At 39.3% G+C, this 72,089-nt stretch overlaps 1 protein-coding gene across 1 annotated transcript; it reads right to left on the reverse strand.

The window, feature by feature from the left end:
- Positions 1–22,008: 22,008 nt before the first annotated feature.
- LOC139739952 (monocarboxylate transporter 12-like) lies at positions 22,009–34,950 on the reverse strand. The gene is made up of 6 exons (XM_071650550.1): positions 34,773–34,950; positions 28,986–29,251; positions 27,575–28,154; positions 25,743–25,834; positions 22,250–22,403; positions 22,009–22,130 (listed from the first exon to the last, which is right to left on the reverse strand). The coding sequence occupies exons 1-6, from the start codon at positions 34,948–34,950 to the stop codon at positions 22,009–22,011; spliced, it is 1,392 nt and encodes a 463-aa protein (XP_071506651.1).
- Positions 34,951–72,089: the final 37,139 nt, after the last annotated feature.

The raw sequence follows: 72,089 nt of genomic DNA on the forward strand, positions 1-72,089 counted from the left end.
TCCGATACGCATTTTGCAAAATTTTTAGGTCAATCCAATCCCAGTTCTATTTTCTTAGCTCCAACTACGAAATATGAAATAATAGACATTGTTACTGCAATGAATGATAAACGAAGTGCCGGTTATGATGATATAAGTAATTTTATTATAAAGGGAATTATATTTTCTATTGCTGACCCATTTTCTCATATTTTCAATAAATCCATATTACATGGTGTTTTTCCTGATTGTATGAAAATTGCTAAGGTGTGTCCTTTATTCAAAAAAGGAGACAGCTTTGATATAAGTAATTATAGACCTATTTCTTTACTTTCATCCCTATCTAAGGTTTTGGAAAAATTGATATTTACAAGAACGATTAAATTTCTCAATTATTATAATGTTTTTACGAATTCTCAATTTGGGTTTCGTCAGAAACACAGCACCATTCATGCTCTTTTGAAGTTTATTGATAACGCCGCACATACTATAGATGACCATTCTCATCTTGTTGGTATCTTCCTGGACTTCTCCAAGGCCTTCGACACAATTAATCACGAAATTTTACTTCATAAATTGTCTCATTATGGTATACGAGGGAAGGCCTTGGAGTGGTTCAGGAGTTACCTGCAAAACCGAAAACAATATGTCTCTTTGAACGAGCACAGCTCTAGTCTTGAAGTTATTAAATGTGGCGTCCCTCAGGGAAGTATATTAGGACCTTTACTTTTCATCATTTACATAAATGATTTTTGTAGATCATCCGATATACTTTCTTTCATACTTTTTGCCGATGATTCAAATATTTTCTTCTCCCACCAAAATCCAATCACTCTTGTCGATACTGTTAATTCTGAATTAAAAAAAGTGACTCAATGGATAAGAGCCAATAAATTATCACTGAATCTTCAGAAAACTAACTACATGTTATTCAGTAAGTCTATAGAAGTTTTACGCACAGATATCATCTTTGATGACGTTCATTTAGAGCGTGTATCACATACAAAGTTTCTCGGTATTACAGTAGACGATAAACTTTCGTGGAAGCCTCATATTATTAATATTAGTAAAATAATTTCGCGTAATATTGGTATTATTAATAGACTTAAATCTCATATCCCGTTGTCTTCTTTGCTGACGTTGTATTTTTCATTGATATTACCTTATTTAAATTATGGAATTTTAGCATGGGGCAGTGCCCATCAAACTTTATTAGATAGATTATTGTTATTACAAAAAAAGGCACTTCGTATTATTTGTGGCGTTTCTCCATGTTCCCATGCAGATCCATTATTTATTAGATATAAGATTTTAAAAATCAAAGATTTGTTTTTCTTTCAGCTGGGTCAGTTTATGTTAAATTATAACACAAATGCACTTCCTAGCATTTTTGATTCAATGTTTCCACGAAATCAATCTTTTCATAATTATCCCACCAGGCGATCAAATGAGTTTAATTTACCCCTTCTGAGAACGTTATTGGCTCAAAATACATTTATATACAGTGGCCCTAGATTTTGGAATTCTTTAAGTTGTGATATAAAAAATTCTTTATCCTTGAATTCGTTTAAGCGGAAGTTAAAAATTTTTTTGTTGAACTCATATTAAGCTATATATGATTCATTACCTAGCTGGTCTTTACAGCCTAAGGGTTCATCGTCAATCATTGATTTCATCATTGTGTATTTTTTACATTATCTTATTTGTATAAACTTTGTTCGGCTGATCGAGCTGAAACACCTCAATTCCCTCTTCTGATCCAGATGTACAGCACCTCAATTCCATCTTCTGATCCCGATGTTCAGCGTGTTGGCTTTTCCTTTCACTTCCTTTTTCTTTCTCTCCTTTCTTTCCATTGTTCTTTTGTGTTTTATTACTGTCATGGTATACCCTACTGTAGAGTCATGTAAAGTCGTTGTGTTTCTACTGTCTTGTTCTGTCCTGTCTTGTTCTCTCCTGTCTTTGTAAAAAAAAAAAGTTCAATGTATTCATAAGAATCCTTTGAGTGGTTCACAATTTACAAGCATGCTTTTCAGTGAACCTCTCAGTTCTTTCTTTCTTTTTTTTTCCCTCCAAACATAACTTTGTATTTTGCCGATATGCATGTATAATTTCATATTTGTTAAACATTATCTACCATGTAAAGTCGAATACATGCCTATGTTATATCTTCTGATTCATTTCGTGTTATGTTTGACGAAAAAAGAAAAAAGGAATGAAATAAATGAAATGAAATGAAATGAAATGCTATCCACACCAATCGAAATCAATACACATAAGACTGAAACACGCAGTTTTCAGCAACCCATTTATACAGCACCAGGCACTCAGTCAAAACCCACAGTTCACACACAGCACACTCAGTTACACACAAACACACACACGCACACAAACACACATCTTACACACGCACACGCACACTATCACAGGCACATCACACACGCCCACACACAATACACACTCGAGCACACACTCGCACCACATGCATTGATACAATACAAGGTCACATAGGCAAATATACTCACTCAGACAATGCACTCATACATAATACACGTTCTAGAAACACACGTAATATACAGCAATACGACACTGGCAATGGGCATTATACATGTACATAAACGTGTCAAAATATGCGACACAACCACCTACATTTCGATATGTAGGCCTACTGAAATACAGAGATGAAATATGGTAGGTGACTGATAAAACATGACAGTCCGGCAGTTCCAAATAATCATCATTACGATTAATCAATCAATCAACGAAAGAATAAAACCATACAAAATGAAATTTCTAAGGAATCCCCCGTGCAGGAAAAGCTCACAAAATCAAAGTGAAGGAGAAGGAAAAAATATGTAAATATACAATCAGCATTCAATATACAAATACACGATAGGCAAAATAAATATGTAGTGGCGGCTGTACATACAAATCATTGAATAACTAAGAACTGATATTTCACAATGTTTGTTTTTTAAAAAAAGCTACGTTTATAAAACCTTTTAAAAATCTAAAGAATTGGTGCATTTTGCAATTCAGTGGAGAGAGAATTCCAGGCAATGGAGCCCGAGTATCTGAAAGATTGTTTAAACATTTCATTTTGTTTGGCTTCGGCAATACTACATTTAACGAATTTGCGTTTCTTGTGTTTAGGCCATGTCTATCAAAATACAGTTCTACTTCATTGCAAAGCCTGACTGGTGCTGTGCCGTGAATGCATTGATACATGAACATACAAAAAAAAAAAATAATAATAATAATTCCGTCGGGTTTCCAGGCTTTGCCATTTCAGAAAGTGTTATTGCTTAAGCAATTCAGTCACGCTTATATCACCTTAGCCAAACTGTTTGGAAACTACACGGCCGCTCTTTTTTAATGCGGCGTATAGATTCGCGATTTTTTTTTTTTTTTTTTTTTTGGTCAAAACATGGATGAATGGTTGACTTGTATAGGATGTTAAGTAACCGAGTGTCAAGGGTGCTACTAAGTCGTCGTAAAGAAAACACTTTATATGCTAAAATTGTACACAGCTGTTTTACACGATTATCCCAAGTCAAATGGCTGTCTATATTAACTCCTAAATATTTTACACAATCAACTTGTTTATGTCTGGTTCCATTAAGATTCACATTTAAATCCTTCATAATAGGTTTTCAAACGTGCGGAAACAACCATTACATTTGTTTTATCAGGATTGATTTTCATTCTGTTATTTCTATACCAGCTATATATTCATCAATACAGGCTTGAAGCCTTATTTGAACATCATTCACATTTTCCCCACAGCTGTAGATTGCAACGTCGTCAGCTTTGCAATCGTCAATTTTCATCACGTCAGTTTAGTCAAATTTCATCATGTTTTCTTCTAAGATTAGTCAAATCACGATCTGGCAATGCTCTCACAATCCTGTCATGTGCTTTAAAATGGCGGCATGTGCACTCAAGCGCGGAGCTGGGCTCGCAATTTGGCGACAGTGCGGAGCGTGCTTTGCTTATATAAAATGTCATGATCATTCTCTTGTTCCATTTCTGTGGTTTGGAAATGATAACGGGAAGTAACGTTGGACTGTCAATCAAGATCAAGTCTGTGTCAGATTACCGGTATGATAACTCCACTGTAATGTAAATGTGAATGGACGTACACGTACATTATATATTCAGTCTTGTACCGAGTTGCTTAAAATTTGAAACATGATTATAAACTTGTTATTTAGTTTCAAATCACTGTCCGTTCACACCTCAGGAAGAAGGTTTGCGGATTCTGTTATTTTGAATTTCAGAGCGAGGAGGGGAGGTTTGGCTTCTTGCCAAGTTCACATCGATCACTTTTGAGCCATCTTTCAGCGGGAGTGGTTTGAAGGGTCACCGTAATCTCCGCCCCATAAACACGATTGGAGTTACGTTATGTTTACACGATCGTTTCGTTGCTTAATTCTGGCGAAACATGATTGAAAAACTCCTCCGGACCGTGATTTCAAACGTTATTGCAATTAAGTTTCAAATCATCCTCCGTGATTCCAGTTTGCATTCACACGGCAAATTTGCTTAAAGATAATAAAGAGTAACTGTTTGAGTCAAAATCCGAGACTAAAACTGTGATTTTAAGTAGTATGGTACATCACTATTGAGCACATGATGCTTGGGGAGCAAAATAAATCATATCTGACCAGTAAAGTGTCCATTTAGCTAGCACCTTCAGCATCGGTGGTCGCAAAATAACGGTTAGTTTTTGAACGAAGAAAATTGGTTGTGAGTGTGATTCACGAGAATTTCATTGCGCCATCTCGTGGTCAAGCTGCGCGCAGTCACAAATTCGGTTTTCCGGATACCACTAGAGATAGAGTACTAGTTAGCAGCAGCAGCAGTTACAGCATGCAAAGAGCCGTGACATCGACACAACACGATCTTCACGCACAGCTCGGTGAGATCGCGCATACACTGCACTACGTTGTACTACGTGCAACTGCTTGGCTGGCTTCATTCGTTCGCCCCTACTACTGGCCTACCGGTTTACCGTCCGTACGCGTGTAGGTAATCGGCGACAGCGCAGCAGCACCTCCGGTACCGGAAGACCAGCACTGTAGCCTACTGGGCCATGGGAGTCGCGTCCGTCCAGCTACTACACTGACTGTGCTGCGCTGCATATCGCATGCACCGATGTCGAAGGGATAATCGCCCATCGGTACGTATTTACGACGGAAGATCGACATTGAAAACAAGGAGGTATACTCTCTCTCAAACCTCCCTTGGTGAAACAGAGATCATACGGTACGCCCACTTTGATTAGAAGTAGGGCCTCGATTTGTTCTTACAGCTCACAGAAGTGAGTATCCTGCAGTGTCTCGGCAGAGCAATTATGGCGATGCTGTACCTGTAGGGTAACTAGCCTCATAGGGTAACTATGAGAGTCGAGTGTAGCTACAATAGTAGCTGTACTGTAGGGCCAATGACAATGTTACAAAGGTAGGGCCTAGTTTACTGAGCTAGTCAAATCTGTTTTTGGAAAACGCTTACTAGTATTAGTAATACTAATCAATGAATGTTAGATTAGGCCTATCTATGTCATGATGTAGCCACCAACGGCCGACTCAGTTGAAGAGGTAATCCATCACTCATCAGCCTTGTTTTGTTTATTGTGCTAAGCTAAGCCTAACTATAAAAATGTGGTGTGACCTACGCGAGTATACACTTGTACATTGTCATTGGTATACTCTTTAACCTTACTTGTGTTAGTTATATGGTTCTGCACAGTATCTATAGCCGGAAGAAGAAGAAGAAGAAGGTAATAATAACAAGGGAGTTGAAACTTGTACTGGTAATTGTATTCTGGAGTCTTGGTAGCCTGACCAGACACCGTGCAATAGCAACTTACACTTGCACGTGTAACTCTTACAGCGACAGCAGGGCTTGGTTGAGTTTTGAGTGGCGGCTGGTTGTGGTGAAAAACAACCAACCGACGTCAAACAACTATCGCCAATTATTTCATTTTTTTTTTTTTTTTTTTTTTTGGGGGGGGGGGGGGGGGGGACAAACATGTTCAATTTTTTATTACTTTTTTTTATGATGGTGGAAATCCGGCGAATCTGTCTGATAATGGCCCGCACAATAATACAACTGCACTCTCAGTCTTACTACTCTTGGGATTTAGTATTTGCCTTTGGCTTCTTGGCTATTAGTAGTAGAATTATAAATAGCAATGTTAGAGACCGTTTAGTTTAGCTCTAACGTGTTATAGTAACACACGCCTACTGTTATGTTAGTAGCCTCGAGTAAACTTCTAACGTTAGATTAACTATACACAGCCCAGTTGCTGTACGTACGTAGCGCCACAGCGTATTCACAGCATCTGGTCGGGCTAATGTTCGATTTAGGCCCTAACACTAACACTTTTTTTTTTTGTTAGATCATTCTCCATCTCTTAATGTTTTTTTTTTCCCCGGCTAGAATCGTAGAAATAAACATTTCGCATGGTAGGACCTAGCGCCCATTCATATGGTGCAGACCAGAGTACCACCGAATAGTCCATTACCAAATTATCTGGTATACCATAGCCTACTGTATTTCTACAAATTCTAACATAGTTCGGTGTCATGTGCTGGGCGTCGTAGCTGATGACAGTGTGCACATGGACGAAAGATGGACGTGAATTTCATACTTTATATGCATGGAGGGAGCGTGACATTACAACTGTATGTTACAATAAATCACTAAAGTTACACTAATGTAGACCCTCTAGTTGAAAATATTGAATGTTAGATACACCCTACTCCTGGTTACAGGGTCTGGGAATGAGAGGGAGTAGAATCAGCTGGTTTTATCACTTTTCAACCCAATTTCCCGAAATAAAATTAACATGTAATAATCTTCCAAACAAATTCTTTATTGATGAATATATCAGATTTGTACCCGCGTATGCCCAGTCGAGTAATTTTCAACTTAATTTCAACATTTTTTCCTTGATTTCTGTTCGCGCATTCCGTATCTGTACCACCTAGCTTTAGAAAGGAATCAGCAAAAAGTAATTGCCATCACAAAGACCTGTTATCTACCTTTGAAAGTGGGTGGTGATTATGCAATGAGACACGAGTCAATTGTTTTCGTATCGGCTCAGCAGGTCCTGTTTGGCACGTGCTTCAAACATTTTTGAGCGGTGGCTTCCAACAGAGATCAAAGGGAATAACTTTGTTGTTATTCCATGTTTAAAACCTCCTTGGTAGTACCTACTAACCTTGCATCCTTGGCTGTAGTAGTAAAGCTGTTTACTAAGTAGTCGTGACATTATATCTAGCTAGGAACTAACATGTAACTTGTTAGTGCTTGTGGAGATATAGACCCCTCTACTGCACTGTTGATAATTTCATCCTATCCTAATCAGATCTAACGTGGCGACTGGTTGACAGCTTGCAATCTACAATCTTGTAGGCCCCACCTTGTGCCTTGTACAGTTGATAGTTAGAACCAAGTATACATGCATTTGAATAGTTTCTACATTTCTAGATGTAGACCTATACTATGATTTAATTTTTAGAAGTAGAATCCAGTGTCAGTGAGTGGCCGTGCGGTCAGCAACCATTTCAATGTTGTAAAACTCTGGAATGACCTGCCCCTGAAATTGCATAATTATTATGGTATCTTCACACTCGGCTCATCCACTGACGTCATACCCAAGCCTAGTTCTTGACATTTTTTTTTTTTCAAATGGCTATAGTTGTTCGACGTGGTTTAGTTTTCACTCCAACCAGCTGCCACTCAAATCCGACTAAGAGTCCAAGACTCCAGAATACAAATGAGCTATGAGTAGGCCTAAGGTTAGAATCTACATGTATATTATAGAAACCTCTAACTGGGAGAGCTTGTGTATGACCAGAGTGGATTAGCTGAGTGTGAAGATACCATAATAATTATGCAATTTCAGGGGGAGGTCATTCCAGAGTTTCACAACATTGAAATTGTTAATGCACAGCCACTCACTGACACTGGATCCTCCTACTTCTAAGAATTTGATCGTACATCTAGAATTTTGGTAGAAACTACATTTGTATTTGAATGCTTACATATTGTCAATCATGAAATTGAACGTACTAGATTCTACGTGTAAGATTGTCTTTTCTTTTCTTTTTTCTTTTTTTAACCATAGTTGTATTTTTACTTTTCATGGAATTATCAACATTTGCTGTTCCAGAATAAAAAGAATTTCAATCCTGCAGATTGCATCATAGCTATAATGATGTATGATTATGAATTATGATGAAAGCTAGTACCTGTAAATTGAGGTCTTTATGAAAAGAGGGTCAATCAACCACATACACTCGTACACTGGGCGTGACAATGTAAGATACATGAAACATCATAGAACTTCCCAAAAAGGATGTATCGTGTAGAACGGTCTCAACAACCCTTTGTCTTGTTCTAGCACATTGCTGCAAAGCTAAGTACGATGTAGCTAAATAAATAAATACATAGGGCTTACATGTACATTGTATTCGATCCTTGAGTCAAAGACATGAAGGATGTGTCTGGTTTTGTAAGCTTGGGTACATTCGCTGCTATTGGTGGGGTAGTTGCTAGTACAATAGTTACTAGTAATATTGGCAAGATGTTTCTGCAGTAGCGGATCCAGGGAGGACCTCACCGGTCACATGCTTGTCCCCCTTATTTTTATTTTATTTATTTTTGAAAGAAAAAAAAATTGGGGAGTAGTGCGCGTTTGTAAACGCACCCCCTTAAAAAAAAAATTCCTGGATCTGCCTGTTCTGTACTACGTGTATGTACGCGTTGTATGTAGTGTAATGATAGTCATTATGTCATTATTTCGTAGGAAAGACTTATTCAGGACTTATTGTATGTTTACTGACTCACTTGTTTTATCTTCTTATGACTATCTTCCACTACACTCTACAGATATTATGTACCCAACCCATTCCAATAGCTTACAGATGCACACTTACGTACCACACATATGGCAAGTGGTGAGATATACCAATGTAAATGTGTGTATGTGTAGGGGGATGATGACATGTGGAAATCTTGATATTTATACACCATACTCATTTTAAAAACATGTATGGATCAAAAGAAAGACACAGAGACTCACAGGTATATTTTTGAAAACAATAAATACCAAATTGGAACATCGTTATTGTAAAAAGCTGTTTACAGTTGTCTATTCAATATTGAAAGTGACCATTGTAGATGTGCTTTGGGATATTGCAGATACCTTTGTTTTACAATGCTAAAAATGGATTTAACTCTACAGTATTTTTATCCCACAGGAAAGTAATTTTTGCTGTATACAACTGTCTGTTTGTTTTCTACAGCTCTTACCCTACTCAATACATCGTGACCACCATCTTCATCTGCGGCTGCTACATGTCTGTACATATCTTTTCAGCTTGACTGGGCATTGTTGAAAACGTATGCAAATGAACTTCAGATAGTGCCAAGTAGTTACCAGAAGAGTCTTCATTTAATCGTACATGTGCATACATGTTTTTGCGCTTCCATCCTGGGTAGGCACTTGCTGACATCTTTCATACATAGTACAGAGTACAATTGTAATATCATGATTAACTTATTAACTTGGGACCAATATTTTAGCTGTGACCCATACAGCAATGTTCTGGTCATTATGGGTAAAATACAAGGGGCAATATTGATTTGAACTATTCACATTTTGGCCCTCTTAGCTGTTGGTCAGAAAAATATGACATAGCCCCCCTTGTGTAATGTCAAAGGGTACATTGCACAGCAACAACCCCATTTCCTTGGAGAAAGTTGACATAATTGCTGGGTATGATTTACTCCACACCAGTGCATCATATCAAGAGTTTTGGTGAGGAGGAAAAAAAGATCTCACTTTGTTCACCTTTATCACTCTTAAAAAAATATGTCACCCCCATGTCAATGTTTGTAAATGGGAAGTCTTTGGTCATTGTATGAAGCTAATTATGGATTTATTATCTTTTTTTTTTTTCATGGAACGTTACAATTCCAACCCACACCCTTATAGGCCTTTTATGTTTGTATGATATGAGTCCATGTATGAATTTTCAGTTGAGTTGTCTACACATCAAATCTTGGCAGTTTTATCAGACCTACTAATATAAGTGTCACACCTGTGATGAGAGTGTCACTCCAAAGCAGCTGATCTCATGCTCATCTGCCAGCAATCATTAATTTTTCTCACCCCTCGAAGAAAGACAAAGAAAAGAAAAATGTGTCACATATATCAGTGAAGAAAAAGTGATGAGAACCTGGTTGAATTGATTGAAGTTAACTTTTTCCTGATTATGTCTGTTGACAAGAGGATAAATACATGGTTTGTATCTCACTTATCAAGCAAGAAACTGAATGATTTTTATAGAGTCCAAAAGAGTACAATTTTATGAGTTCAACAGTAAAAATTTGATTGATATCAGATGAAAAATACAGAAGTTATGAAAATTTGAAATTTTCATTATTTCTCCAAAACAATTCTTGTACAGTGGGTATGCCTATGCAAGTGAATGAGCTAACAATGTCATACCCTCATAATTTTGCAGCAATCAAGTACAAAACACACACACACACACACACACACATGAAAATTCAATGTTTCGGTCATTGAAGTCTGAAACATGGCATTATTTCTGGTTGAATAACTTCAGAATAGTGATCACTTAGATATATGAGGATTTGAGCCTCGGGAATAAGTGCATTTGAATGAAAGTTTGCTTAATTTACAAACAAACAAAAAATGTTTCAAATTAAGCAATCTCGGTATAACATGTGAATGCTCGGGGAGTCACAACAGTCTTATTTGCTCTAATACTAAAAAAATAGTTGAAGTACTAAGTATGTGCCAAACTGGAGCTTCCCCACAGATATGGCAACAATCGATTCTTGTCTCATAATAATGACCAGCCACTAGGAAGATATGTCTTTACAATGGAAATTACTTCCCGCCGTCCTTTCATGTAAAAGTTGAGCGTTACATAACTGGTACAAGCACGGAAATGCGCAAATAAAGAATGAGCAAAGATTGATGAAATAAATATTGAAATAACTCGACATTACATGTCTTTACACTAATTTGACATAAAAAATTAACTCATTAATAAACAACTATTAATTGAGAGAATCAGTTTCATTTGTCGAATGTGATCTTAAAGAATGACAAAATCGGCTATCCAATGAGGATACAGTTTCAAATACTTTCACATCACACAGCTCAGGTTACACTTTACACATGTTTCTGGACGAGATAGTCTTGATTTCATTTCATTTCACATCAAATTTCATTTAAAAGCAAATATAGCCGACATTACGTTAGCGTCCAATATGAATCTTCATGAATGCTCATTGAGACGCGGCATCGAACCCAGATTATCATAGGCACAGATATATTCTGCCGTGCATCCATAGAAAACTGACAACGGTTGAAATATATAGTTACAGCCAGCTGGAACTCCATCTCTTGAAACTCCTTGGTATGACCAAGAAGGTTTAATACAATGGAGTTCCAACTGGCTGCAGTTATTCAAACAGTTGTTAGTTTTCTATTGATGTACAAAAGATTCCACAGGTGCACTTGTGCCTTTGATGATCGATGTTCCAAGCCGCCGTCTTGCTGAGCAATCTGAAGATTCATTTTGAATGTTATCACAATGTTGGCCATATTTTGCTTATTTATTTATTAAATGAAATGAAATTTAACGTAATGATAAAGCATATAAAACAAAAGTAAATTTCGTCCAGAAATTTGCGCAAAAGTGTAAATCAGAGCTGTATCATGTGAAAATGTTTAAAACTGTACCATCCTGGAAAGCTGCTTTTATTACTTTTCCGCTTAATTTCCACAAATGAAACTAATGTGGAATATAAGTATAATTCTTTATTCATAGATATATCAGATTAGTGCCCGGGTATGCCCAGTCGAGTAATTTTCATCTTTATTTCAGCATTTTTTGCTCAATTTCTATTCGCGCATCCTCGTGTCTGTACCACCTACCTTTTATAAGAAGGGATAGCGAAAAATAATTACCATCACAAAGACATATCTTCCTTTGAAAGGGGCTGGTGATTATGCAATGAGACACGAGTCAATTGTCTTCCTATCTGAGCGGCAGATCCAGTTTGCCACATGCTTCAAATATTTTTGAGCGGCGGCTTTGAACATCTAGCAAAGGAAATAAGACGGTTGTGACTCCATTCTCTAGAACCTCCTTGGTATGACCATTGCCATACAGCAGGTCGAAAGGTGTAACAACGACGCTGTCGCTCCATAATAATGTGTTTGTTGGTATAAACAGACCTTCCTCCTGAGATGCCTCGATCTTCAGTAATATGTCATTTCGAAGTTACTGCTCATGTGCACACTGGTAGCCTACATCTAAGACCTTTCTTTTTTTTCTAAGTTGGTTAGACACTTCACTCGTTTTCATAATGCATGAGCTTGCCCGGCGTAACAATTCGTCATGTTCAAACAAACAATGAACTTGCGTAGATTAGGTGACCATGCGCAGATTATTGTTCGTTATGTATTAAATCAACTAGCATTGTTCTATGCAAACACGTGTAGCTTCCCCAGCACAGTGCTGCTCTCCACTGGCAGCCAGACACTGTATGATTTCAGCAATGTATTGTTGCTAGGCCAGATTTCTATACACAGGAATGTTCTGTCCAGGTGTTCATAACTCCCTTTTGTCTGTTGGTAGTAGCCCAGATTCTTGAGTAGGGCGTAACAATAGCAATAGGAAAATCAGGGGAGAAATGACTTGTAACAAAAATAATATGGAATAATTTTCAAGTATAATTCTTTATTGATAGATATATCAGATTAGTGCCCGGGTATGCCCAGTCGAGTAATTTTCATCTTGATTTCAGCATTTTTTGCTCGATTTCTATTCGCGCATCCTCGTGTCTGTACCACCTACATTTTATGAGAAGGGACAGCGAAAAGTACTAGTAATTACCATCACAAAGACATAAAATATTATCTTCCTTTGAAAGTGGCTGGTGATTATGCAATGAGACACGAGTCAATTGTCTTCGTATCTGCGCGGCAGACCCTGTTTGGCACATGCTTCAAATATTTTTGAGCGGCGGCTTCGAACATCTAGCAAAGGGAAATAAGACGGTTGTGACTCCATTCTCTAGAACCTCCTTGCCTACACAAAGGGCCAGACTGGATTACTAGAATGCAGGCGCCACGCCATTCCGAAAGTTAGCGAAGACACATACACGAATACGGAAATGTTGAAATTCCGCTCTGATTGTGTCAAACATCGTGTCATTTGTAAGGGCATACGCTATCGCAGGCTCGATCATTGCAGTAGCATTTTCGTGAGGCTGCGTTCACATAGAAGTAATCGGTATTCGGTATTCGGTATTCGGGCACGGCGGTTCATATAAGACGGCACGCGTGCCCTATACATGTACTTTCTTTTGGCATCGTTAAAAATGGATAGCTCGGACGGAGAAGATCTGGCTCTCCTCCTGCTGGCCGAGGCCGAGGAGACACACGCGAAGAAAAAAAAAACCTGTATGGGTTCGGCAGCATTTCCAAATGCGACCCATGTTGGGGGAGTACAACACAACATTTCTGAACTTGCTAGATCATCCTGATGAGAAAGTGTTTTTTAACTACATGCGGATGTCATACGACAGCTACAAAAGTTTAAAAGGCCTAATTTTGCCCCACATCCGTCCCATTGGATCAAATTGGAGGAAGCCGATATCAGGAGAAGAGAAGCTTGTTTTGACAATCAGGTCAGCAAAACAAAATTAATTTCAATTGAGTACGTGAATATATACAAAGTCGACCAAAATCCAATTTATAGCCAATTGAGTTAACTTAAAGGGATTGTTTAGTTTTGGTCGAGACCTAATTTCAGGTTTCTAACATTTTTTTTTTTGTGAGATAAAGAGAAACCTCTTCTAAAAATATATGAAAGAGCATGTAATTTCATGAGGAATTTAACGTTTATTTGATGAAAATTTGTTTTGAAATGGCTGAGCTATCCAAAACAAAGCGATTCTAATAAAGTGTGGTGTGGAACGCACTTTTTTACGATCGCTATACGATCGCTTTGTTTTACTGTGTTTTTGGATGTTTCAGTCATTTCAAACCCGATTTTCATCAAATAATATACAAATATTCAATGTTTATGAGTGCGACGGTTCCGAATATTACATGAGCGTGCAAGTTTAACCGTTCTATTCAACGACGCGAAGCGGAGTTGAATAGAACGGTTAAACTTGTAGTTTTTACCATGGTTAAACTTGTAGTTTTACCATGGCCCGAAAGAAAGCAGTCGATATTTGTTTTATATCCCTCTCGAGCATTTTACTAGAGTAATGACGGTTCCCTTTTGGAAAAGTGTGCAGGTTTCGTGAACGATAAATCTAACGTTAGGCCGTAGCAGTGCAGCAGCAGTGCGTGCAGCGCGTATGAGTACCGAACGACACCGCTGCGCTGATTGTTGATTCCTACACACGAGCTACACTACAGCGTGCATAACTGATAAACTCCGAAAGATCGAGGAGGTCCAGGACTACGTTAGATTTCAGAAGTAGGCCTAAAGCGGCTTCGTTACCCAGATCATCTTCAAAATCGGTATAATTCGTACCTGATATGGTGTCCTCCTGCCATTATTCTTTCGTTACTTGAAGCAGTCACTTTGTCAATTGGGCTGAATGCATTGATCACACGTCCACTAACGTTACACACACCCACGCCTGCCATCGCACCACAGAAGATTTCTGTAATGCTGTCGCACACCGCGCGCTCCGCGCTCTCTAGCTAGCTCTTAGCGCTAGCTAGCTAGCTACAGGACTGTCGCTCAAAAGTATCGTTACTACGCGCACTGCGTACATTCTTAAGTGAGAAATGTAGATATCGATCACACGATCACGATTGGGTGCAAATCATGGATTCCCAAAAGTACTATATCACGCTGGCTAGTAACCAATTGCACCGCATCCAGCTGCTCGTAGCTAGCTAGTAAAACTACACCATGTTCGTGCTCTGTACAATCCTATGGCTATATACAGGGATATAATATACAAATATCGACTGCTGCAGAGGGAGATGGTAAAACTATTTGCACCGAGGTGATGTCTCAACAGTGTTATGTCCCGAGACGAAGTCGAGGGACATGGCACTGTTGAGACATCACCGAGGTCAAATAGTTTTACCATGGCCCGAAAGAAAGCAGTCGGTAATTGTTTTATATCCCTCTCGAGCATTTTACTAGAGTAATGACGGTTCCCTTTTGGAAAAGTGTGCAGGTTTTGTGAACGATAAATCTAACGTTAGGCCGTAGCAGTGAAGCAGCAGTGCGTGCAGCGCGTAGCGAACGACACCGCTGCGCTGTTGTTGATTCCTACACAGAGCTACACTACAGCGTGCAAAACTCCGAAAGATCGAGGAGGTCCAGGACTACGTTAGAAGTAGGCCTAAAGCGGCTTCGTTACCCAGATCATCTTCAAAATCGGTTTTAGTTTATTCCTAATTCGTACCTGATATGGTGTCCTCCTGCGATCATTCTTCCGTTACTTGAAGCAGTCACTTTGTCAATTGAGCTGAATGCATTGATCACACGTCCACTAACGTTACACACCCAAGGCTAGGCCACACCATCGCAGTGTGCATCGCACGCACCACAGATTTCTGAATGCTGTCGCACACCGCGCGCTCCGCGCTCTAGCTCTCTTAGCGCTAGCTAGCTAGCTACAAGCCACAGGACTAGACTGTCGCTCAAAAGTATCGCTACTACGCGCACTGCGTACATTCTTTTAAAAGTGAGAAATGTAGATATCGATCACACGATCACGATTGGGTGCAAATCGTGGATTCCCAAAAGTACTATATCCCGCTGGCTAGTAACCAATTGCACCGCATCCAGCTGCTCGTAGCTAGCTAGTAAAACTACACAATGTTCGTGCTCTGTACAATCCTATGGCAAGAAGCTTTACATGAGGGATATAATACAGTTTATATCCCTCATGTAAAGCTTCTTGCCATAGGATTGTAGAGAGCACGAACATGGTGTAGTTTTACTAGCTAGCTACGAGCAGCTGGATGCGGTGCAATTGGTTACTAGCCAGCGTGATATAGTACTTTTGGGAATCCACGATTTGCACCCAATCGTGATCGTGTGATCGATATCTACATTTCTCACTTAAGAATGTACGCAGTGCGCGTAGTAACGATACTTTTGAGCGACAGTCCTGTAGCTAGCTAGCTAGCGCTAAGAGCTAGCTAGAGAGCGCGGAGCGCGCGGTGTGCGACAGCATTACAGAAATCTTCTGTGGTGCGATGGCAGGCGTGGGTGTGTGTAACGTTAGTGGACGTGTGATCAATGCATTCAGCCCAATTGACAAAGTGACTGCTTCAAGTAACGAAAGAATGATGGCAGGAGGACACCATATCAGGTACGAATTATACCGATTTTGAAGATGATCTGGGTAACGAAGCCGCTTTAGGCCTACTTCTGAAATCTAACGTAGTCCTGGGCCCCGTTTCATAAAAAGTTGATATGATAACAACTCTTGCTGGAATGTCAATTGTCATGGTAACGACATGAATGCAGCTTCCTGATTGGCTGTTGCTATAGGAAGTTGTCATTCCAGCAAGAGTTGACATCCTAACATCTTTTATGAAACGGGGCCCTGGACCTCCTCGATCTTTCGGAGTTTATCAGTTATGCACGCTGTAGTGTAGCTCGGCGACGTGTAGGAATCAACAATCAGCGCAGCGGTGTCGTTCGGTACTCATACGCGCTGCACGCACTGCTGCTGCACTGCTACGGCCTAACGTTAGATTTATCGTTCACGAAACCTGCACACTTTTCCAAAAGGGAACCGTCATTACTCTAGTAAAATGCTCGAGAGGGATATAAAACAAATATCGACTGCTTTCTTTCGGGCCATGGTAAAACTATTTGACCTCGGTGATGTCTCAACAGTGCCATGTCCCTCGACTTCGTCTCGGGACATAGCACTGAACTTGAGACATCACCTCGGTGCAAATAGTTTTACCATCTCCCTCTGCAGCAGTCGATATTTGTATATTATATTCCACATACTAAGAATCTTGCTATAGGATTGGCCAAGAGCTGATCACGTGATAAAGCGTAGTTTTGCCCATCACATCACCTGAGAAGAACTAGGTCACTTGATAGTACACAGTGCAATGCACTTTCCCTTCAGTGTCGCGCGGTGCGCGCAGCAAATTCATTGTTTTGTCATCTATAAAGACAGCTGTTTGTTTTGCTGATCTCTGGGGCCCGTATTCTGCTAAAAACTTAGACCCGAGTTTAAACCCACGCCTGGGTCTAAAGTGGGTTTTTTGGGTTTAAACCTGAGTTTAAACCACCAGTTTAGACCCAGGTTTAAACCCAGGTTTAATTTGTATTCTACTAAGTCCAGCTGTGGTCTAAATTGGGTTTAAATTAAACCTACCCTGGAGGAGGTTTATTTCGAGTTTAAATCGAGTCTAACGATGACTGGTAAGGGTACCAGCACACAGATCAATGCCAATGGCACAAAACGAGTGGCTGGCTGGATACAGCAGCTAGCTTGCCGGCCACACGCGAGTACACACGAGATACGCCTACTACTACGTCTACTACCTGTACTACAGTTAATACGTTAGTCTAGATAAGCTTTACGATGAAAATAACCTGAAGACTAGACCAAGAACTCAATGTGGGACTAGAGGGTAGAGCCTGAGGTCGATTTGGCATAGATAGACTAACTGTAATGTTGTTAGATCGAGAACCTAGATCGATCGTAGGACTAACGTTAGGACTAACCTTGTTAGTTAGTAGGAGTAGGGTCGTACTAACGTTAGTAGAACCTATTCGAATAGCTAGAGTACATTATTGTAACGTTAGGACTAACGTTAGATCTATTAAAAGTTAGGTTAGTGTGGTACGGTACAGTCGGTAGGTAAAATCTAACGTTAAATTTACTTCTAATATCGAGACAGGGTTGATAGTAGATCTAGATCTATTTCTAAATTTTAGAATGGTTTCCATTTTTATTAACTGACAATCTTAAGAGAAAAGCTTTTATTCAATTTCCTACCTCAAAGTCCTGGTTTGATCAATTGCCAGTCCATTCCGAATTCACGATTCAATCGACATAAAAACCCATGTCCCATCCAGCGCACACACAGCAACCGTGCCGCCGGCCGGCGCGGCGCGATGGATCTGCTGGTACTGAGCATTCAAAGCTAGCTAGCCAAGAATATAATAGCGCTACGCTATATACGCTTACCATGTATCCTGTGATGTGCGTCGCACACGTACACAAACTGTACAGTATATGCACAGTGCTTCACGAGTCGTCGCAAGCAAAAATACAGCATGCCCTTATTCGACATAAATACCCGTAAAAACTATTCAAAATCCAAGAAAGTCACGCTCATGTGGCTGATACACTGCCAATAATAAATTGAAGTGGATTTGTGGAGAGAAAAGTACTCAGAGAGGGAGAATTTCTTCTTCCATAGAGGGCACCATGGTGGCTTGACCCAAGACTATTTCGGGTTTAATTTAAACCCGAAATAGACTTGGGTTTAACTAAACCTCGCTAGCAGAATACAAAATTAAACCTCGGGTCTAGCTAAACCATAGGTGAGTCTAAAATGGGTTTAAACCTTGGTCTACAGTAGAATACGGGCCTGGCAGTCCATACAGTCTAAACGCGTGATGAGTACGCGCGAAATAAAAGGGCGTTGCACTGTGGACTATCAGTTAACTAGGGGTGCGTTTATAAGATTTTTCTGCTGGCCAGAAACAGTGTTTTGAAATACTGTTTATGGCCAAACAGTGATTCTAGCTCGAAAAAAAAAATCTTATAAACGCTCGCCGTGATTACAAACAGTGTTTTGAAACACTGTTTGTAAACGCACAAAATAGTGCGTTTACAAACAGTGTTTCTGTAGAATCAGTGTTTCAAAAATCTTATAAACGCAACCGCGATCGCAAACACTGTTTATGTGACGTCACAATGCCTTGCGCGCACCCTGTTTGACCTTTTGCCGAGGAAAAAACTGCGCAGAGTGAATTGCGCAATGGCACAGTCTGAGCGAGAGCCCCAACACGCTCGGAGAAAAAATCTTATAAACGCTCTCCTGACGAAAGTGTGATTTGAATCAGTGTTTCAAAACAGTGTTTCAAAACAGTGATTCTAGGCCCGCAAAATCTTATAAACGCACCCTAGGTCACTTGATAGTATACTAATGATGCACAGGATAGAGTGTGTTAGTGAAGGTGCGGCGCGCTCGAGAGTATTGACAATGGTGCGACATGCACGAGGCGCAGCCGAGTGCATGTTTGCAACCGTTGTCAATACTCGAGAGTAAGCCGCACCTTCACTAACGCCACGAAATAATCCTGTGCATCATTATTTTTATAAAATGGGTCGAAAACTAACAGCATTATTCACGTACTTTTGTGGGTCAATACCAGTCAGCTACATGTAGCACTCGCTCAAAAGTCAAGATGTCCGAAGATGTTCGTCCCAAACATTTACGCACGTCGCACTCGGAAATCCCGCACACTATAAGTACTGTACGTACGTATAAGAGTATACGTACGGCCACGTACTGTTATGCACAAGAAAGGCCGCCGGCTGTTGTGGCAGCCCGCGGCCCTAACTAGAAGTTGTTTACAGGATTGACAGCGCGTATATAGCGCGTGACGCACTTGTAACAACTGATTGAGTGCGCACTGCTAGTGTAAAACATTGTGACGTACGTCAGGCCAGGGAGGTGGAAGAGAGACTCTTCTTAGTGCTTACCTGAAGAAAATAATGCACGCACACGTGACTCATTTCAGCGCTTCCAATTGGCTACATTCTTGAACCCATTTTATAATACACAGTGCAACGCATTTTCACTTCAGTGCCGCGCGGTGCGCGCAGCAAATTCATTGTTTTGTCATCTACGCGCAAACGTAGCCTAAGTCCTAAGGATACCTAAAGACAGCTAAAACGGCTTCAGATGTTGAATAAAATGGGAATTTCTAGGACCCTAGATGTGGAATATAAAGCAAATAATCAACTTTTAGTTTCAGGTAATGAGACAAACTATCACTTCCTCGGCGATCTGAATGTGTACGCTATCTTTCCTCAGCTGCGCTTCGGAAAGATAGCTACATCCAGATCGCCTCGGAGGTTTGTCCCATCACCTTCACCAACGTTGATTATTTGCTTACTATTTCATTAGTGTTTTCTTGGTATCTCACAAAAAGTTAAAAGCCCAATTCTCATCTCCACCAATACTGTATCATCCCTTTAATATTATGGGAAATTGTTGCTCATGGGCTCTTCACTTATGCATAAATCATCACTATCCACATCACACACACACACACACACACACACACACAAACACTAACACTAACACAGTCGAATCACCATACGTACACACAAAATATATACACTTGTACACGTGACATATGCTCGATAAGTTGTGATGCTACATAGCATAACTAATGCTTTATTTTTGTTTTTATTTTTTACAGACGATCTACGTTCAGACATTTTTCAATACAGGGATATACATGTATACTTTAACAATATATGTATTTGTGTATATATATATTATATTTTATTATATATATATATATATATATATATATAGTTGAAAGAAATTGGACTGAGGCGGGACGTTGCTCTCGATCTTAGTCTCCCTTTTATTTGTCAAGCTTTCGGCCCGTCATTGGGCCTTCGTCAGGACCTACCAACAGAACGATTATTATATGAATAACCTGATGTGTCATATAATATATAATGCAATTTCACATATTACCAATCTTTTAAATCATTTCCTTTATATACACAAATCAGTCATTCAATTCAATACAAATATCCAATCTAACCTCAAATCATCATCAGAAATTCAGAATAACATCATATGTCCAAAAATATATATAAATAAATTCTTATATCATAATGCTGCCATATAATAATCATATTGTCTTAGCATGATGATCACAAACAGAGTCATTATACATATATATCATATTCATATGTCTATTTGCATTGTGTATATGTATACATCCGCATACGCACACATAAATAAATTCTTAGCATAATGCTGCCATATAATAATCATATTGTCTTATAATTCTTAGCATGATGATCACAAACAGAATCATTATACATATATATCATATTCATATGTCTATTTGCATTGCGTATATGTATACATCCGCATACGCACACACACACAATGTGTGTGTGTATGTATACATATACGCGGATGTATACATATACGCAATGCAAATATTATTATATCGTCGTTTGCTTCGATGTCAGCACCATTTCATATGTCCACAAGTACGATATCTCAACATGTGCATGAAACTTGTGAGAAACTATAGGAAGTACTTCAGCCTCTCGAAATGCCAAAACAATCGGAGGATGATTGGAAAAAAAAGGCCAAACGTTTCGGAGACTTGTGGGATTTTCCTTTCGCAGTTGGTGCTCTTGATGGGAAACACGTTGCACTTGTGAACCCAGCAAACACTGGGTCAATGTACTACAATTATAAAGGTTTCCCCAGTATTGTGCTCATGGCAGTAAGTGATGCAGATTCTTGTTTCACCTTGGTTGACTGTGGTCAATATGGAAGAGTTTGTGATGCCGGCGTCTTCCAGAATTCAGTGATATCTGATCTTTTGGAAAGGAATAAGCTTAACATTCCGAAGGCATATTTCAAAATTAGCAAGTCAGATGAACAGATTCCGTTCATGATTGTCGGGGATGAAGCATTCCCCTTGAGGACGTATTTGATGCGCCCTTTTGCAGCTCGTACCCTGAATGATGAGGGACGTATCTACAACTACAGACATTCCAGAGCCCGACGTTGTGTCGAATGGGCTTTCGGCATTTTGGCAAAAAAAAAAAAAAAAAATTGAAGCTTTCCAACGCCCTATGCGCCTTCAGCCAGACAAAGCAGTTGTAGTTACGAATGCAGGCACGGTTCTCCACAACTTTGTCAGGAGACGGGATGGCCACATGAAAGATCGCACATCATCTGTGAAGTATGAAACATTCCAGAATCCAGGAGATGGTTTCATCAATCTCCAACCGCTTCATGGCACAAGGTTTGCTGACGACGCAGTTGGCCTGAGAGACGCAATCACAAAATGTTTCTGCGATCCGGAGGGGAGTGTGGAATGGCAACATCAACATGTGTTCAGAAATGTACAACTACGCCAACAAATTGATTAAACACAAGTAGGTACACCAACTGTACTAAAGTATCACATACCTTCATTGGGTGGCTGTATATCACTTTCGAGCTTGTCCCATGCCTGCTGTCGTTGGTCCTTGCTTTTGTAGTCGACATGTTGTGGATCCCACAGTAGAGGCATCTCTCTAACCTTTTCTATTACCGTGTACCTGTAGTCATCCATGACAATTACCTGTTGAAGAAATTTAAGTCACTTGGTTTATGATAGAGTATAAAGATGTAGGGGAGACTCAGGTTAGTTGAGCTACCCCCACTCATTTAAAATAGGGAAATTTTAAACCAAGAAATGTAAATGCCATCATTGATTATACTTGTGAAATTATTTGTTGTTGTTTTTTTTATTCACTCATTTGGACTGACATGTATAACAATATTTTTTTCGTACTTGAAGTTGATTAAGATTTTGTGTTAGAAAAAAAAAACTTTTTCCACAGAACTACACATTTTTTTAAAATACCCTGCCCTTCTGACCTTCTTCAATCATTTCGAGGTAAAAAAAAAATGCAGAACCCACATAAATCACATACATACTAGGTGTTTCAAAAAAAACATTTCCCACTTTTGATCATTAATAGTTCAAAAACTATTCATCCAATAAAACTGTCATTGATATGAGTAATAGCTGGATAGTGTACAATTTGGTTGAAGGTGATTTGGACGTGAAAACATAAATCAGTTTCATTAAATCTAAGATTGATTTTGAAATAAGGTTTCAGATTTTGGTCAAATTTTAACCCTCTGTACAAAAATGGAACTTCACACTGGAACCAATGATGTGTATGTCAGTGTGTGCTGACAATGGCCCTGAACAATGGACATGCCTGAACCACCTGTTGACTAGGCGTCAGTCTCGAGCTCCCTGGCACATGAATGCTTAATCAATAATTCATGTGGATTGCCCTGGGCACTGCTAGTCTGAATTCATGCACGGTAAAGTGCTTGCAAACACCACACTTCATTCCAGCTGGCACTTATTTTCAAATTTTGTTTCACATATCACTAAATTTGGGATATAAATAAGAATAAATGATCTTCAGTTCCTCATTTTAATACAATTGTCTATAATCTGACAAATTTTTCGCTTTTTCGGTTAAAAAAGATCACTATGATAGTGGAATTTCTCATGAATAAATAATGAAGCATTCAAACCCTGGCCATTGTTCAGGACCATTGTCAGGGTGTTAACCACACACTCCCATACACACCCATTGACCCCTGTGCAAAGTAAAATTTTGTACAGAGGGTTGAAAATAGAGCAAAGTCCTGAACCTAATTGTGAAATTAATCATGGATTTCATGAAATTGATTCATGCTTTCATATCTAAACCACCTTCAACCAAATTGTACACTATTCAGCTATCATTCATATCAATGACAGTGTTATCTGATATATAATATTATTTTTGAATTATTAAGAATCAAAACTGGGAAATGTTTTTTGAAACACCTAGTAGAATGTAATGTTGTTCTTTCAGAAAAAGGGGGTGAGTGGGGCATTTTACATAGCAACCCTGAAGTGTTGGATAACTTAGATATAATGGCATGTGCTATGAAATCCCAATATTTAATGAGTAACAATAAATCCTATTAATTTGAAACTTACCTCCAGGCTCCAGAGCACACATTCAGCATACGACACCAGCGGCCACACCCGAACAGGTTGGTATACGCGGCTCGAAAATCGAACAAGCTCTATTCCCACTATGCTGTACTATTCGCAGCTATTCGCAGCTATTCGGTATTTTCGAATAGTGCCCTCTGATGTGAACCGGTGTGAGAAAATCCTATCGTTCGATTCAAGCTATTCGCGTGCCCTCGAAAAACGAGCCCGAATACCCGAATAGTATACTTCTATGTGAACGCAGCCTGAGCGGTGGCAAAATCTTCGTGTATAGCCATCGTATTTCCTTCGTCACGTTCGTGTCGCATCTTCTTTAGGCTGCGTTCACATAGAAGTATTCGGTATTCGGTATTAGGTATTCGCTATTCGCTATTCGGGCACCGAGTACACCATCACCCGCACCGTCAACTCACCATCCCATGCAGTGAGGATTTCTTCCTCCTACATCCCAGCAAATCTTATCAACAATTTCTAAACTGCATCAGAATGTCAGTCTACATGCTTATTTTTGGTAAAGGGCAAATCCAGACCAAAATTGTCATTATTTCATAAACGAGAGACGGTATACGCTGCAAGAAAATCGAACAAGCTCGATTCCCACTTTGCTATACTATTCGCAGCTATTCGATACTTTCGAATAGTGCCCTCTTATGTGAACCGGTGTGAGGAAATCCTATCGTTCGATTCAAGCTATTCGCGTGCCCTCGAAAACGAGCCCCGAATACCCGAATAGTATACTTCTATGTGAACGCAGCCTTATAGCCTTCGTGGATAGTTTGAGTGCATTCGTGTGACCTATTGTAGGCATATCGTACTTGCTTCGGCTTGTGATCGACTTTGACCTAGTTCGAGGCCCGACCAGATTCACATGAAATTGAAAACTTCCGTATTCGAACTGCCATCTTGTGTCAGTTTCGGGACTTTGTGACACCACCCTATGGAAATCGGATGGCTTGAAGTGAAATCCATCGAAAGTGGGAAATTACTTAAACGTTTACGTTGGGAAAATGTAATTCCAACAGGCACATACGACATAACATAACGTAAAGTTATTGCAACGTGACTAGTAGTCCAGCACTGGACCCTTTTTATCGATTCGTTGGGGGGGGGGGGGGGGGGATTCGCCGACCATACGTGTTAAAGCTCTCGGGATCGCGCCATTACTTGGCTTAACGCGTATAGTCGGGGAAAAAATCGACAGTGCGTCTCATCTGTCACCGAGTACGAAATATTGTTCTTTAGTAAACACCATACCCTATTTGTTTTTACAATACCTTGAACGTCAACAGATGCCGCACACTCACAGTCACCGTACCTACGTACCGGTATGTATTTAATAGACAGACTATGACACGGTAGCACGACTTGTCGTATGGGTTGCAAACAGCGCCGAGCTATTCTCCGTAAAAAGAAATCTATCTTATTACTTATTGTTCAAAGTTATCTTTCCCGTGGCTGTTTATTGACTACAGGTCAGAGTAGCAACGAGAATGTAATAATGTTTCGTTACTATCCACAGAGTGTCGCTCTTGAGTGTCAGTAAAAGCATGTAGTAACAAATCGACGTTTAACGATTTAACAAAACGACAATATACGAGCGACTAAGGGGTTAAAGGAACGCTGCTTCTCAATTGCAGAACAAAGAATTCAGTTGGAGGCTAATCATTTCCTCCTAATTCTGCTGTCTTCTCTTCCAGATATTATGTGACTCGTACAAGGAATTATAGAAATACAATCTGTGCAAAGTTTTGCTAGTAAGGTGGTCATTCAACACGGCTTGCAGAGTCTATTCCGAAACTGCTGTGACTTTCCTCTTTGCGACGCTTTTCAGGCTTGGTGTCAGTGATCCTTGGTCGTCCGTTCTTCGTTGAAACAGCGAAAGACGCTTACAGATATGAGAACTAGAAGGCCACAGGAGAGATCGACCAACCCAGCGACGGCGAAGGCCAGGTTGTACGAGCCAGTAGAGTCAAAGACAGCCCCTGTGGGAAACGGAAAGATTCAATGGAAGAAAGAAACATGTATCATACAAGCAAAGTTGGATTCATGGTCTAAGGTAGAAGTCGAATGGCGTTGGATGGAAGGACTATTGCATGACGTCCAACATGTCCAATCGGCATGGGTATGACAGCTTCTGTTATAACCATGGCTAAAATTGATATGAAACCATTTTCCCCTCATTCCAATAAGTTTCCCTTCGGAGAATGAGAAGCTTAAGCTGATGATGCCACGTCGTAATAATTATATTATTCACAGTAATGGTGTAACAATATTGTTATGCCGGCTGTACAATAGTGGTGATATCAAGGTTTGATGATGTAAGCATGTAGGCTACACATATAATCAAAACAATATCTCATCAATTACTGTGTACACAGGAGTTCATCGATAAGAGTTCAAAGTCTTGACTGTGAACATGAAGAAATGGAACATAGATCAGTGTTTAGGTGTCAATAAAGGGGAATTCCAGACCAAACAAATGTTAGTCTGAAAGGAGATAAGGACAACCATAATATGAAATTTGATCAAAATTGGATAGGAATTAGGGAGGTTTTGACGTTGTGGATTTCGTTAATTGTCACTGAATATTTCTTGAACAATCAATATGAATATGTGGTAAATTGATGATGTCATCACTCACAGCTTTCCATAACGCAATTATCATGGCCCGGCCTTAAAATCTAGAATATCTGACTCATGATTATTCCTAAGTTATTCAGCTGGGAATAACATGATATCATGATATCATTTACTATTATCGCCGAAGAATTGCATTTTCTTCATTTCTCTCTCTTCCCTCTCTCTCTCTCTCTCTCTCTTGCAAGGTCAATTGAATTGTGACATCATTGATGACATCACAAAACCACTCATGTGAAATGTCCACATCAACTGTTCAATAACTTGTTTGTTTTTTTGCAAAAATTGGTAAATCTGTAGGATTTATATCTTTTTTTATTCCTTCTAATCCGATTTGATTAAATTTTGGCTATTGTGCTTGTGATATTTAATTATTCTTTCTTTTCAGATTAACTTTAAACCGGAATTACCCTTTAACAGGTTGAACAGCCGAAAACTGCTCAAATCATTCGAATGTGAATGTCGTATTATCTAGCATTTGTCAGTTCTGTGTTCTATATACCAGATGTTGATCTGTTCTTGTCGTATCTTTGTGTGTTTGTTTCTCTGTTTACCATTCCTCAATAGCAGCTTGCAGGCCTCATACGGTCATACTATGTTGCTATAATTTTCTATGTATTTGTGCTTTGTTTTCGTGTTTATTTCTTTTTGTCCTAAAATCTGTTCTGTAATGTCTGTCATGTTCAGAATGACTTTGTATAATTATATATATATATATATATATATATATATATATATATATATTCTTTTTTTTTGCAAGTCCATGAGTCGATTGTATGAGCTGTCCACAGTATACATGCTTTGCTGTTAGTGGATTCCTCATTTTTTTCATTATTCCTCAGGGCATGAATAATGTAAAATAGATTAATACCAGAATGATTGGAAACTATAATACTTACTGTATCATGTTTTCAATACCTCTAATTTTCATCATACAGCCAATTATTGTGCATTTAAAATCAATTTTTATTCTTTTGTTCAGTGGAAAAAAGGGAAAATAATATAAATTGAATTGAACAGACATGATAAAAAGAAGGCTACCCCCATTGCAGCACACCTTTCTGGATTATACACCTCGCACTTACCCATAAGAAACCCTCCAATTCCTTCTCCAATTCCTAAGCCTAGGTATGCGAGTGATATGGCTGCAACGAGGAAAGAGTCTTGCACGATAACTTTGGGCAAAAGAGAGTTCAAGACGATACCAGCCCCACAGGTGAAGCCATTTACGACAGACATAATGGCAAGCAACGAAAACGAGTCAACGGCGATGTTCAAGAAAAACGCGACAGTTGCGCAGACGTGTATGAATGCATACGTGAAGTGGTCGGGCACCACTTTGGCCTGGCTGAAGAATCCGACGAGGAAACGACCAAGAATATTTGAGGCGCCACCTATCGTTGCAAGCGTTACAGCCTCTCCGGCGGGAATCCCCTTGGACAGTGCATTCGGAATGACGAAGATAATCCAGGAGCTGTACGTCACTCCCGTGAAAAAAGACGCAAAGACGATAATGACGCTAGCAGGATGTCGCTGGAATAGCTCAATATTCATTAGCGCCCTCGCAGCATCCAAACATGAAAATCCGCCACACATGGCACTAACGTTCTGTTGCGAATGGCTAGATCCCTCCTCGGCTAATCTTCGATAAGATGTACCTGAATGCTGAGAAAAAAAAAAGGCAAACCATGGCATTCTGAACATGACATTCTTATTTGACGTTACCAAACAAGCTATCAATAAATCTTCTGATACAGATTACTCCAATGTTGTTGTAGGAACACAGAGATTAAAACATTTCTCCTGAGCAAAAATGACAAAAAAAAAAGGTTGCTAAATCAAATACTGGAGGATCAACCATCGCGTCCCTACCTGATTGTATGGATTACTTTAACCCATTTCATCATGACAGCTCACCACGGGTGGGAAAGTGTGTGGTGTCCAAATTGGAGACACGACATTTTACTCCTGCGGCAATTTCTCCGGTGTTGTTTTCTCAGATACTTGGGGTTAGGGTTGTAAAAGGGTTTTAGGTTATTTAAAGTTTGATGCAAGGATAAGAATTAGGGTTGGGGTTTGGAAACATGTTTGTAATAGAATTTATGTTTGGCTTAGCGTGCAGATATTTCATCGGGCAATTGTCGCTGGGAGCAATTCATGTCATAGAACAGTCCCAATGACTGATTGTTACGTGATTTTAGTTTTACTTTGCTCTACAGTACAGTAATGAATTTTTGTACAAAGGCTTTTTGCAAATTTTGCTCATTTTTGGCGTATCCGGATAGGACTGCAGTCCCTCCCGCAAACGCGCGCGCGCGCACACACACACACACACACACGCATACACACACAGTATGCATTGCTGTTCTTGCAGATACAAATAATCATAAAACATGATCTGTGTAATGTTTGTTTTGTATTTGTTTCACTCTTGTTGGATGTAAAGAAATGATTACTGAATTGAATTGCATTGAATTATTGTGATTAGATAGATACCCCAGGATCACTCTCAGCTGCAGTCTGTTGACCAGGTGGTCGAAAGAGGGCGCAAGCGACGAGTGAGTGAAGACTGAATCCACCCATGACGAGCATAGCGCCTCTCCAGCCGTAGATCAGCCGGAGCTCTTCGGCTGCAACCGGAAGTGTCATCATTCCTAGCCCTCCAGCAGTAAATATCACACTCGTAGTGATATCGAACATGTCGGGGAAGTACTCCAACAAGCTCATATGCGACGGGAATGAGACAAGACCGTATCCCATCCCTGCGTTAATGCATCAGGACCGGGGTGGGGGTAGGGAATAACAGGAAACATCAGGGCCTTAAAAAAATACTATCGACTTCGAGCCGTCTTTATTTGTATGAGAAAAAAAGACTACTAAGATGACAATAAATCATATTTCATTATCAAAGAAAAACCATTGTCATAATTTCGCTTTTAAAATCAATGTTGCATCGAGCGTTGTAGGGGAAGTCAACTTTATTTCCCCGTTGAAGTTGACTATGGTTAATAAAAAATTATGAAAAAAAAACATACAGCATGGTTAAAATCAAACTAAAACGAGGGCAGAAAATCAGAAAATCAAACATATCATGCGTTGTCATGAAACAAGGACAATGATTCTAATAGCAACACGTGAAAATCAAATGTTTACGGTGATGACGTCAACACCTACATTTATAGAGGTTTTTTAAAAATTAAATACAATGGAGAAAGTAACAGTTTGACATTGTGTAATGATTCACTAAATATGAGGTTACTGCAAGCGAATAATGCTATGAGTTCTACAGAACATGTTGCTTTTATTGGGTTTTTTTTTTGGGGGGGGGGGGGGCTTTTATTGAGGAAGAAGAAATATAGTGCAAATTTGAGTTGCTGTTTTTTTCTTGATTTACCAGAGATAGGTTAGTTGTCTAAGCTTTGCTTGGGGCATTAGTGGCGCTCTCGTATTGTATCACTGACATCGAATGGCCACAAGTTTTACCTGATATTACGAGAGCTAGGAGGAAGTGGTAACCCTTCGTCGCAAACGAGGATGCAAGGTACCCTGAAGTCCCGATAAGACAACCAGTCATGGTCAGCTGTCTCAGTGAAGTTAAGCGCACCAACGCAGGACAGACGACGGCTGAAATTGAATATAGATTAGACGGGAGTGAAGGTTTCTTCCCACTCTTTTCCTAACTTTAGGCAGGGCTCCACACTAACTTTTTTATTTGGTGTCCCGATGGGGCCACCAAAATCATCAATTTCAAATTTTGGGTGGCCCGAGAGAAAAATTTGGTGGCCCCCAAAAAACAATGAAAACATTAAGATTCATGCTGTTTTTATGAGTCACATATTTAAGTTTTGTTACTGTAAGATATTGGAAGCTGGACAAAACTTCTACTCATAAATAAACCTCAACAAACTCGCAACACTCACTCTCAGGCACTCATTCAGTCCTTTTCATCCATCCTTTAAACAAATTTAACTGCTGAATGGTAAGACTAAGTATAAATATTCATTGACAGGCACATGGGTTGCAACATCTTAACATAAATAAATGACACTTTTCAAAAAAATTTGGTGGCCCGAATTTCATTTTTGGCGGCCCCGGGCCACCGGGCCACCGTTAGTGTCGAGCCCTTCTTTAAGTAATTATACCCCGAGGGGTCCCCTGGCAAGTTTGGTCAAATTCCGGCCTCCATTTTACAAGAAAGACGTCGGACGTCGCACGACCCACTGACGCCGAACTGTGCATAATGGCAACATTCTCAATGAGCCATTTGCCTTAGGTGAGCTTAACACACAAACACACACACACACACACACACACACACACTCACTAACAGATTATACACATGCAAACAAAAACCAATAGAAAAAAAACAAACAAACGATACAAAATGAAACAAACAAAACAAAACATTAAAGAGGGCAAAGCTAATACAACAAGGCAACGAGAGGCCGACCCATGTGACAGAGGGGGTCATCCCACGAGACCGACACCCACGAGTCATACAGCCCATGAGCTCCACACTAGGCAAATGAGGACCCCATGTTCGATACTAGACAAACAAGACCAAGTATAGTTTGACACTATACGGAAATAATGTTCACGAGTTCGACACTACGCAAAAAGGTTCACGAGTCCGACACAACTTGGAAAAGAGCCCACGAGACCGACACCAGGCAAATAAGACCCACGAGTCCGACACTAGACAAAAAAAAAAAGAAGAAAAAAATCCACGAGTTCGACGGCCATGGATGAACAACGTCATCTATATGTCAACTACAAGTATGTATTTGTACAGGGTGCTGCATTAATAACAAAAGGGAGAAAATGACAGGAGCGAAATTTAGAACATTGTCTTTCTCATGGGCACCCTTCTACGCCTCCCCCTCCCCCCCCCCCCCGAAAGAAAGACAAGAAAACAATAAACGGTTTCAAGTTTACAGCTGCAGGTCTTTGATAAAGACATTGCTATCTTTTTTCTCTTCTTTCGTTCTTTAAAACAACAACCCTAAAAGTTCATTGACCCCTGCCTGTGACCTTTGACCTTGTGGTGACTATCAACTCCCCAAGGTACATCTACCATCCAAATTTGGTCACAAACGGACTTACGGATCAAAAGTTATGGCCCATAATCGAAACGCGCCCTAAAAACTTAGCATTGGGCCGTAAAAGGTCATTGACCCCTGCCTGTGACCTTTAACCTCGAGGTGACCTTCATACTTCCTAAAAAGTAAAACTTTGTATGACCACTCTTCCCTCCAAGTTTGATTCAAATTGAAGCCTAGAGTACAGAGTTATTCAAGTTTTTATAGCGTTGCGGGCAGACGACGGACGGACGGACGACGGACGGACAGACGCACAGTGGGCCAGAGAGATACCAAAGTGCGCCAAAAGTCACTTTGTTGATAATCGAGACGCCTAACAAAATTGTACACTATTCAGCTATTGCTCATATCAATGTTAGTGTTATCTGATATATAGTTTTTGAACTATTAAGGATCAAAAGTGGGAATTTTCCTTTGTAACACCCAGTACAAACTATGTGCATTGTCGTGTATGCAATTATGTAGGCCTATATGCATTTTGTGAATAAATCAAATCAAATCAAATCGAATAAGAAAAAATAGCGCCATAAAGTTAGTCACTCAATTTGGTTTTTTGATCGTTCAGCATTTAAATTTCCGATTAAGGCCCCGTTTACAGTGCAGCCCGGCCTCAATCGCGGTACTCGGCCCCGCAATTTTGTCCGTTTACAGTGCCGGGCTCGGCCCGGGCTTTTAATTTAAACCTTTCAATATTTTGTCGTAGTGGCGCTCTGCTTGTAAACAAACGACTATTATCTGGAGCGCGCCGGTCGCAATTTGGTACCGCATTTGACCCAGTTTGCGTTCATAGTTAGAAAAGGTCGGGCTCGGCCGCGGTGGAGACTACCTCTAGAGCTTGACCAAATGCGCAGCCGATTTTGGTACCGCATTTGGCCTTTCGCGCGTTTACAGTGAAATGAAGTCCGGGCTGGGCCGCGGCCGAGCAGGAACCTTTCGCTCACTGTAAACGGGGTCTAAAGGCCGTGTCACACATTTCCGGACAAGCTACGCGGGCTTGTGGCGAGGAGGGATTTTCCAGCACGCAGGAGAATTTTCCGCGGGCGGACAAGAATGTTTGCGAGTTTCGCACTCGTTTCTTACCTGCTAGACGCGTGCTACATACCTTCCATTTGCGTGTATTCCGTGTGACCTGCGTGAGAGCTTTGAAACCGATCCGTGTTCTGTTACGAGAGACTTACGGGTATTGAGCAGTACCTGCGTTGGAGTTGCCTTCGAGGTGCTGCCGTTAAAGGTCTCCTACTGATGTTCTGAGTTTACCTCTACGAGCGAATCCCCACGACTCACTCGGAACAAGTTTTGGGCATTGTCATACCGTATCTGGGGAAGTTTTGCGGCTTCACTTGCGGGGAAACAAATTTGCTACCCGGAGCTCTCTGCAGTTGGTCCGCACCTGACAGTACCTAGTGCGTATCTCGCTTGTAGTTTCCCGGAGGTACGCACACAAGTCCGATTTAATCGCAGCCAAGCTTTGAGCATGACCAAAACTTTGGTCCACGCAGAACGCCAGTAGGAGGCCCCTAGCGGCAGCACCTCTCAAGCAACTTCCACCCAGGTACTTCGCAGTCCCCGTATGCAGCCAAGATAATGACATTCTGTGGGATTTCTGCCATTTCTTCAGAGGAATTCCTTCACTGAGTTGTCAGCCCCCACGCGACTGGTATACAGGTCACACAGTATACCCGCAAGTAGAAGTGAAGTACATGTACAACGCGTCCAGCAATTAAGACACATGCACTGACTCGCCTAAATCCTTGTCCGCCCTCAGAAATTGTCCGGTATATTGGAAAATCCCCACACACAACAAGCCCGCGTAGCTTGCCCGGAAGAGTGTGACAGGGCCTAAACATGGTTGCGGGTAAAAAGATTTGCGTGCACACCTCCAGGCGACTACGGTTGAGATACGTGCTAGGTACTGTCATGTGCGGTCATCTGCGGGACCTCCGGGTAGTAAAAAATTGTTCTTTGCAAGTCGCACGTAAGGCTTGCACGGATAGGTGTGACACGGCCTTAAAGCATTCAAATAATCCGCAATGCGAGGAAGCGTCTTATAGAGCATTCAAATTCAATTCAACGGGACCTCGCTTGAGCTGGTACCAGAGAGGTGGGAACAACCAGGGTGGTGGGAACCCACCTCCCTGGAACAACCCTCTTCCCACTTCCCTGGTTATACAACAAAGCGTTGGCGACCGGTCAGGTGCAGTAAGTAATTAAATGAAAGTATGAAATGAAAGAAGGAAAGCAATTAATGAACTAATGTAGTTCTAAATTCGATTAGATATGAAACGAAATGCAGCTGTAGAAGAACAATCCACTACCATGAAAGATGGCGAGCACACGTCATCCAACAGGACGGAAGGCGTAACATCAACTCTGTCACTCCAGTTTGATGTGTTGGTTGGTATTACACACACCAAGATCTACCTCCAGAGATGTCTCAATCTCCCCGAATTAGACGGCTAAATCCCCTTAGACGAACTCCCCTTATGATTATCAAGACTGAATCAATAACTATTTTAAATAGTATTCTTTCCCCGATAAAAGAAAATGCATAGTCAAAGAAATGTACATTAAGATTGTGGCAGGTTACACACAACACTTCGCAGCAAGCTAGGTCCTCTTCTTCGGGGAACAGCAGGCGTAATATCAAATTAGCCATCCAGAACCACAAAGTTACAGACTTCTGTTGCATATTTGTTACTGTTTTTCTAATCATAATTGTGAATAACAATAATGATAATAATAATGATAATAATAATAATAATAGATACAATTTCTATAGCGCCATTTTCCACTCTGAAGAAATGCTCAAATCGCTTTACACCAAAGTAAGAAGATTGAAAATACATACACCATAAGAGAAGAAGATGAAAAAGAAGACATGATAGTCCGTCTTTAAAACGCACTGTGAAGGACACTTTTACGCTTGTTTCATGCAGCTGCTTTCATAATTGACATCTATTTTTGATTTGCATTCATGGAAAGTGAAAGTCCGCAGTAGTGCTTTGGGTGTTTGTTTGTTTGTTTTCGCATTTATAGTTAACTCATGCAAAGTCAGAACAAAAGCGTGCGTTGTTAGCACCACCAATTTGCCCAGGAATATGTTCCTCTGTATACCTTTTCGTATTCAATAAACCAGTGAAGAACAGGTGAATGAATATGTGAAGAATTTGTGAAGAATACTTACCAAGACCTTGGGCTAATCCATGAGACAACCCAACAGCGAGCCCAGCTACTGCCGTAGAAATGTTAATATCACCGCTGATATCATTAAGGAAGACGCCATAGGACTTTAAGGTTCCCACCTCCAGGTAGACAACTACAGCAGCACCCGCCAAGATAAACAATCTCTCCCCCCGTGACATCCTATCGCTGTTTCCTTCCATCATCTGAAAAGATACAAATAAAGCACTATCAGTGCACAATGAACACGAAGGTATTACGTTTTACCCTTTTTTACGCAGTGGTGTTACAGTACGAAACAGTTATCCCGATACACATAAGCACGATCAAACCAGGGAGGTGTGTGAGTTTAATAGACACAACTCGCTCAAGTAAAAGATCCCACTTCACTCATTCATTCAGAGCAGGGTACGTATACTTGACTGAAAGATCGGTCTGTATCTTGTCGTCGGGGATATGTTCCGCGAAGGCTACATCTGGCTTCACGGAATCCCCTCCTCGGAGCAGAGCCGTAAATGTCAAAAAAAAAAAAAAATATATATATATATATATATATATATATATGTAAAAAACTCATCCGGACAGACGGATTTTTCTGTCTAGGTGCTAACCTGGTAAATATAGTGGTCCCCCTACCTATCCACACAAGTAAATGGGCGAAATGGTGTCAAACCCTCGCGGTTCATCCCAGATGACTAGCAATAGCCAGCAAACGTTATATTAACCAGGCACATTTGTGCCCTATACTTTATACGCTTTAATGAACCAAGGGAATAAGCGTCACGGTTGAGAGAACAACACCTCTTCAGTTCTGCGTCATTTCGGGACACCAAAGTTCTAAGCGTATTAACATGTATACACTGTTATGCAAAGTACGTGCCACTGAATTACAAAAGCAGTTTGTGGTAACAAACAGATACCAACTCGCAGTAATTTTTAATGTGTTTACTCGGTTCCTTGCATGATTCGCATCCGGCCTTGGGGAAAAAAGGCACTCGGGGAATTTTAGTATCACAAGTAGCAGTCTCCAAGAAAACAAAAGAATCAATGCTTTGCTGAGTAAACAATATAAAAATTAGATTGAAATTGAACTTGAATGTGAACTTTATTCTCTTCCATTAAAAAAACACACACACACATAATTGTACAATAACAAACTGAGGACAGGGAAAGAGTACATGAACATGTAATACATAACATATGATAACTATAAATGAAACATGGAAACTATAAAAGACCAGGGTCTTGTCAGGGTGGTTCTCAACAGAAAGAATAAGAGGAAACATTATTGCTTAACGATGAAAATATGAGGCAGGTGAAAATATTACAAAAACGCACACACACACACACACACAAAATAATTTTCGTTATAAAATTATAAATGGTCATAAGTCGTATAAAACCCTAGAAAACGAAAAATACAATATTATTTATAATTATCATGTATTTCATAATGGCAACCCATAACCATCTGGCAAATATCTTTAAAGATTCTTCTTAAAGATATTTGTAGTTGGAGAATTTGTAACTGTGTCTGGTAAAGAATGCCATAATGAGGGTCAAGTATGTATGAGTGTGTGCATTAGATATACATGTATATAATGTACCGGTAATTTGAATAAATTATATCATTTCGTGTGTTGTGACAATAAGTCTGATCATATTTATTATTTCGTGTGTTGTGACTGTAAATCTGATCATTAGATTCAAACATACCAGAAAGTATCTCAGGTAACAAGTTCGTTTTATGTTTGAACAGAATATACATAAAAATATCATACTTATTCAATGGATATATATTCAAAATGCTAATTTTCAGAAACAAAGGCATTGACGACGCTGTATACAGAATCGAATTGCTCTTTTTGAATTATTTTAATTTTTCATTTCATTTTGTTCATTTTAATTCTCATATTTCTTCCAATAAATAACACAGAATGAATCAGGAATTATATCATAAGCATATATACGCTAGAATATGCGAAACGAAAATTAACAAACAGATATAAATACATATCGGCAAAATACTAAGTTATGTTCGCAGGGGAAAAGAGAAAACTGAGAGGTCCGCTAAAAAGCAATGATTTTATATTGTGAACCATAAATGTGTCGTGTAAATTTGATTGATGAGTATTTGCTCATAAAGCATTACAAAAATTCAAATGAGATGAAATCAAAATGTTATGTGGCAGAATCAAAACCGTCATTGGTAAAATACCTTTTATCCTGCTAATTACTCCAATATTTCTCGAAATTATTTTATTCATTATGGCTATTTGCTTTTCCCAGTTCAATTTGCAGTCAATGAAAACCCAAGAAATTGTGTACATTCTACTTGCGATAATTTTACATCATTAATTTTTACGTCACAAAGTTCAAAACCTGAAATCTTTTTCTTACCTTTAAAAAATACTTGTATTTTGACTTTCAATATTTACAATCAATCTTTTACCACGAAACCATTTTGACAATTCAGATAACTTATTATTCACATCATTCACTAACACGTTTAAATCAAAACGAAAAATCAATGAAGTAGAATCATCAGCGTATAAAATGAAATTAACCACACGCGAAATATTGCACATATCATTATGAAATAAAAAAAAAATAACAATGACCTTAATTATGGAACTCTATAGGGGACTCCACGTAAAACATCACATGTATCCGATAAAGCATCTTTGCATAATTAGGTGATACGCTATCAGCGTATCACCTATTGTGATTGTCAAAATTTCTCTTTTTTAGGTGATACGCTATCAGCGTATCACCTATTGTGATTGTCAAAATTTCTCTTTTTAGGTGATACGCTATCAGCGTATCACCTATTGTGATTGTCAAAATTTCTCTTTTTAGGTGATACGCTTTTAGCGTATCACCTATTGTGTTTGTCAAAATCTTCCTTTCTTTCTTTTTATTCTTCTTTCTTTCTGGCACATTTTGTGTCGTGAATATCTCAACATTGACATGACGGAATAACATGACATTTTCAGTCAACATGTCTCATGACAATATCTAGCCACAATAAGGTTTTCATGACAGTAACATATCTATGACGTCATCTAGGCGCCATTTTGTGATTTTCGGACCATGTTACATGATCGATCATAACTTCATAACTAAAGGTCATTTCTGTATCATTTTCGTTGGACATAAAGTTCAGGTCACGCTCTATCTTACTTTTTAATGCTAATTACCCAGGACATCATTACGCGCGCATTAGCGCGCGTCAAAGTTTTTAAATGCTTAAAACGACTTCCCAATGGGAAATCTCGAAGTTTCAGACAATTTTAAGCGTTCCGCGCGTTCGCGTCCGTCCGCGCATTTCCGCGCGCAGTGCGCGTAAGCAACATGAAAATGCACATTTTTTGACAGATTTGGATTCCTGATACATTAAGTAACAATATCCATTGATTTCCGATCAATTTCGACCTATAACAAAGGAATGCGCTGGCGTCAAAGTTGAAATTTCGTGTGCGCGTCTATGTGGAAATATAGCGAAAAACATGTCTTTGTTTATTTCGCCATAGCTCTTTAAAACGTCAGGTGACCCAATGTTTTTATTGCATATTACAAAAGCATATGAATTGAAAATAACGTTTCAAGTATCAATATTTCCCTAAATACATTATGACGTCATCATATCATCTGAAATCAAAAAAGTGGAATTAATTTTTTTGAGGTACTGTTTCTGACATTCATTTGCTCGTATCTCTGTTGTTTAAGCTCAATATTATCCCAAATTCAGATATGTTGTACTTTGAACATTTGCCTTTTAAGTCCAAGTCATGGTTTTGAATTTTGATGACGTCATCATAACTTAAATTGTGATTAAAGGTAAAGATGCAAAATCGGACAAGTTTACGTGTTATGTCTATGGGAGGTGATTTTTTTTAAACCATGCATTGACTTGACAACGTTTAAGCACCTTTATCTCAGCTGATTTTGCTTCATTTCCTCTGAAACTTAAGTATGATGTAGGTGAGACAATAAGCTTCAGTAATCATGCATTTTATTTTTTGAAATCTCATCATCAGGTTGACAATTTGCAGTTTAAAACTGAAAATGAGAATGGAATGTGGACAAAACGATTCCCGATTCAGCTTTCACATACATAAGTTTACGTTCCTCATATTTTCTCGCCGAGACGTATGGCCGAGTGGTTAAAGGCGACGTCTCAGAGACGTGAGGTTGCGGGTTCGAACCCCACAAGATCACGAAACAAAATACTTAGCTATTTTACTTTTTTTCTTCAATTTTGTATTACATATTCGTCCATGTAGAAATCACGTTCGTATATAAACGCACCTATACACACACACAGACACACAGACACACACCATATCCCTCTTTTTTGTGTTGGAGACCACATTGCTTCGACTGCTGCAAAATTTTGCAGGCTCACTTTGTCTAACCGATCATAGTATGTAATGACGACGACGGAGGTGTTGTACTTTGAACATTTGTCTTTCAAGACCATGTCATTGTTTTGTACTTTGATGACGTCATCACACTGAAAATTGTGATTAAAGGCAAGGTATCAAAACCAGCCGATTATAGGCTTTATGTCTACGGCGCGTATTTTTCCCAAGTTGCCAGAAATGGCATAGCGACATCAGTTGTTACAAGGCCGCATTTCCGTCTAGCAATGCAATACATGTTCACGCGGCCACGATTGTTGAGTGGGCATTGACTTTTTCCCCCTGTAATATCCATACATTTCTTTTTTGCCTTACCATTTCCGGGGATGTCCCGTGGCCGAGTGGTTAGAGAAACGGTTTTGCATGCACGCTCAATATAACTTCAAGGTGCCTATATCACATTCTTTTCTTTGTCGATCACAGATGACCGACACCTGATGACCCCAAGCGTATCACCTAACTCGTCAGCGTGACGAGTTTCATATCTCGTTTTTTATTCTTCTTTCTTTCTGCCACATTTTGTGTCGTCAATATCTCAACAATGACATTACGGAATAACATAACATTTTCAGTCAATATGTGTCATAACAATATCTAGCCACAATAAGGTTTTCATGACAGTAACATATCTATGACGTCATCTAGGCGCCATTTTGTGATTTTCGGACCTTGTCACATGATCGATCATAACTTCATAACTAGATATCATTTCTGTATCATTTTCGGTGGACATAAAGTTCAGGTCACGCTCTATCTTACATTTTAACGCTAGTTACCCAGGTCATCATTACGCGCGCGTTTGCGCGCGTCAAAATTTTAAAAGGCTCAAAACGACTTCCCAATGGGAAATCTCGAAGTTTCAGACAATTTTAAGCGTTTCAAACATTTTCTCGCGTGCGCGTCCGTCCGCGCAATTTCGCGCGCAGAGGGCGTAACTAACATGAAAATGCAATTTTTTTGACCGATTTGGATTTCTGATACTTTGAGTAACAATATTCATTGATTTCCGATCGATTTTGACCTACAACAAAGGAATGCACTGGCGTCAAAGTTGAAATTCCGCGCGCGCGTCTTTCTGCAAATATAGTGAAAAAACATGTCTTTGTTTATTTCGCCATAGCTCTTTAAATCGTCCATTGACCCTATATTTCTCTTGCATATTACAAAAGCATATGAATTGGAAATAACGTTTCAAGTACCGATATTGCCAGGAAAACTCATGACGTCATCATATCATCATCTGAAATCAAAAAAGTGGAATTAATTTTTTTGAGGTACTGTTTCTGACATTCATTTGCTCGTATCTCTATTGTTTAAGCTTAATATTACCCCAAATTCAGATATGTCTTGCTTTGAACATTTGCCTTTCAAGTCCATGTCATGGTTTTAAAGTTTGATGACGTCATCATACTTTAAATTGTGATTAAAAGTAAAGACACAAAATCGGACAAGTTTACGTGTTATGTCTATGGGAGGTGATTTTTTTAAAAACCATGCATTGACTTGACAACGTTTAAGCACCTTTATCTCAGCTGATTTTGCTCCATTTCCTCTGAAACTTTAGTATGTTGTAGCTGAGACAATAAGCTGCAGTAATCATGCATTTTATTCTTTGAAATCTTCTCATCAGATTGACAATTTTGCAGTTTAAAACTGAAAATGAAAATGGAATGTGGACAAAACGATTCCTCATGTATCTTTCACATACATAAGTTTACTTTCCCCATATTTTCTCGTCGAGACGTATGGCCGAGTGGATAAAGGCGACGTCTCAGAGACTTGAGGTTGCGGGTTCGAACCCCACAAGATCACGAAACAAAATACTTAGCTATTTTACTTTTTTTTCTTCAATTTTGTATTACATATTCGTCCATGTAGAAATCACGTTCGTATATAAACGCACCTATACACACACACAGACACACACACACGCCATATCCCTCTTTTTTGTGTGTTGGAGACCACATTGCTTCGAGTGCAGCAAAATTTTCCAGGTTGACTTTGTCAAACCGATCATAGTATGTAATGACGACGACTGAGGTGTTGTACTTTGAACAATTGTCTTTCAAGATGATGTCATTGTTTTGTAATTTGATGACGTCATTACACTGAAAATTGTGATTAAAGGCAAGGTATCAAAACCAGCCGATTATAGGTTTGATGTCTGCGGGACGTATTTTTCCCCAAGTTGCCAGAAATGGCATAGCGACCTCAGTCGTTATAAGGCCGCTTTTCCGTCTAGCAATGCAATAGATGTTCACACGGCCACGTTAGTTGAGTGGGCATTGACTTTCCCCCTGTTACATCTATACATTGTTGTTGGTTTTTTTTTGTCTTACCATTTCCGTGGATGACCCGTGGCCGAGTGGTTACAGAAACGGTTTCGCATGCACGCTCAATATAACTTCAAGGTGCCTATATCACATTCTTTTCTTGTCCATCACAGATGACCGTCATCTGATGACCACAAGCGTATCACCTAACTCGTCCTCAATGTGACGAGTTTTCATGTCTCGTTTTTTATTCTTCTTTCTTTCTGCCACATTTTGTGTCGTCAATATCTCAACAATGACATTACGGAATGACATGACATTTTCAGTCAACATGTCTCATAACAATATCTGGGCACAATAAGGTTTTCATGATAGTAACATATCTATGACGTCATCTAGGCGCCATTTTGTGATTTTCGGACCTTGTCACATGATCGATCATAACTTCATAACTAGATATCATTTCTGTATCATTTTCGGTGGACATAAAGTTCAGGTCAGGCTCTATCTTACTTTTTAACGCTAGTTACCAAGGTCATCATTACGCGCGCGTACGCGCGCGTCAAAATTTTAAAAGGCTCAAAACGACTTCCCAATGGGAAATCTCGAAGTTTCAGACAATTTTAAGCGTTTCAAACATTTTCTCGCGTGCGCGTCCGTCCGCGCAATTTCGCGCGCAGAGGGCGTAACCAACATGAAAGTGCAATTTTTTTGACTGATTTGGATTTCTGATACTTTGAGTAACAATATCCATTGATTTCCGATCGATTTTGACCTATAACAAAGGAATGCACTGGCGTCAAAGTTGAAATTCCGCGCGCGCGTCTTTCTGCAAATATAGTGAAAAAACATGTTTTTGTTTATGTCGCCATAGCTCTTTAAAACGTCCAGTGACCCTATATTTCTATTGCATATTACAAAAGCATATGAATTGGAAATAACGTTTCAAGTACCAATATTGCCAGGAAAACTCATGACGTCATCATATCATCATCTGAAATCAAAAAAGTGGAATTAATTTTTTTGAGGTACTGTTTCTGACATTCATTTACTCGTATCTCTATTGTTTAAGCTTAATATTACCCCAAATTCAGATGTTTTACTTTGAACATTTGCCTTTCAAGTCCATGTCATGGTTTTGAAATTTGATGACGTCATCATACTTTAAATTGTGATTACAAGTAAAGACACAAAATCGGACAAGTTTACGTGTTATGTCTATGGGAGGTGATTTTTTTTAAACCATGCATTGACTTGACAACGTTTAAGCACCTTTATCTCAGCTGATTTTGCTCCATTTCCTCTGAAACTTAAGTATGTTGTAGCTCAGACAATAAGCTGCAGTCATCATGTATTTTATATTTTCAAATCTCCTCATTAGGTCGACAATTTTGTAGTTAAAAACTGAAAATGAGAATGCAATCTGTACGGAACGATTCCCGATTATTCTTTGCAACTGGATATTGGTCGAATCCACGCGGCCACTTGTGGGAAGTTGAATAGCGCCATCACAAGTCAACGCTATCACGACAGCATTATCATACATTTAAGTTTCTCATTCGATCTTCAGGACAGCCGTATGGCGTAATCGCTTAGCGCGCTGGGTGTTCATAACGCCATACCGGAAGGAGAGAAGTTCGACTCCCGCAGGGCTTTTCCCGTTCTTTCTTTTTCTTTTTTTTTCGGCAGTTCAGCCTTACTCCGATGTCATTTATCATATTATTTTATCAAGTGTACGTAACCCGTGAACACGGGTGCTCTATTTCCCTTGTTTTGTATTGGAGTTTGGAGATTGGGTTTGCTTCATTAATTTTGTCACACTTAATGTTGTAAATTGCCCCTTGTTACAGTGTCCCGCTTGCCACCTTTCGTTTGCTCTTTCCTTTTCTCTTCATTGGTTATTGTTATACTGTAACAGGATAGGTAGGAACATGTACGTTTGAATAACTTGCAGGAATGGGATCTGAATTGATTAACTCTAGTCCAGGTGTATGGCGTCTCGCTCATCTCTTTGAAATTCCAGGTTGTTATTGTTTGACCTAATAACTGAGTTGTAGACAGGTTTTATGTTGCTATAGAGGTATCTTGTGCCACATGAGTGGAAGGCATCACTGTTTAGTGGTAGTAATGAACTTTTTCATGTTGTATATGGTATAAAGATATAAATTTCACATCCAATCTTCGGGACAGCCGTTTGGCTTTATAGTCACTTGGCGCGCTGCATGGTCATTACACACCACCTTAGGACGAGATGTTTGAGACCCGGAGGACGCTATTATTTTTTTTCTCTCTCTCTTTCTTTGTTTTTCTTTTGGCAGTTCAGCTTCATTCCGATGTCATTACCCCACGACACACAGTCACTCAAGTTCCCCCTTTTTTTGTCGGAGGCTGGAGGTTGGATTTGCTTCATTTATCATACGTAATGTTGTAAATTGCCCTTGGTATACAGTGCCCCGCTTGCCACCTTTCGTTTTCTCTTTCCTTTTCTCTACGTTTGTTCCTGTTACACTGCACAAGACAGGTCGGAAAATGATTTACATAACACAACCGGAGCAGGAATGGCAACTGAATAAATTAACTCTAGGCCAGGTGTATGGCGTCTCGCTCGTCGCTTTGAAATTCCAGGTTGTTATTGTTTGACCCAATAACGGAATTGTAGACAGGTTTTATGTTGCTATAGAGGTATCTTGTGCCACATGAGTAGAAGGCATCACTGTTTAGTAGTAGTAATGAACTTTTTCATGTCCCTCCTTGTCAATTATAGTGTGTTCAAAGGGGTTGTGTGTCTATCTGCCAAAGAAAAGGAAAACCTTATTTTCGTCATGGCTATTTCTCTATACGTAACCGTAGGTGATGAGTGTTGTTGGTATCTGAGCAGTGAATAACACAGCATCAGGCTAAAATCCCCCTTAGTTATACGCGCTAAGCGTTCAATTTGATATATCTTTATTTATGTAGTCAATCACTGCTAATGGAGTTACAGAATTATGTTATGACACCTTTCACTGAAAGTTTGTAAAGCAAAGTTTATGGACAAGGCAAGCAATTGTACATGAATAATACCAATGATTTCAGAGGGAAATTATGGTATACCTAAATGTAAGGGTATCATTGCTTTGGAATTGCTGAGACAATATCTTGGCACCAGGGCTTCCACCTTTAATAACTGATCCCTTTGAAGATGTGTCGCTCACGGGTGATCGTCATGATTCATCTTTCACGTAGAAGCTTTCGTTCCACACTCTTAGTTCGAGAAGACTTACCATCATACTTTAGATTGTGATTAAAGGTAAAGACTCAAAATCAGACAAGTTGACGTGTTATGTCTATGGGAGGTGTTTTTTTTTAAACCATGCATTGACTTGACAACGTTTAAGCACCTTTATTTCAGCTGATTTTGCTTCATTTCCTCTGAAACCTAAGTATGTGGTAGCTCAGACAATAAGCTGCAGTAACCATGCATTTTATTTTTTTTCAAATCTCCTCATCAGGTTGATGATTTTGCAGCTAAAAACTGAAAATGAGAAAGGAATGTGGACCAAACGATTCCTGAATCATCTTTCACATATAAGCTTACGTTCCTCATATTTTCTCGTCAAGACGTACATGGCCGAGAGGATAAAGGTGACGTCACAAGAGACGTGAGGTTGCACACGTACGGGTTCGAACCCCATAAGAGCACGAAGCAAAATACTTACATCTTTTGCTTTGTTTTTTTCTTTTATGGAGTATTCACCTTCGTCCATGTAGAAATCACGTTTTCATGTAAACGTACAGGCACACACACACACACACACAGACAGACACACACAATATCCCTTTGTTTTGTGTTGGAGACCACATTGCTTTGACTGGCAACTTGGACTTGAAATTACAAATGTTAAAGTGAAGATTACTCTTAAAAGACCGCATGGCCATGTTTGATTTTCTTTTACAATATAAAGACCTATTGGTAAATATTCATTCACATATCCTTTCCAATCAAATTACTTGGACACGCCGACACCACACGAAATTTTCAATTGGTTGCATGACAGAAACAATTTCATCTGAATTATGTAGGACTGTATAAAGAATTGGACTTCACGAATATTTCTCAATATTACTTCAAGTCGCTACTTAACATTATTTTCGTTGTCGATCACTGAAAATGAGAATGGAATCTGGTCGAAACGATTCCCGATTTATCTTTGTAACTGTATATTGATCGAATCCACGCGGCCACTCGTGGGAAGTTGAATAGCGCTATCAGTCACTTGACGTATATCGCCAAAAAACTGAATATCAATGTAAATTTGTGTTGTGTATAGCATACATAGATAGATTTAAGTTTCGCACAAGATCTTCGGATCTTCCGTGTGGCAGAATCGCTTAGCACGCTGCGTGTTTATAATGCCCGAAAGGAAGGAGGGAAGTTAATCGAGTCCCGCAGGACTTTTTCCTTTTATTTCTTTTTTTCTTTTTTTCTGCAGTTCAGCTTCACTCTGATGTCATGAACACAGTTACTCTATTTCCCTTGTTTTGTATTGGAGTTTGGAGGTTGGGTTTGCTTCTTTAATTTTGTCACACGTAATGTTGTAAATTGCCCCTTGAGACAGTACCCCGCTTGCCACCATTCGTTTTCTCTTTCCTTTTCTCTTCATTTGTTCTTGTTATACTGTAGCAGGATATTTAGGAACGTGTACGTTTACATAACTAACAGGAATGGGAACTGAATTAATTAACTCTAGTCCACGTGCATGCGTCTCACTAATCTCTTTGGAATTCCAGGTTGTTATTGTTTGACCAAATAACGGAGTTAAAGACAGGCAGGGAAGGAAGTGACTTGATATTGCTTCATAATGAGGAATTTCGGGCAACACCTTTCCAAGTGTAGTGATTATGACGGGGTTCTCTGTCGTTTATTTTCGTCATGGCTGTTTCACTAGTTTAGCCATAGGTGATATGTTGTTGGCATCTGGGAGAATAGAACAGATCAGTACCAAACTGGAATAGCCCTATAAGCAATGTGGTAAGCGTTCAATTTTTTGCATTATCTTTCTTCTTTAAAGTCAATCACTACTGATCGTAATACACAATAATATGACACGTTCCACTGGTAGTTTAGGAAAAGGGAGTTAATGCACGATGCAATGATAAATGTGCTACCATTGATTTTAGAGACGTTATTGTGGTGTGGTACTGGTGATGGTAAGGGAACCATAGATTGCTTTTAAAGTAATGAGACAATGGACCTTTGCATCAAGACCGTATTCCCATCTAGAATATAATGCGGCGTGCGGCGTTTTTTAAAATCCTGACGTGGACATTTTCTTTTTCTTGTTTTTAATTTACGAATGTTATATCTAAATTTGTTTCTTTCCCCTAACATTTTTTTTTTGTTGAATATAAAGTTGGACGTTCCTTGACCGAGTCGAAGAGCAGCGATTTAGTTACAGTTTCAATGCATCTTGTTTACCATCTTCTCTGACATTAAATTGATGGTTTTTATATTTGACATTTTCTGTCTATTTGCCTGTTTATGCTCATAAAACACTGCTATAACAACTAATACCTTTGCTTCACTTATCACACGCAATGATATGGATTGCAGTTGTGCATGCAGTTTTACTTCTGCCACCTCTCGTTTTTCTCTCCCCTTTTCCCTCACTTTGGTTTTGTTATACAGCAGATGGGAATGATTACACTAACATAACCCAACTTGAAGTAGGAATGAGAACTGAATAAATTAACTCTAGGCCAGGTGAATATAGCGTCTCACTCATCTCTTTGGAATTTCAAGTTGTCATTGTTCGACCAACGGAGTTGAAGACAGGCTTTATGTTGCTATAGAGGTATCTCGCGGCACATGAATGGAATGCATACGCTGTTTAGTATTAGTAATGAATTTTTTCATGTCCATCCCTGCCAATAAAAGTGAAGTGTGTTTGACGGGGTTCTGTGTCATTCTGCCTATGAGAAAGCAAAGTTTTATTTTCGCCATGGTTGTTTCTCTATGCGTGGCCGTGGGTGATGGGTGTTGTTGGCATCTGGGCAGTAAAGAACCGAGTATCATGCTATAATACCCCCCCCCCCCTTAGGTTCTAAGCGTTCAATACGGTGATATATCTCTCTTCTTTATCATGTCAATCACTGCTGATGGAATTACAGAGTTATGTTATGACACGTTTCACTCAAAGCTTAAAAAACAAAGTTTATGCACGATACAAGTAATGGTGCATGAGTCCTATAGGCCATTGATTTTAGATGAGAAATTATGATATGCCTATAGTAGGGGTGTCATTGATTAGGAATTAATGACACGATTAAGCACTCCTTCCACTTTTAACTCTCCCCTTTGAATGTGTGTCGATCACGTGAGATCGTCATAAATTATCATTCACGTATAAGCTTACGTTCAAAGTGTACTCTTAGCTGGAGGAGACCTATAGTTACATGGTTAAAGGCGATGTCTCTTTCGCTGGAGCCGTACGTTTGGCCCGTTTTTCTTTTGCCCTTTTCTCTTTAATTGAGGTATCACTTTCGTCCAGGATAAATCACATTCTCATGTAAACAGACTCACTTGCTCTATATCCCTTGTTTTGTATCGGAGGCTTCATTGGTTTTACTGCTGGTAAATCTCACAGGCTTGAATATAGCTGTAAGAGCTCTCTGAACTGATCATTATGATAGCAAGATTAGAGGGAGTCATATTGGTTATGTAAATAATGGTCAAAGGTCATGTTTTAAAAGGCCACTGTTAAAGCCAGGATGGTTATAAACACTTAATTGTCATGTTTTATTTGTACGTGCCGAGGATCCCTTGGACCCTGTTTACAGTGTGAGGCTCGGCCGCGGCTCGGCGCGCCGAGCCCACCTTCATTTCGGTGTAAACGCGCAAAAGGCCAAATGCGGGGCCAAATTTGGCCTCGCATTAGGCCACGCTCTGGAGGTGGTCTCGGCCGCGGCCGAGCCGCGGTCGCGCCCGGCCTTTTTCTCAGTGTAAACGCAAACTGGGCTAAATGCGCGGCCAACTCTAGTCTGGCTTCCAAACCCTCGCCTGTACTATTTCGCTATTCAAGATATTAACCACTTCAACGTCGAAAACTAGTATAGTTTAAGGTGGTTTTGTCCTGCAAAGGATTTTCTCCTTCGGCAAAGGCCTTTGCCCGAACGGCGACTTCGTCGCCACGGAATTCAGTTGGCAAAGGATCTGAAAACCAGACAATACCAAATTGCGTTTGTTTACAAGTAGAGCGCCACTACAACAAAATATTGAAAGGTTTGAATCAAAAGCGCGGCCGAGTCCGGCAGTGTAAACGGACTAAATTGCGGGGCTCGGCCTCGCAATTGAGGTTGGCCGCGGCCGCGGCTCGGCCGCGGCTCCGCCCAGCCCCGCACCGTTAACGGGGTCTAAGTTTATGCACTGTACGTACTCAAAAAGTCCGTAAATCAACTTAGTCGCACACGCACAGAATTTCCACCTAGTTTGTGTGACAGAAAAACAAATGTGATCTGAATAATGTAGGCCCAAAAAAGTTCAACTAAGTATCTCATTATAACTTCCAGGTGCTATATTGCATTCTTTTCTTTGTCGATCACGGATAACCGATATCTGATGACCCCAAGCGTATCACCTAACTCGTCTTTAAAGTGACGAGTTTCATGTCTCGTTTTTATTCTTCTTTCTTTCTGCCACATTTTGTGTCGTCAATATCTCAACAATGACATTACGGAATAACATGACATTTTCAGTCAACATGTCTCATGACAAAATCTAGCCACAATAAGGTTTTCATGACAGTAACATATCTATGACGTCATCTAGGCGCCATTTTGTGATTTTCGGACCTTGTCACATGATCGATCATAACTTCATAACTGGATATCATTTCTGTATCATTTTCGGTGGACATAAAGTTCAGGTCACGCTCTATCTTACTTTTTAACGCTAGTTACCCAGGTCTTCATTACGCGCGCGTTTGCGCGCGTCAAAATTTTAAAAGGCTCAAAACGACTTCCCAATGGGAAATCTCGAAGTTTCAGACAATTTTAAGCGTTTCAAACATTTTCTCGCGTGCGCGTCCGTCCGCGCAATTTCGCGCGCAGAGGGCGTAAGCAACATGAAAATGCATTTTTTTTTTGACTGATTTGGATTCCTGATACTTTGAGTAACAATATCCATTGATTTCCGATCGATGTTGACCTATAACAAAGAAATGCACTGGCGTCAAAGTTGAAATTCCGCGCGCGCGTCTTTCTGCAAATATAGTGAAAAAACATGTCTTTGTTTATTTCGGCATAGCTCTTTAAATCGTCCATTGACCCTATATTTCTATTGCATATTACAAAAGCATATGAATTGTAAATAACATTCCAAGTATCAATATTGCCAGGAAAACTCGATGACGTGATCATATCGTCATTTTAAATAAAAAAGTGGAATTGATTTTTTTGAGGTACTGTTTCTGACATTCATTTGCTCGTATCTCTGTTGTTTAAGCTCAATATTATCCCAAATTCGGATATGTTGTAATTTGAACATTTGCCTTTCAAGTCCATGTCATGGTTTTGGAATTTGATGACGTCATCATACTTCAAATTGTGATTACATGTAAAGACTCAAAATCGGACAAGTTTACGTGTAATGTCTATGGGAGGTGATTTTCTCTTAAACCATACATTGACTTGACAACATTTAAGCACCTTTATCTCAGCTGATTTTGCTCCATTTCCTCTGAAACTTAAGTATGTTGTAGCTCAGACAATAAGCTGCAGTAATCATGCATTTTATATTTTCAAATCTCCTCATTAGGTCGACAATTTTGTAGTTAAAAACTGAAAATGAGAATGCAATCTGTACGGAACGATTCCCGATTGTTCTTCGCAACTGTATATTGGTCGAATCCACGCGGCCACTTGTGGGAAGTTGAATAGCGCCATCTCAGTCAGCACTGTGACGATAGTTTTATCATACATTTAAGTTTCGCATAGGATCTTCAGGACAGCCGTGTGGCGTAATCGCTTAGCGCGCTGGGTGTTCATAACGCCATACCGGAAGGCGAGAAGTTCGACTCCCGCAGGACTTTTCTCTTTCTTTCTTTTTCTTTTTTTTATCGGCAGTTCAGCTTCACTCCGATGTCATTTATCGTATTATTTTATCAAGTATACGTAACCCGTGAACACGGCTGCTCTATTTCCCTTGTTTTTTATTGGAGTTTGGAGATTGGGTTTGCTTCATTAATTTTGTCACACTTAATGTTGTAAATTGCCCCTTGTTACAGTGTCCCGCTTGCCACCTTTCGTTTGCTCTTTCCTTTTCTCTTCATTGGTTCTTGTTATATTGTAACAGGATAGGTAGGAACATGTACGTTTAGATAACTTGCAGGAAGGGGAGCTGAATTGATTAACTCTAGTCCAGGTGTATGGCGTCTCGCTCATCTCTTTGAAATTCCAGGTTGTTATTGTTTGACCCAATAACGGAGTTGTAGACAGGTTTTATGTTGCTATAGAAGTATCTTGTGCCACATGAGTGGAAGGCATCACTGTTTAGTAGTAGTAATGAACTTTTTCATGTTGTATATATTATTATGGTATAAAGATATAAATTTCACATCCAATCTTCGGGACAGCCGTGTGGCTTTATAGTCGCTTAGCGCGCTGCATGGTCATTATGCACTACCTTAGGACGAGATGTTCGGGACCCGCAGGACGCTATTATTTTTTTTCTCTCCCTCTCTTTCTTTGTTTTTCTTTTGGCAGTTCAGCTTCATTCCGATGTCATTACCCCACGACACACAGACACTCAAGTTCCCCCCTTTTTTTTGTCGGAGGCTGGAGGTTGAATTTGCTAAATTTATCATACGTAATGTTGTAAATTGCCCTTGGTATACAGTGCCCCGCTTGCCACCTTTCGTTTTCTCTTTCCTTTTCTCTACGTTTGTTCCTGTTACACTGCACAAGACAGGTCGGAAAATAATTTACATAACTCAACTGGAGCAGGAATGGCAACTGAATGAATTAACTCTAGGCCAGGTGTATGGCGTCTCGCTCGTCTCTTTGAAATTCCAGGTTGTTATTGTTTGACCCAATAACGGAATTGTAGACAGGTTTTATGTTGCTATAGAGGTATCTTGTGCCACATGAGTAGAAGGCATCACTGTTTAGTAGTAGTAATGAACTTTTTCATGTCCCTCCATGTCAATTATAGTGTGTTCAAAGGGGTTGTGTGTCTATCTGCCAAAGAAAAGGAAAACCTTATTTTCGTCATGGCTATTTCTCTATACGTAACCGTAGGTGATGAGTGTTGTTGGTATCTGAGCAGTGAATAACACAGCATCAGGCTAAAATCCCCCTTAGTTATACGCGCTAAGCGTTCAATTTGATATATCTTTATTTATGTAGTTAATCACTGCTAATGGAGTTACAGAATTATGTTATGACACGTTTCACTGAAAGTTTGTAAAGCAAAGTTTATGGACAAGGCAAGCAATTGTACATGAATAATACCAATGATTTCAGAGGGAAATTATGGTATACCTAAATGTAAGGGTATCATTGCTTTGGAATTGCTGAGACAATATCTTGGCACGAGGGCTTCCACCTGTAATAACTGATCCCTTTGAAGATGTGTCAGTCACGGTTGATCGTCATGATTCATCTTTCACGTAGAAGCTTCCGTTCCACACTCTTAGTTCGAGAAGACTTACCATCATACTTCAAATTGTGATTAAAGGTAAAGACTCAAAATCAGACAAGTTGACGTGTTATGTCTATGGAAGGTGATTGTTTTTTTAAACCATGCATTGACTTGACAACGTTTAAGCACATTTATCTCAGCTGATTTTGCTCCATTTCCTCTGAAACTTAAGTATGTGGTAGCTCAGACAATAAGCTGCAGTAATCATGCATTTTATTTTTTTCAAATCTCCTCATCAGGTTGATAATTTTGCAGCTAAAAACTGAAAATGAGAATGGAATGTGGACCAAACGATTCCTGAATCATCTTTCACATATAAGCTTACGTTCCTCATATTTTCTCGTCAAGACGTACATGGCCGAGAGGATAAAGGCGACGTCACAAAAGACGTGAGGTTGCACACGTACGGGTTCGAACCCCATGAGAGCACGAAACAAAATATCTTTTGCTTTTTTTGTTTTATGGAGTATTCACCTTCGTCCATGTAGAAATCACGTTTTCATGTAAACGTACACACACACAGGCACACACAGGCACACACACACACACACACACACACACACAATATCCCTACTGAATATCAATGTAAATTTGTGTTGTGTATAGCATACATAGATAGATTTAAGTTTCGCACAAGATCTTCGGATCTTCCGTGTGGCAGAATCGCTTAGCACGCTGCGTGTTTATAATGCCCTACCGGAAGGAGAGAAGTTAATCGAGTCCCGCAGGACTTTTTCCTTTTATTTCTTTTTTCTTTTTTCTGCAGTTCAGCTTCACTCTGATGTCATGAACAAAGCTACTCTATTTCCCTTGTTTTGTATTGGAGTTTGGAGGTTGGGTTTGCTTCATTAATTTTGTCACACGTAATGTTGTAAATTGCCCCTTGAAACAGTACCCCGCTTGCCACCATTCGTTTTCTCTTTCCCTTTCTCTTCATAGTGTTCTTGTTATACTGTAGCAGGATATTTAGGAACGTGTACGTTTACATAACTAACAGGAATGGGAACTGAATTAATTAACTCTAGTCCAGGTGCATGGCGTCTCGCTTATCTCTTTGGAATTCCAGGTTGTTATTGTTTGACCAAATAACGGAGTTAAAGACAGGCAGGGAAGGAAGTGACTTGATATTGCTTCATAATGAGGAATTTCGGGCAACACCTTTCCAAGTGTAGTGATTATGACGGGGTTCTCTGTCGTTTATTTTTGTCATGGCTGTTTCACTAGTTAGCCATAGGTGATATATGTTGCTGGCATCTGGGAGAATAGAACAGATCAGTACCAAACTGGAATAGCCCTATAAGCAATGTGGTAAGCGTTCAATTTTTTGCATTATCTTTCTTCTTTAAAGTCAATTACTACTCATCGAAATACACAATGATTATAATATGGCACGTTCCACTGGTAGTTTAGGAAAAGGGAGTTAATGCACGATGCAATGATAAATGTGCTACCATTGATTTTAGAGACGTCATTGTGGTGTCGTACTGGTGATGGTAAGGGAACCATAGATTGCTTTTAAAGTAATCTATTGGACAATCATTGGACCTTTGCATCAAGACCGTATTCCCATCTAGAATATAATGCATGTTCCTGCGGCGTTTTTTTTTTTTTAAATCCTGACGTGGACATTTCCTTTTTCTTGTTTTTAATTTAAGAATGTTATATCTAAATTTGTTTCTTTCCCCTAACATTTTTTTGTTGTTGTTGAATATAAAGTTGGACATTCCGTGACCGAGTAGAAGAGCAGCGATTTAGTTACAGTTTCAATGCATCTTGTTTACCATCTTCTCTGACATTAAATTGATGGTTTTTATATTTGACATTGTCTGTCTATTTGCCTGTTTATGCTCATAAAACACTGCTATAACAACTAATACATTTGCTTCACTTGTCACATGCAATGATATGGATTGCAGTTGTGCATGCAGTTTTCCTTTTGCCACCTCTCGTTTTTCTCTCCCCTTTTCCCTCACATTGGTTTTGTTATACTGCAGATGGGAATGATTACAATAACATAACCCAACTTGAAGTAGGAATGAGAACTGAATAAATTAACTCTAGGCCAGGTGTATACAGCGTCTCGCTCATCTCTTTGAAATTTCAGGTTGTCATTGTTCGACCAACGGAGTTGAAGACAGGCTTTATGTTGCTATAGAGGTATCTCGCGCCACATGAATAGAATGCATACGCTGTTTAGTATTAGTAATGAACTTTTTCATGTCCATCCCTGCCAATAAAAGTGTGTTTGATGGGATTCTGTGTCATTCTGCCTACGAGAAAGCAAAGTTTTATTTTCACCATGGCTGTTTCTCTATTCGTAGCCGTGGGTGATGGGTGTTGTTGGCATCTGGGCAGTAAAGAACCGAGTATCATGCTATAATACCCCCCCCCCCCCCGTTAGGTTCTAAGCGTTCAATACGGTGATATATCTTTCTTCTTTATTATATCAATCACTGTTGATGGAATTACAGAATTATATTATGACACGTTTCACTCAAAGCTTAAAAAACAAAGTTTATGCACGATACAAGTAATGGTGCATGAGTCCTATAGGCCATTGATTTTAGATGAGAAATTATGATATGCCTATAGTAGCGGTGTCATTGATTAGGAATTAATGACACGATTAAGCACTCTTTCCACTTCTAACTGTCCCCTTTGAATGTGTGTCGATCACGTGAGATTGTCATAAATTATCATTCACGTGAGATCGTCATAAATTATCATTCACGTATACGCTTACGTTCAAAGTGTACTCTTAGTTGGAGGAGACCTATAGTTACATGGTTAAAGGTGATGTCTCTTTCGCTAGAGCCGTACGTTTGGCCCGTTTTTCTTTTGCCCTTTTCTCTTTAATTGAGGTATCACTTTCGTCCAGGATAAATCACATTCTCATGTAAACAGACTCACTTGCTCTATATCCTTTGTTTTGTATCGGAGGCTTCATTGGTTTTACTGCTGGTAAATCTCACAAGCTTGTATATAGCTGTAAGAGCTCTCTGAACTGATCATTGTTATAGCGAGATTAGAGGGAGTCATATTGGTTATGTAAATAATGGTCAAAGGTCATGTTTTAAAAGGCCACTGTTAAAGCCAGGATGGTTATAAACACTTAATTGTCATGTTTTATTTGTACGTGCCGAGGATCACTTGGACCCCGTTTACAGTGCGAGGCTCGGCCTCGGCTGGGCCGCGCCGAGCCCACCTTCATTTCGGTGTAAACGCGCAAAAGGCCAAATGCGGGGCCAAAATTGGCCTCGCATTAGGCCACGCTCTGGAGGTGGTCTCGGTCGCGGCCGAGCCGCGGTCGCGCCCGGCCTTTTTCTCAGTGTAAACGCAAACTGGGCTAAATGCGCGGCCAATTTTAGTCTGGCTTCCAAACCCTCGCCTGTACTATTTCGCTATTCAGGATATTAACCACTTCAACGTCGAAAACTAGTATAGTTTAAGGTGGTTTTGTCCTGCAAAGGATTTTCTCCTTCGGCAAAGGCCTTTGCCCGAACGGCGACTTCGTCGCCACGGAATTCAGTTGGCAAAGGATCTGAAAACCAGACAATACCAAATTGCGTTTGTTTACAAGTAGAGCGCCACTACGACAAAATATTGAAAGGCTTGAATCAAAAGCGCGGCCGAGCCTGGCAGTGTAAACGGACTAAATTGCGGGGCTCGGACTCGCAATTGAGGTTGGCCTTGGCCGCAGCTCGGCCGCGGCTCGGCCCAGCCCCGCACCGTAAACGGGGTCTAAGTTTATGCACTGTACGTACTCAAAAAGTCCGTAAATCGACTTAGTCGCACACGCACAGAATTTCCACTTAGTTTGTGTGACAGAAAAACAAATGTGATCTGAATAATGTAGGCCCAAGAAAGTTCAACTAAGTATTTCATTATAATTTCAAGGTGCTATATTACATTCTTTTTTTTTTGTCGATCACGGATGACCGACATCTGATGACCCCAAGCGTATCACCTAACTCGTCTTCAGTGTGACGAGTTTCATATCTCGTGTAACTTGTGTCTGGTCATTCAAATAACTTCTAAACCTTTTAAATGGAAGACCTCTAATACCATAACTATCAAGCTTTTGAATCAATATCTTGATCACACTATCCTTTTACGCAAATTACATTGTTGTGGCGTTCGTGGCATTCCACTGGAATGGTTTGAAGATTATTTATCAAATAGACAACAATACGTATACTATGAATCGGTAAACTCTGAAGTTTTACCCATACATTGTGGCGTCCCACAAGGATCCATATTGGGACCACTACTATTTCTAGTGTATATAAATGATATTACAAATTCCTCTAAGTTACTGCAATATATTCTGTTCGCCGATGACACCAATGTATTTTGTTCCAATTCTGACTTTCAGTCGCTTTTAAGAACTCTTAATACTGAATTGCCGAAATTATCTACATGGTTTAAGAGCAATAGATTGTCACTCAACTTAAAAAAGACAAATCTTATTTATTTTCATAATAAGAAGCATAAAAATGAAATGCGCCAATTGAATATAATGGTGGATGGTAATATTATTGGAGCAAAAAGAAAGTGTCAAATTCCTTGGAATATATATCAGTGAAAATATGAAATGGAATGCTCATGTGCAATACATCTCAGATAAAGTGTCTCGTAATGTTGGTATACTCTGTAAGCTTAGGTATTATGTCCCAAAGAATATTCTATTTATGCTTTATAATTCGTTGATATTGTCGAATATCTCATATTGTAACATTGTTTGGGCAACTGCGAAAAGTCACATTGACAGTATATTGCTCCTACAAAAGAAAGCTATACGTATATGTACCAATTCAGGTCATTGGGACCACTCAGATCCTTTGTTCGTAGAATTAAAAACACTAAAGGTAAATGATATTAATTTTTTGCAAAATTCACTGTTTATGTTTCGTATGTATAATGGTCAGTTGCCATCTTCTTTCTTCTCATTATTTCAGCTAAACAAGGATATACATTCTTATCCCACAAGGCAATCAGATAAATTTCATCTACAAAATCCTAAAACCGTGATGACTCTGAAATCTATCAGACACACTGGACCTGATATTTGGAACTCTCTTCCTTCAGAAATTCGAATTTTAAAGTCTATGTATTCTTTCAAGAAAGCTGTAAAGACAATACTGCTCTCTGGATATCAGTGATCTTATAATGTCATTGCAATTGTATTGTATGTGAAATTCCCTCGTTGAATTATCGCCGTTCAGAATTCATTGCGTAATGTTATGTAACCGACCATGACCTGTAACTGTTCACCTGTACCTCGGTGAGAAAATACTTTGCCATGCTTTACTATTCAGCGATCCAGGTGATCTCACTTTGTGTATTAGCGAAAGCAGACACTGAGACCTCTCCTCTCTCCTTTCTCCTATCCTATCTCTATGCAAGTCATCCCTCCCCTTATTTTCCTATATGTTATGTATCATGTACGAGGGCTGCATGCAAATCAAGCAATGCTTAAGCTGTAGCCCTTCTGCGTTATTCATTGCATCACTGATAATTATGTTCTGTTGTACATTGTAAAGGCAATGAAGAAACTGTATTGCTGTACATTCTAAAGGTAATGAAGAAACTTACCTTGTTAGCAATTAATGTTTATGTATATCCATTTGTATGTATGGTACCATCAATGTATATGATATATGTGTATGTATCTGCATGAGCAATGATATAATGCAGGAACCAATCAAATCAAATCAAATCAAATCAAATATTTCATGACTTATTAAGTCAACAGTTTTGACAAATCAAGAAAAATAAAAATAAAATGCAAATTATCATTTAATGCAGTAAGACTGGTATCCTGCAGATCTACAAGAGCCATTTCAGTTGAAAAAATAGTGCGAAATCCATTTTGAGAATTGTATAAAATATTGTTCTGTAAGAAAATACGTACAAACGGTTATATACAAAAACAAATTGTCAAGGATTTTTGAAAAACAATTGATATTGGTCGATAATTTCTAATGAAATGCTTATCTTACTTTTAAGATACTGGAATAACTGCAGCAACTTTGAATTCTGCTGGGACAACTCGTTATTAGTGACAGATTAAATATGTGAGTTAAAGGCTCCAACAATAAATATATTACTTTCTTAATCAAAATATCGATACATTATCGATTCCTGTACTTACGGAATTTTTCATCCCTTTAACTATATCATATATCTCATGATCTTTAACAGGAAAAAAAGAAAAAATAACTATTTGACTGATAAGAAACAAAAGTGAAAGGATCTGAAACATAATTATAATCTTCTTCATTTAGAATCTTTCCTATATTAACAAAATGATCATTAAAACAATTCGAAATTTCTCTTTCATCTGTTATGTGCCGACCACTATGTAATACATATGAAGGATAACTTGGCCTTTTCTCCCCCAATAATCCCTTATATCACGAACCATGCTTTTTTTAAATCATTAGAATATATATATGAATTCTAACATAATAGTTTTGTTGGCATTTCTCAACAAAATAGTTACCTTGTTTCACAATTCTCTATACTTCCTATTTACAATCTCATTGTTATATCTAGTACTTTTATTCAATAATCTTTGTTTTTCTTTATTGATAAAGGACAATAATTCGAAGAAATCCACGGTTTCCTAACTTTACTACTTTGGGTTTTTTTTCTTAAAGGAAAGATGGCGAGATGCATCATTAATAGTGTTTTCAAAAATATACAAAAGTAAATCCAATGCAACATCTGGATCTTCCTCATCCAAGACTTCACAGCAATCTGTTGTACCTAATTTTTCTCTAACATATTCCAAAAAATTTGGATTATTTGGATTTGGATTGTTTACAGTATTTCTCTATCATCGTTATAGTAGTTTGATAAACTAATATATTGTTTGTAATAAAGAAATATAGAATTCATAGTTGTTGGTTTAAAAATCACGAAAACAAACCCTTGAAAATCTTCCAATATTACTAAATTTATATATTTATTTATTTATTGAAACATATTTATACAGGATAAAAAACGATCAGCTAAAAGCTGTTTTACATCGAAGTCCTGTGTAAAACAATGCATTTTCCTGCAGATCGGAAGATCGGATACTGTAAAAAAGGCAACATCAACAAACCAAAAAATGAAAATCATTTTCCAATGGATTAAAAACAAAAAGGACTGGCGGACAGGGATACAAATGCACAATTCTTTGAAAAATGCTGAGTTTTTGGAGTATATACACGATATATGCTGCCCACTATTCACAGAAATCAAAATCAATACACATAAGACTGAAACACGCAGTTTTCAGCAACCCATTTATACAGCACCAGGCACTCAGTCAAAACCCACAGTTCACACGCAGCACACTCAGTTACACACAAACACACACACGCACACAAACACACACCTTTACACACGCACACGCAAACGCACACTATCACAGGCACATCACACACGCCCACACACAATACACACTCGAGCACACACTCGCACCACATGCATTGATACAATACAAGATCACATAGGCAAATATACTCACACAGACAATGCACTCATACATAATACACGTTCTAGAAACACACGTAATATACAGCAATACGACACTGGCAATGGGCATTATACATGTACATAAACGTGTCAAAACATGCGACACAACCACCTACATTTTGATATTTAGGCCTACTAAAATACAGAGATGAAATATGGTAGGTGACTGATAAAACATGACAGTCCGGCAGTTCCAAATAATCACCATTACGATTAATCAATCAATCAACGAAAGAATAAAACCATACAGAATGAAATTTCTAAGGAATCCCCCGTGCAGGAAAAGCTCACAAAATTAAAGTGAAGGAGAAGAACAACAAATATATATATACAATCAGCATTCAATAATATACACGATATAGGCAAAATAAAATGATATGTAGTGGCGGTTGTACATACATTTCAAATCATTGAATAACTAAGCGTCAGCGTTGCAATCGTCAAATTTCATTACGTCAGTTTAGTCAAATTTCATCATGTTTTCTTCTAAGATCAGTCAGATCACGATCTGGCAATGCTCTCACAATCCTGTCATGTGCGTTAAAATGGCGGCATGTGCACTCAAGCGCGGAGCTGGGCTCGCAATTTGGCGACAGTGCGGGAGCGTGCTTTGCTTATATAAAATGTCATGATCATTCTCTTGTTCCATTTCTGTGGTTTGGAAAGGATAACGGGAGGTAACGTTGGACTGTCAATCAAGATCAAGTCTGTGTCAGATTACCGGTATAATAACTCCACTGTAATGTAAATGTGAATGGACATATACGTACATTATATATTCAGTCTTGTACCGAGTTGCTTAAAATTTGAAACATGATTACAAACTTGTTATTTAGTTTCCAATCACTGTCCGTTCACACCTCAGGAAGAAGGTTTGCGGATTCTGTTATTTTGAATTTCAGAGCGAGGAGGGGAGGTTTGGCTTCTTGCCAAGTTCACATCGATCACTCTTGAGCCATCTTTCAGCGGGAGTGGTTTGAAGGGTCACCGTAATCTCTGCCCCATAAACACGATTGGAGTTAAGTTATGTTTACACGATCGTTTCGTTGCTTAATTCTGGCGAAACATGATTGAAAAACTCCTCCGGACCGTGATTTCAAACTTTATTGCAATCAAGTTTCAAATCATCCTTCGTGATTCCAGTTTGCATTCACGCGGCAAATTTGCTTAATTACAAACTTGACGGGAGTGTGCTTAATTTACCCCCCCCCCCCCGAAAAAAAAAAATGTTTCAAATTAAGCAATCTCGGTATAATGTGTGAATGCTCGGGGAGTCACAACAGTCTTATTTGCTTTAATACTAAAAAATAGTTGAAGTACTAAGTATGTGCCAAACTGGAGCTTCCCCACAGATATGGCAACAATCGATTTTGTCTCATAATAATGACCAGCCACTAGAAAGATATGTCTTTACAATGGAAATTACTTCCCGCCGTCCTTTCATGTAAAAGTTGAGCGTTATATAGCTGGTACAAGCACGGAAATGCGCAAATAAAGAATGAGCAAAAATTGATGAAATAAATATTGAAATAACTCGACATTACATGTCTTTACACTAATTTGACATTAAAAATTAACTCATTAATAAACAACTATTAATTGAGAGAATCAGTTTCATTTGTTGAATGTGATCTTAAAAAATGACAAAATCGGCTATCCAATGAGGATACAGTTTCAAATACTTTCACATCACACAGCTCAGGTTACACTTTACACATGTTTCTGGATGAGATAGTCTTGATTTCATTTCATTTAACATAAAATTCAATTTAGAAGCAAATATAGCCGACATTACGTTAGCGTCCAATATGAATCTTCATGAATGCTCATTGAGACGCGGCATCGAACCCAGATTATCATAGGCACAGAATAGAATGATATATTCTGCCGTGCATCCATAGAAAACTGACAACGGTTGAAATAGTTACAGCCAGCTGGAACTCCATCTCTTGAAACTCCTTGGTATGACCAAGAAGGTTTAATACAATGGAGTTCCAACTGGCTGCAGTTATTCAAACAGTTGTCAGTTTTCTATTGATGTACAAAAGATTCCACAGGTGCACGTGTGCCTTTGATGATCGATGTTCCAAGCCGCCGTCTTGCTGAGCAATCTGAAGATTCATTTTGAATGTTATCACAATGTTGGCCATATTTTGCTTATTTAGCATGCAGCAGGTCGAAAGGTGTAACAACGACGCTGTCACTCCATAAAATGTGTTTGTTGGTATAAACAGACCTTCCTCCTGAGATGCCTCGATCTTCAGTAATGTCATTTCGAAGTTACAGCTCATGTGTACACTGGTATAGCCTACATCTAAGACCTCTCCTTTTTTTCTAAGTTGGTTAGGCACTTCACTCGTTTTCATAATGCATGAGCTTGCCCGGCGTAACAATTCGTCATGTTCAAACAAACAATGAACTTGCGTAGATTAGGTGACCATGTGCAGATTATTGTTCGTCATCTCATTGGTAAACTGGCACCTCGTCTACAACCACCCTGTCCACTGTCCAACTAGTCTAATGCCATCTCGTCTAAACTCACTTCGTCTACTACCAACTCGTCTACCAACCATTTTGTCTATATGCCAATTAGTCTAATTGTCATTTCGTCTACTAGCCATTTTATCTAATGTCCAATTTGTCTAAGTCACATTTCGTCTAACACCCATTATGTCTATTGACCATTTCGTCTATTAATCATTAGGTCTATGAATGAAATAGTCTACAGCTCATTTTGTCTAATAGCCAATTGGTCTACAACCACCTTGTCTAATAGTCAATTAGTCTAATAACCAGTCAGTCTACTCCCAATTGGTCTACTCCCAACTGGTCTACACCCAATTGGGGTACTCCCAACTCGTCTACTCCCAATTGGTCTACTCCCAACTCGTCTACACCCAACTGGTCTACTCCCAGCTCGTCTACTCCCAATTGGTCTACTCCCAACTGGTCTACACCCAACTGGTCTACTCCCAGCTCGTCTACTCCCAACTAGTCTACACCCAACTGGTCTACACCCAACTCGTCTACTGCCAACTCGTCTACTACCAACTAGTCTACTCCCAACTGGTCTACTACTAGTTAAAGGTTTTTTTGTTATTTAAGTCTACTTCATCCAGTTTCTTTTTTCCCAGTGAAAGGTCGAACACTCTTGGTGCCCCATTTGAATTTAAAATTTTTATGTTCTAATTATGACAATTTTTAAGGAAAACAAGATAATGTCACAGTGTGAAAAACTTGCTGTGTTATTTTTGTGGTGGATGTGTAATTTATATCAGTAGCAATCATGCAGCATTTATATGTCCAAACTTCAACACTCCATCCATTCAACTTTGATACACAATCATAAGTATGGTAAAAATAAAAAGGAACACATTAGAAGTACAATATCAGTATTCTTTATTCTGTCTGCCACGTACTGATGTATGTAAACGGTTAAATGCACACAAAAAAAAGGTTGAAACATATACACAAAAATATGATTCATGCACAATATAATAGCTACTACTAAGATGAATAATCTACTTGCCTGCAATGTACTCAATACACGTGTCGCGAGGAACCCTAAATAAGCATTTATATGTCCAAACTTCAACACTCCATCCATTCAACTTTGATACACAATCATAAGTATAGTAGAAATGAAAAGGAACACTTTAGAAGTACATTATCAGTATTCTTTATTCTGTCTGCCACGTACTGACGTATGTAAACGGTTAAATGCACAAAAAAGGTTGAAACATACACACAAAGATATGATTCATGTACAATATATAGCTACTACTAAGATGAATAATTTACTTGCCTGCAATGTACTCAATACACGTTTCGCGAGGAACCCTAAATAAGTTCAAAGGTTCCCCGCCACCCAGTATTCAAATCTGTTCAGCATATCTTTGAAAATTGATCAAAATTAAGTTCACAATAACATTTGTAAACACTATGCAGGGCATGATAAGGATAATGATGCGATATTAATTATCTACACTTCATGGCATAGTACAACTACGGAGCTATATAGACACATTACAACGGGTAGAAACTTCAGCCCCTGTACATGGTACAGTTTCTTCCAACACTCCACACCAGCGGCGTGAAATGAGGAAGGTCATTTTAAAAGGGGGGGGGGGGGGTGGCAGAGATGATGGAAACGCGACATTATACGAAAACCTAAATCATGCAGTCGAACGTGCGCGCATACACACGCAAACACAAACCCACATAATGTGTGTACATATCTTCTAAGGAAAACGTGTAAAAATTGAGCTGTGCATTATGAAAACAAGTCAGAAAAGTGGCTTGTATAAAAGGATGATGTGTTCTTCTCTGTAAATTTCCATATTTAGGATCGAAAGCATGATAACAATAATGATTGCTATCACTCATGGTTCCTTCCCCATTCAGCATATAGAATGCGAGCGCGTGTACACATATGTTGGGAAAAGGTATGGAAATAACACTTGGAAATTGACAACTGAACTATTTCGAAAACAAGATATTATGAACATTTTCTATTCACTGTCAGCATAGAGGGAAGTGAGCAAGCGCCTGAGAATGTAGATTTTCATTCGCAATATTTCTTAGATGAAATATTAAGCATTTTAACAACCTCCCAATGAGCATCATAGCAAGTTTGCATGGTTATGTAGAAATATATTTACTCTCTATCTTCTCAAATTGCCAGTGAAGCAAGCGAGCGTTCAAAGAAAAGATTGTTTTCATGTCCAGAAGAACGGAATACTGTCTTCTGTAATATATTTTCAACAAACAATTTAAAAAAAATTATTCAGTCAAAGGCATACAATCGAGGTATAAAAGTGACAATAATAAAAAATAAAATTACATTATTACGGTATCTGAAACACGATAATTTTGTGAACGTATAAACTAACTTGATTTACCCTACAGAAAAACCATTTTTTTAATAGAAATTGATTTTTTTTTCTTTTTCTGTAATGTGCTCTTCAGTATTCCCGATTTGCTGCAGCACTGCACGAAAGGAGGGGAGGCTTAAGTAGTTGCTTTTTCTTTTTAGTAGGAAAATAAAATATTCAGCATCAATAAATACGTGATTGAAATTGTTCATGCTCTCATCTTTTGTCCCAAAGAAAACTATAGTTGTAGTAATTTCAGAAATAAATCTATTGGTGATTGGGCAATCCCAGAAAAGATGTAAAATTGTCTCTTTGGCACCTGAACAAAGACTGCAAACGTCGGTCCGGGATAATCCCATATCAAAAAGAAGCTTATTTACACCAATTATTATTCTATTTAAAATTCTACACTGAAATTGTCTAAGTCTTTGATTAAGTGTTGATTGAAATGGGATCAAATAAATATTTCCCCAATCTAGATTTCCATTTTTCTTCTGATTTAGGAAGCTGAAATATTTTCTCCACCTTTTTATTATGTGTGTATTTACATACTTTATCTATTCTTAATAAACTTAAAACAATATGATTTTTAAAGATTGGAGTTCTGTGACTCAAGTTCTTCATATTTATAAAAACAAATTCGTGCAGGTGATAGTTCTTCAACTCTATATTCAATATGTCCGTCTGTCTGTTACGCATTAAAATCTTGAATTTCTAGGTGCCATTAAGTGCTCCAATTTCAATCAAACTTGGATGGAAGATTGGTAATACAGACTTAAAAATTTAGAGGTATGCAATGGTCAACACAAGGTCCAAGGTCACCGGCAGGGGTCAATATCCTTTTTGAGGTCAACGTTAAGTTTTTTGAGCAAGTTGCTATTATGGCCCATAACTTTGCACCCATTTACCCAATAATTGGGACTTTTCATGTTTACGTTTAAAGTTGTTATTTATTCAAAAATAAATCAAAGGTTACATCACACAACAGTCCAGTTTCTCTCCATTTTGTGTCAATCCTCTTTCTTACAAAGCAGATTTCCAAAACTCCATTCAAACCATACACACTTCATACTTCATGTATAACTCAGCACAAACACACACATACACACACACACACACACAAAAGACCTTTTATTTCAAATTACAGCCAACATTAACGAGAACAACAACTAAAAACAATACGAAATTTCCATGACATTCATTTATTCATGTCAAATTTTAAAAGTACATTTAAAATCGGTTATTATATGCACAACTATTCCACCATACGTCTACGAGTATGTCTGCTAGTAATTACAATCAAGTAATTACAACTCAGCATTCAAATACCGCACCTTGCCATCGTGTGATAACAGTCTTTCGCTAAAGGATATTGGTAAATTGCTAATTTTGTGAATCAGTAGAATGATCTGAACATTGCGTCTTTTGGGCCACACAAAAACCACAGGACAATTCCTGTGGTACTGTCCTTTGGTACTATCCTGTGGTACTTTCCTGTGGTACTGTCCTGTGGAACTGCCCTGTGGTACTGTCCTGTGGTTCGTCCTGAAATACCACAGAACAAGTCGTGTGGTACTGTCCTGTGGTACTGTCCTGTGGTACTTTCCTGTTGTACTCTCCTGTGGTACGTCCCAAAATACCACAGGGCAATTCATGCGGTACTGTCCTGTGGTACTGTCGTGTGGTATACGTCCCAAAATACCACAGGACAATTTGTGTGTATACTGTCTTGTGGTACTGTCCTGTGGTACTTTCCTGTGGTAATGTCCTGTGGTACTGCCCTGTGGTACATCCCAGAGTACCACACGAGCCTGTGACACAGTACCACACAGTTCCTGTGTTAACATATATTTGTGTGGTAAATTGTGTGGTACCAACCAGTACCACAGGGAGTACCACATGAGCCTGTAAAACAGTACCACACAGTTCCTGTGGTAACATTTATTCATGTGGTACATTGTGTGGTACTGACAAGTACTATAGGGAGTACCCTAGAAGCCTGTGGTACAGTACCACACAGTTCCTGTGGTAACATTACAAGTGTGTGGTACATTGTGTGGTACCGACAAGTACCACAGGGAGTACCACAGGACTTTTTTGTTAGGGCTCTCTCGAAGGTTACCAAAACAAAGAGGTCACCCCGGCCACTGGACAACAACCTACTGCATCTCTCTCACAGTTACTGTAACCACATCCCAGCACTGCATACATGTAAACGTAAACACACACACACACACACACACACACACACACACACAAACGGAACACAGTACTAGTATGCGCGAGCATCCGGTGTCAATCCAACTACACGCCCACATCGCGCGGATCGTTAGTACCTTCACTAGTGTACCAAACGCAATGAAAATCAAATTACTCGATAATTCCTCATTCGGGATCCCGCCAAGATCGCTGCATGCATGCACGCGCATGGAGGTACGGGTGGACTGGGGTGGTCGGTCGAAATGTAATTCTGTTACGTATGACTGACAATTCGTTTGTGATGGAGGATTGTAACTGAGCTAGTTTATCATTATTTAGTTATTTTACGGCCAGAATGTAGACTGGATAGTCATGTCTCACCATTGATTAGTATGTCTTCATATTCAGCATGTGCGGAATAATTAACAACTAGAATAGTCTAATATTGATTTTTGTGCTAATCAGGGGCAGGGTTTAATATGAATAGTTCATGACAGTGAGACGGACTGGACACTAGACAAAGTGGTATATTCATTATTAGCATGACCAGATGGAAATGATCAGTTTGGGTAAATTGTTGAGAGTAAAACTATATCAGTTGGGAGTACACCAATTGGGAGTAGACGAGTTGGGAGTAGACCAATTGGGAGTAGACGAGTTGGGAGTAGACCAATTGGGAGTAGACCAGTTGGGAGTAGACCAATTGGGAGTAGACGAGTAGAGAGTAGACCAATTGGGAGTAGACCAGTAGAGAGTAGACCAATTGGGAGTAGACCAGTTGGGAGTAGACCAATTGGGAGTAGACGAGTAGAGAGTAGACCAATTGGGAGTAGACCAGTCGGGAGTAGACCAGTTGGGAGTAGACCAATTGGGAGTAGACGAGTTGGGAGTAGACCAGATGGGTATAGACCATATTGGGTATAGACTAAGGGTTGGACGATATGATAACTAGACAAAGTGTAGACGAAATGACTTGTAGACGAGGTGGGAGTAGACTAACTAGTAGTAGACAAAATAGATATTAGACGACATGGCAAATAGACATTGTGAGTGTAGACGATTTGGCTATTAGATCAATTGTTTAGTAGACGAAATGCTCCTTAGACGAGTTGGGTATTAGACAATACGGGTAGTGGGCAAAGTGACTATTAGACAATATGGGTTCTGGACAAAACAAGTTGTAGACCAAATGGGTATTAGACGAATCGGTAATAGACGATTTGCCAGTAGACCAATTGGAAAATAGACATAGTGGCTGTAGACGAGGTCACTATAAACCATTTCATTACTTTTGCATTGAGTGCATTTACAAAACGTTGTCTATGAATATCCTTACCTATAAATACCAGGCTTGTTGTCAGGTGGATGTGGCAAGCACCACGATTTATAAGGATTACATGAATAATCATTATCAGAGATGCTTTAGTATCTCAGTGAATTGAAATAAAGAAATGCCTGTTGGTACAATGAACTTCGAACTGATTTATTCTTGTACACGACTCTCAAGTGAACTCTCCTTATTAAGAGTGTACGTCAACTATAGCGTGCATACGACTCGTTTCCCAATGAAAGAAAAAACTAAACTAAACTAAATTTCGCTTAGGAGGAACAAAATAACAATACCACAATGATTATGATTCAAAACAATCTAATAAAAGTCTGAATGAGCATTTTGTTGTGGTTGTGAGTTTCTTTAAAAACAACAAAACAATAAATACAATCACCTATGCAAAAAAAAAAAAAAAACATGATACATACATAGAAAAGACTCCTAAGGGTGTGACAGAGTGCTTTAAGCGTAACTTGTGGATGAAGACAAGTGATTATGACAACAATGATCAAGACATTTAATCCAACGCAGCTATCGCGCGAATGTTATTGCTCGACGTGTTAAAGGGATTGCTCCGAAACGACTGTGAATGGTGGGATAGCGGCACTGTGCAATCCTATCACTGTCTACTCGAAGTTGGGCGGTTTTTTTTTTTTGTAATGAACTTAAGCAACAAAAGTCTAGCATCGATGGACACTAGTACAAATTAATTCGATTGATCGAAAATGAATTTGAACAACAAAACGGCAGTGTTTGACCGAAACTCACTAAATTGAATGAACGCAATGCCAAATCTGACGAAAATTATATTTTTGGAGCCCACATCCTACAAGCTTTGCTTTTTAGTGGGTTCCTCATATTACACGTTAATTATATGTCCTTATACATTTGTGCATTATTGGTTCAAACTGACCATTGTGTGAAAAATCATATCTGCTTCAAATCAAATGGAATATAAAACTTGTACGAAATGTGGAATATGGAACATGAATAAAAAAAAAATAATAACCTACAAAATGGACCGCAAAAATAAATGATATAAATAGAGCACTATCAGTGGGCTTGTGCCGAAAGGGTGGGTTGGGTGGTGGCGCGTCGCGTTAATGGGAACACCACCCTTCGTCCTAAGCCCCCCCCCCCCCCCCCGGTTTTGCCGAAAGGGTGCGTTGGGAGCGTTGGGTCGCGTCGCGTTGACTGGAACCCCACCCTTCGTCCAAAGCCCCCCCCCCCCCCCCCCCCCCCCCCCCCCCCCCGGTTTTGCCGAAAGGGTGCGTTGGTACTTTTTCTCAAGTACTATTAAAAGACGAGTTTTTAATTTATATTCAACCTTCAAACAACCATTTCAGAGAGGCTATCGTCCGGATCTAATATTTAGTTCGTTCAATGTTCATTTGGTCCAATATCCATTTGGTCTAATATCCGTTTCTGTTTTACATTACAGGGCATGGATCATGTGGATAATCAGTGGCTTATCTATATATAGTCCAGCTGCTGGGGGTGCTGGCCTGGCACCATGGGGGAGGGGCTGGCCTGGCACCATGGGGGAGGGGCGAGGGACCCTAAACTTTACCCTAATCTTATTTCATGTGTATGAACATCTGTTTTCTCCCTCAATGCAGGGTCAGAGGGTAGTCCGTAGTCGTAGAAAAAGGCCCCCCCAAAAAAAAAAAAAAAAAAAAATAATAATAAATAAATAAATAAATTAAAAAATAGCCCAGTTGGTCATATAGACGAAACGATGATTGGACCAAATAGCACCTGATTAGACCAGGAGACTGGCTATAAGACCAAATGACAATAAGATCAATGGTTATTAGACTAAATGGGTGAAGACTAAATGTGACCCTGCACCTCAAAACAAACAAAAAGTCGCCAGACATGAATTTTTAGTTAAGACCATATTCTGAAAGAGCAGACTTGAAGCTTTAAAATGATGTATAACTCAAATCAAATGGACTCTCCTAACCTATCTAAATATTGGAAAGAAAGCACAAACTCAGGAAAAGTGTGAACTGAGAAAAGAGGCTCTGAAGTACAGTGTCTATTCAAGCGCTTAATCTTTACCAAACCGTGCTGGCTGTGCGATGAATGGGACAAAAAGAGAAAGTAAACCACCAGAGTAACAACAATGAAGGGATTATCAGATGAAATTGAAATTAAGCATGCCCCATTAACACATTCTGTCTATAGTTAATGCCAACTTTCAAAGCAGTAGCACCATCCTTTCAAAAGTTATTAGAGTTGAAAGTGAAGAGTGTGGACAAGGTTTTTCAGAAATGAAAAAGGGACTCTAAAGACACACCTAATCGCACTATTCTACCAAAAATGTTCGAGATAAACTGCTAAAAAACACACTTTCCTGCCCGTTTTATGATACCAAGAAGACCCGCTCTTTCAGAAAATATGAAAAAGTCAAGTTCGGCTAGGTTGACCCATTTCACTTATTTTCAGTCCTCACGCAAAATCAGTGTGTGCGACTTTATGTTCGTTTTGAGGTGCACGGTCACAATAATTATGATAGACAGAGGCTAGACCAACTGGGCAATGGACCAAAATTAATGATGTGTACACCAAATTTATATAGGACAAATTTGGTTTTATTTTAGACCATTTGATGATTAGACGAAATGGAATTAGACCAACTCATAATAGACCAAATCGGTATTTGATGATATAAATTGGTGTTAGACCAAAAATAGACCAAATGGCTATTATTAGACGAATTGACTGTAGACCAAATAGTAATTAAACCAAATAACAATTAGACCAAACAGTAATTGGACGAAATGATGACTAGGCCAACTGGTTATTCGACCAACTGATATCAAACAGTCTGTTAGACCAATTGGCTGTAGACCAAGTGGTAATAGAGTGTAAACCGAGCCGGACGATAGCCTCTTTGAAGTGGTTGTTTGTAGGTTAAATATAAATTCGTACCAACGCACCCTTTCGGCAAAACCGGGGGGGGGGGGGGGGGGGCTTTGGACGAAGGGTGGGGTTCCAGTCAACGCGACGCGACCCAACGCTCCCAACGCACCCTTCCGGCAAAACCGGGGGGGGGGGGGGGGCTTTGGACGAAGGGTGGTGTTCCCATTAACGCGACGCGCCACCACCCAACCCACCCTTTCGGCACAAGCCCTATCAGTGTACAAAGAACTCGAAGGTATTACGTTTTACCCTTTTTTAAGCGGGGTTCCCACTATCGTGCGATCCATTGCGAACGCCACGATTGGACATTCGTAACTGATCGTGGAAAATTTGTTCAACTCGTCTGAAATTTCACGTTTGGATACGAGGTTATGCGAGTCAATACGTGTTGGTTCGCTGGGATGCGATGTGGTCACGATTGGTCTATTTCAAGCAATACGATCTGTCACGATGTGGTCTCCGATTCAAATATGACCCGATAGGATTGTTCCGATTGAGTCTACGATTGGTTTCGATGTAACACGATCATTACGATCGAGATCCCCGATCTGGTGCGTGCAGCTGTGTTCTGATACGTTCCAGTATTATACGAATACCGCGAAGCAATGCGGGCTGTTGAGATAAGATACGATATCTTTCACGATCGGGATCAAAAGCGACTCGATTTAAGGCGCGATTGGACCCGAATGGGAATATTATAGTCCGACTGACAATGTCTTTCATTATTTCTCTAACTTCTGAAGAGTGATTAGGCCTATTTGTGCACAACCATTGATGATGGCAAGGGTTGACTGAGGATGACGACAACGTGACCTTTGCAATATTGCGAATGACGATTACGTTATCATCAGAGAGAAAGCAGCACCTAGGCCAGCCACAACATCTAAATTCCCTTTTCTAATTCAACCTAAAGATTATTGAATCGACATGCTCGGCCTCAGCACCCCCCCCCCCTCCCCTCAAAAAACAAAAACAACAACAAACAAACTGCATACGCAAGATCAAATCATTGCCCCCTCCCCCTCCCCCCCCCCCCCAAAAAAAAAAGAAGAAGATAAAGACAAATGTTTTTGACTTCCTTTGAAACA

Source organism: Diadema antillarum, unplaced genomic scaffold (genome assembly GCF_040938485.1).
Source record: "Diadema antillarum isolate AM-2024a unplaced genomic scaffold, OU_Dant_1.0 seq00000822_RagTag, whole genome shotgun sequence".
In the NCBI taxonomy this organism is placed as follows: domain Eukaryota; kingdom Metazoa; phylum Echinodermata; class Echinoidea; order Diadematoida; family Diadematidae; genus Diadema; species Diadema antillarum.

Bases quoted from the DNA above. Each gene is read 5' to 3' on its own strand.
- LOC139739952 (XM_071650550.1), bottom strand. From the start codon at position 34,950: ATGTCACGGGGGGAGAGATTGTTTATCTTGGCGGGTGCTGCTGTAGTT. The intron at 29,252-34,772 runs GTAAGTATTCTT...GCATTAACGCAG, and splicing joins TGGATTAGCCCAAGGTCTTG to GGATGGGATACGGTCTTGTC. The intron at 25,835-27,574 runs GTAAGTGCGAGG...CGTTTCCCACAG, and splicing joins AATTGGAGGGTTTCTTATGG to GGGCTGTCTTTGACTCTACT.